The following is a 72,089-nucleotide window of genomic DNA, read 5'->3' as shown; positions in this document are numbered from 1 at the left end:
CATCATTTTTGGGAATATGGTGAAAAAAATCGATATTTGATATAATCTGTGTACACGAAAGTATTTATAATGATGAAAAAAATACCAATCTTTTTGACAGCGGATTTGAGGACATCTTCGTTGATGACAATGGTATTAAATATTTCCTTGGATATTCAATCCGACCAATTCCTCACAAAAATATTTTGTCGGAGAGGAAAACCTTAGTCTTTCGCCTGAAGTTGCTGCGTGGCCGAATTTCGGGCTTCTCCCCTCAGTTCGCCGCTCCAGCCCTCCATATTTTTGTAACTCGAGGCTCAGGTTCTCCCTATTGTGTTCGGAGCGGGCCGAAAAGCTTGGAGAATGCGTCAGGCCGGGGTAGATTCAGACACTGGGGTCTCTCCCATTCTTCTCGTCAGAGAAACTCCTTCTTTTCCGTCCCAAATACTACCGCAGCTTTTTCGAGAGAGACGAGAATACTCTTCCAACCCGCTGGGCTTTATTAAAGGGAACCGTTACCTAGTTAATTTTTTTTTATTTTTTCCTCGTCTTCCTTATTCTGGTATTCCCCGCATCTTTACATTTTGCCACGTTACCGGGGTCGACTCGGAAAAAATAGTGTCAAACTCCTCCATAATATACTGGAATGTATGATGACCTTTTTTTATGACCTCGAAGCCGCATATTTTTCACGTCTTTACGTATGCTCATCTCCTGCAGGAGATCCGTTGAGAGTGTATCGGTTTCTCGTCCACGTAATTGTTATGCCAATGGCAGCTATATCCAAAAATTTCAAACGCTCCTACAGAAAATTGTATGAATCCTATCCTCAGTTAACTAGCTGAAATTTTTTGCGATTATTATAATTCACAGTGAACACACTAATCAATTATGAAATAAATGTCTTTGTTTCAAATAGACATTATAATATATGTATAAGCATTCATATTGCGAAGGTTGTAATTGTAATGGAAAATTAGATTGGTCTTAAAATGTGCTTACATGCATTTGTTAGAACATGATTATAAATTCCTACCAATTTCGTTTTTTTAGGTATAAGATGACTAAAAAAAGAAATTCAACTTTCTTCGGCTATATCTCTCTTTGTTACCAAATATCTGAGACAAATTGAAAATGATATCCTACAAATATTAATTAAAGCATTCCGGATTTTTAGAGGGCATCACAGAGCGGAAATTAAAATACTAAAATACATCTTTTATAAAGGTCTTAGGGATTTATTGATAGTAACTGAATATTTAGGATATATTTGCATCTATTATTTGCCTTGTGTGCAATAATTATTGACGAGATATTTCTTATATTCTTCTCATATCAGCAGAACAGGGTCGCGCGTGGAAAAATTCAAATGGGGAAAATAGGGTCATCTGGATCCTATTTCGCATTTATTTTTTGAAATGATCATTCGTAAAATGGAGTACCCGCATCACGAGAATTCTCAACTCGTTTCTCGACATCAGTGTATCTTTTTTAAAATCATTCTGAGATAAATGAAAATTGAAAATGTTTCAGCTTCGGTATAGTACTTCCTCATGCATCGCAAAGATGTGAATAATTTCCTGGTCTTCATGGGCCACAGAGCCGAGTTTAAATTGAATGCCCTCATTTTTTATTTCGCATTTCCATGAGTGTTATTTTCACCGCACGCTGAAGTGTGAAATAAAATTCCCCCTTCCATGGGAAATGCTTCATGCATTTTTTTCGGTAATTGACTGTATGTGTGTTTTGGAGACAAGTCATCTGAATCCAAGGTGAATGAGTTTTTTTCATTTCTGTTTACTCTTTCTCTGAATTGAAAATAACTATCAAAATGTGTCGCTGGTGGCACGTGTAAATGGTATGTCGAGTCATGACCTCAGTGTGGTGTCGAGAACATTTTGTGAGCAGTGGATCGCAAAGAACTAAATTCTAGATTCTGAGCTGCGGCCATTTAAAACTGCGAATGTTTGCGCCAGTATTCGAGCGAACGCGACGACTTTTGCGGAAAGCGATATTCATCGCTCAAATGTTTTTTTCCTGCCTCAGTTTCTTTCTTAGAGGAATGAGATGAGGTCAGATAGTCTAATGCTGCGTGGACGAGAAGGTCGTGTGGTTGTTGAGAAGAGAAAGTGGCAGCACACCGAATTACCCAAAGGCCAAGACAGTGAAACCCTTGAGCAAGGAAGTTATTCGTTTAGAAGTTTCGCTGGGGCAATTTTTTCATGTGAGTATTGACAAGAATAGTGCTTTATAATAGCTTTGCGACTGCGAACATAGTATTTTAGAGAAACCAAACTATAGCGCCAAAATGGACTCAAATGGTTAAATGAAAAGTTACTCGTAGAACTTTCCGTCTATTTTCGCTCCGTTGAAATTCAGTACACCGGCTAGCCTCTTCACTTCACACTAAATGCATGTTAAACTCTCTTGGTATTCGTTCTTTGTGTATGAAAATAAACTGTTGCAGGTATCAATCTTCATGTAATTTAACTTGTGATCTTCTTTTTATTTGGACCAGTGCAGCCCAATGCTTTCAATTACATGTATACTGAAGAAATATTAATGAACTCAAAATGGATTTTTTTTTCAAATTTGACTCCTACTGAAAAACGGATGAAGGCTTATGTTTTTATGTACATAGAGTGAAATCAAATCTGGTACTAAATAATTAAATGCCTTCATTAATTCATCAAATGTTTCATTAATTCATGTAATTAGCCAAAAACGTTGTTATATTAATATAGGTCTTTCCGTGGGAACTAATTATACAATTGACTTACACTGGCTTTAGAATCAGCACCGGTATTTGTATACGTAATTTATTATTTTTAGCCCGGAAATTTTTCTCTAAAACAGTATATTTTATGTTTTTCACGTATACGTTTTACTATAAGTGGATCTTCTCTTTCATTTTTACGCACTGTAGGAGGTTTTTTTGTAGAATTGATTGGTGTAAGTGATGAATTTATTACTTAACATGATCAATTACTGAAGAATCACGAAATGATTTTTTCGTTTCCCTTATTTTTGTCCTTTTGACCTTCATCTGAAGCGTTATAAGTTCGGAGAAGAAATAAGATGCATTTCTGGTTGACAAGAAATTAAAACTGGTAAAAATGATTTATTTGTTTGGATAGGAGACATTTTCAATGGATAGAGAGTAGGAATGTGATCTTGAGCTTGGGCGTGAGTACTTTACGCTCGATTTCGCTGTAGTGACCATGGGGAAGGATAAGCCATCTACAGGTAACTGTTTAATGTCTTCAATTATTGAAGTTGGACTAACGCGTAATGTCACCATGTGATTGAATTGATTATATCATTGAATCCAAGTGGTAGAACCTTCACGTAATTGAAGTATTTCATATCATTCATAAATGATCAGGTACCTGCTGTGAGAATGAAAAAGGGGATGAGCGAGGATCCAGTAAGCTATTGAAGATAGTAGGCATTCATATTATTGAGACAAATATAACCCCAATGTATATAACTGATGATTTCAGGATTAACTTTGTGAAGCCATTCCATTATGAAAAATGAAACAATAAACCTTGTAATGTATGTATAAAAATTTGTATACATTTAAAAAACTAGGTGGTGCTTTTTTAATATATCAGTGAACCTTAGAAAGTTTATTCTTTCATTTTCCAATACTCCAATGTATCTATGATGCCACTGACACATGAATCGATCAATAAATTTATTTAATGGGCCTCTTAAATACGCTATCGTTTGTGAAAAACATACTGAAACAGAATAATATTAGTGATTCATTTATGTTACCGATTAATTTTCCCTTTTTCTAATAATCGATCAACATTCACATCTGATAAATTAAACTGAAGAGGATGATCGTTTCAATAGTTCTCTGCCTGGAAGCGTGAGGATGCCCAAATTCGTTTTAAAGACCTATCCGAGTCCTGAATGGCGAGAGCTACTTAAATAGAAAACTGTCGAGGTGGGTAATATCATAGCAAAGCTCGATTGTATTCCTGCGATGCAGCGTGAATGTGTAAATGTGGAAAACCAAGCCTCCCACCGCTACGTTATTCTTTAATCAGTCAGCTCTCCTCACTACGGCGTCCCACTACTGCGCGTGTGTGTGTGGTTATGTCCTGTTCTTAACTGGCCTAAAATGTACCTTTCACAAACGACCACGTTTAGGAGAGCCAAATATTCTCCAAGATAATGAGACTTCCCCCCACGCTTCTCTGAGCGTCATGGTAAAATAAGCTCCTGGAAGGGAGTGATGTGAGAGGTACGGTAATAGGTTTTCCTATCGATTTTTTCATCAAATAATGATAAATACAAATGAAACTCAAGGAAAATCGTCGTCGGCGTTGATTTGAAATGGAATTCGTTCCAGTTTTGAATTTTTTAAAATTTGGGTGAGGAAAATTCCTCGTCCCGAATAGATACTAAAAGTGGAAATCTGCGCTATTTACGCCAACGTTCGAACGCGTTCGTCATTTTTTTCCTTACCATCTACCATGACTTCGCTGGTAATTTTATCTGCAGTGTTCTTTGTTTAGATAAATATTCATTCAATTATAATTTACTATATTAACTTTTTACTGTTGGCAAATATTCGTATTTTTTATTATTTTTAAAACCATATTAACTGTCTGGCGGCTCTAATCTTATTGAATTGAAAAATCTAGTTACAAATTACACTTGATATTTACATCTGTCTCCTCTACATCTACCATCCTCGTGATTAACCGATACCATGTTCCTTTACTTTATCTGTAGGGCAATATTGAAAGAAGCAGTGATGAATATTTCTTTAATTTCGATGTGAAGGCGCCCTAAAATTTGTTTTAGATTGTCTTATTTCGCGACGTCATCAAATGTATCATCGAACAAAGATCTAGTTCATATTACAGACTCTTTTATCCGTAACCTACGCTTGAGTAGCCCTTAATTTTCTTCCACGTTATTCCAGTAATTTAGGGCCAAGGATTAGGTGTCATGGCTCGATAGACTCCAAAAGACCTAATGAGTTTACTTTTTTACCTGATAAAGTCCCCCATGAAGGTCTTGCTCCATTTTCTGTGCATGAAAAATAGAGATACAAACCATGCACGTATATCTTCTCTCTGAAAAAGTATTGTTGGAATTGAATGCTAGTTCTTGTGTAGTTGTATACATAGTAACCACAGTAGTGGCAAGGCGAAATAGGTGGTAAACGCTTTTGAAGTTATTTATAGAATTGCTGTGACAGTGAGGATGCAATGAGAAAACGAAAATTATTAATTTAATGAGAGAAAGCGATTCAGAATGATGGATTTGGAAGGTAAGAGCATTTTTATTAGTTTTGAGTATGCTGGGAGTCTAAAGGTAGCAGTTTTAGTAAAAATAGTTTTGAGATGGAGAGGAATGGGAGAATTTTATTGGTAAACATGTAACGAAAATGTGACATAATAAAAATATGCATCCCAGTTTTTGTAAAATTATGCATCTTGAGTCATTTTCCGTTTCATGTTCGAGGCATTACTTTCATGTAATATCACTTTTATTTCTGACCACCCTTTTCCCTCGGGAACGTATGTGTTATCATTATTATGTGCTATTCAGTGTTATCATTATCTTATTGTCCAAGTTAATTTTAATAACTTGAAGCTAAGGTTTTAAAGCCAGAATGCGTGGATTAAATTCGTTTAAACTGCAAAGTAGTTATGTAAGAAAAAAGTACGATGGGGAAACAAAAGTTAGGATTTGATTTGAAAGAACATATGCAGACGCCTCTTAAAAGGTAATGGTGATGGAGATTTTTGTAAAATGTAGTTATTCAAAAATACCGAATAAGTGTGTACTGGGAAATTTCGAGGTACTGTTTTTGAAAGCCATCTATGGCTGGAAAGGATTATCAAAATACTCGGAGAGCGAGGAGTGCTGATGAAGAAGACGTTTCTGGCAGGAAATTACGGATGATCAATAAGAAAAGGATGTTAGCTTGAGGGAACCTGTATTTGAGCGTGTTATCTTCAAAGACGTGTACACTTTGACTTGCCTTCCGTACCTGAATTTCCTCTTGCATGTTGCATGAAGAAGTCATCTACACTATTAAGATCTCAACGACAAATGACGTAATACTCGAGCTCTTTTGATGCGAATGCGGGAAATGTCATCCAAATTCATAAAGACCGCAGGCGAAAGATTTTTCATTTTTGTTTGAAATGCGGGAATATCTATAGTGAGGGAGTAATCCCTGAATTTTGCTCCGCTTTAAGCCTATGCGTTGCATTTCTTCTGTCAATGATTTTCTCAATTTTGAGAAAAATTCTTTACGAGGCTTCTGACTCACATATTTTCATTAATGCTTAAAATAATGTTTGTCTCATATTTATCCTTTTTTCATGTCATTTCTGTACAATATTATCCATGATAAATAATGGTTGTATGTATGTTGGATTGTGTTGTCCTAGCTAGGGGTGCAGCTAGGAATTAAGCCTGGGGGGGGTTAGGTACAACTAATACCGGGGTGTGTATAAGCAGTATGTGCGAGATTAATAAATTGCGGAATTTTAAGATAAATGGTTCAAAATGGTGAGTTTTACGGCTTTCTGAGGGATATTTTATTAATCCTTACACTACTCTATTAGTAATATCAATCCAATTAAGTAAAATGGATTAACGTAAAAATTTCTCTGAGCTCTGGGGGGGTTTTATCCCCCAAACCCCCCCCCCCCTCGCTGCGCCACTGGTCCTAGCATTTCCTATATTTGCTGATTCCTGAGGAAAAATTTCATATCGATTTTTCCTTTCTTTGCCAGATTTTAGCGATTTTTTTTATCTATTACTAATATTAGACATAACTATTTTTATATTATCACTGTTATGCAAGATGGAAATTTCAAACGTGTGTTAATACTTTGTGACTCATTCTTGAGGCATAAGCGCAGGATTAGAAACCCGTACCTTTCGCAATTTCTTCATATTTCATGCCAGGGAAAACAACTGAAACGCAAAATAACCTCAAAACAATGCCATGTACCATTGTTATTTTACATAAAAGTAAAATATTTTAAGAGGCAGGCATTTTTACAAAAGAATAAAATGATAATTACTTTATATTCATACATTCATTGGCTCGTTAAAACAGTTACAGCGCGCGCACATATTTTCTGTGTTATTGCCTGTTTTTTTTTAATTTTTGCATTGTATATTTTAATTTCTGTTCCTTTTCGTACCAAAATGCCATGACCTCTGGACGCCAGTAAGGAAAATGGTAATTTTTACAGATCCAAATGGCAGCGATTCGCACATGGAGGTTAGGCATTTTACAGTCTTTTATCGTGCCCAGAATCAAGCAGCGCGGATCAAGAAGTCTGAGAGGCTTTTTAATCCTTCACCCTCTTTGTTTACCAACCCAATTTACCGTGAAAATAGATGGAAATTTGGCGTGAGATGCGTACGAAGTCCTTTTGTTCGTAGGACGTAAATGGTGAAAATTTTAAATTTTGGTCTTTCTGCCTTTTGTTGTCACTCATTACTGAATCATTACGCTCAGAAACTCAACCGAAATGTCTGAATTAATTTTTCTGACTTTTGACTTTGATGAATTGCTTGGATGAGTTTTGCAGTCCGTCAGGTGATGGATGAAATTATTTGACTGAATGCACATTCAAGGAACATGAATACCCTCTTCCAGTGCCTTTATATCGTTCCTTCATGATCTACCCTTATATTTTACCGCAGTTTTTATATATCTAAAGCAACCTGATATTGAAATTATTTGTTACGAGGGTTGCCCAGAAAGGAATGCGCCATATTTTTTATCCGACATTTATTTATTGCACACAATGAGAATTACTCACAGAAAAGAATGGTGTTCCAGCTACAGACCCTATTTTTATAACGCAATCTCTGTCCACTTTTGTGCCCGTCATCCTGCGTGAAGCAAAGGCGTGTATGCCCTGTTGGAAAAATTCCTTGTTCTGACCACTGAGCCATTTCTTCAACGAGTCAATCATCTCCTCCTCGTCCAAAAAAAAATTCAACAAATGGTATCTTTTAATGGGCTAAATAAGTGGAAGCCCTAGGGAGCCAGGTCAGGGCTGTAGAGTGGATGGGGTAACACTGTCCAATCCTGGTTTGCCATATGTTCAGCAGTCCTCAAACTTGTGTGAGCCCGAGTGTTATCGCGCTGAATCAAAACATCTCCTGCAGTGGTGGATACATATGGGGGGCCGCAGGGGCGCGCGCCCCCCTTTTGCGCGGCTACCTTGATTGCCGAACATTGCATTACCACAATTGTAATTTTTTTATGTCTTAAAATGGTATTGTCTTGCATAATCGTATAGTCAGTTTAAATAAAAATTTCTTAAACTTTGCATCTAACTTGATTGATTGCCATTAAGATAAAAGTGTCGGTAGCTCAAAATATCTTTTGCGCACCCCACTTGAGTGTTTTCTGTATCCGCTACTGATCTCCTGAGCTGGCATGGCGCCGAAGTCACTGGAAGCATCAATTTTCTCTGCTGGTTAACAGATTTAGCGCCAACTGCCGAGTCCTAATGCGTCTTTTATCGCAAATGGCAACATCAGCTCGCTTCAGTGTGCCAGGTGTGACAGCCGTGGATGGTCTCCTCGACCGCTACAAATCTTGGATCTTGCTGAACCGCCTTCTGCTGTCCTTGTCCTCTGAGCCCAGTGACTAACTGTTCTCCTGTTGACAACAGATGCTCCATAGACTTTTCACAAACGTTTGTGAAGATTTCCCACTCTTTCTTTCTCTGCAATGAGAAATTCAATAACGGCACGCTGTTTGTTACGTTACAGACGCCATTTTGAAACGGTCCTGCAGCTTCGCTAACTGTCGGAAGAGCCAGAAATTTTGAATTTCTAATCAAGAAACTTCAGATAATGTATGTGTAACGTTTCAAATTCGTGTCATTGTTGTCGGCTGTTAAAAAAAATGTGGTCCAATACCTCCTCGGCAACCCTCGTAAAATACGATTATCTGCAATGCTTAATTATACTTATTTAAGTATACCGGGACTAGCCGCGATGATAACTTTTACGTAGTCACCCGCAATGCACAAATTGTGCGAAAAATCCACTGAGGAAAAATCATTCGCCTTGACTGGGATCCCGGTCAAGGCGAATTATACATCAAAGGATGAAGTTTTCCATGAAAAAATATTTAGCTTATCTGCGATTCAAACCCGAATCACTCAATTGCAGGCGAGTGTTCGGTTTTTTCACCCTCTTTGTTTACTCCCCCCAATTTACCGTGAAAATGGATGGAAATTTGGCGTGAGATGCATACGGGGTCCTTTTTTCGACTATTGCCCTTTATATCAAGAACCTGACGAGATGGAATGATTTTATAGGACATAAGTGGTGAAAAATTTTAATTTTGGTCTTTCTGGTCGTCACTCATTACTAACTCAGCACCCCAATTCCCATTCCGAAGTTCGCTCTAAAAAAAATGGATTGATGGTGTAATTGGCTAATTCGCCTGACCACCAGAAATTTGGAAATTCGCGTTCGACATCCGGTTGAGGCATGTATTTTTTCTTGGCAAACTTTATCCTTTGGCCTATTTAATTTTACATCCGTGCGCGTGAAAATTTACTCATTTAAATCAGTGCTACTATAATATCCATGGCATATTATTATTAATTTAGACAATTAGTAACCATTTTTAGCGATTAAGACGCATGATTTCCTCATTATATTCTATTATTATAATTTGGAATATTTTAATTTCCTGTTGAACTACTTTCCCAGTAGGTGACCCTCTGCAAGCCCTTGCGCTCGTTAGTTCTTGATATTCTATACTACTTTTAGTCTTAATGCTATTAGTTACTCGCATGCATGTATTTTTCTATTATAGAAATATCTTTTCAGATGGAAATTGATTTAGACGATCCAAATTTTACCAGGTGAGACAGAATTTGAGAGATTTGGTAATTCCGGCTTGAGCAATAACTTATCACTACTAAGGTTTTTTAGGTATTTTTCAAACCATTCCTTGCGCAACCAACGATATATAATCGGTCTTAAGAGAATGGAATTATTTTTTTAGACAATTTCCCGTTAATGCCTTGAGTTTAATGCATCAATGCATCATTTAGCCACTCCATTTCAATTTCGGTTGAATTTCTTTCCCCTTAGCTACATAAATATTTTCCTCTTTATGCGCTTTTACCAATTTTCATACTCCTTACCCATCGGCAAATCGTGTGAATACACTTTCTCCTTCATTTAAAAGCAATTCTTACTCCTTTATCTTAAAAATGGGGAATTAATAAATTATTTTGTTCTTAATAACATCAACCATAGGAGGAAGTAAGATATTCATTGGATCTCATATGCTTGTGAGTGGGAAAACGGAAATAAAATCACATGGACCATCACTGAACCCAAGAAGAATATGCAGAGGGAAGAGATAGTGGATAAAATTTTGCAGATGGCTTTCATATAAATGAGAGAGATAATTTCGGAAATGGATTCTGCGAATATTAATTCATTAGTAGCTGGAATTTAATTATCCTCGACCAGCGGTCAGCCTTAAGTTTATTTTTTTAGTGTGTATAAAAAATTATTAAGCGGTTAGAAGGAAACTTGTTCCCTACAATGTTGATTTTGTATCGGTTTATGGCATCAAGACTTTCCTCATTTGTTAGATAGATGATAATTTCTGGCAGAATTTTGGATCTAGGCAACGGTGCCTAGTAATAAAAATGATACTTTCTCCAAATGATCGATATGAATATGTCGCTATAAAAACCGTTACATTAGCATAAAAAGTGTATTAATTAGAACAGCCGTCAAATTGTGGGGTGACGAACTCCAGGTCTAAGACTCTAACAAAACAGTATACGTTCTTCGATTGTTTTTAGATTTTTTTTTTGCTTTGTTTTTCGATTAAAAAATATGATATTTGTGCTTTAATTATGGCACCTAATCATGAACAATTTACCGTTTTAAATTATTAGTTAATCCACCCTTGTAGATGTTCAATGCCAGATGAAATGGAGTGCAGTCTTAAAATATCAAGAAATAATATCAAGTTCTCAAGAAGACAGTTTTGCACAAATTGGGAAAAATTATAACTGTGCAACATTAGTTCCACTGCTAGCATAATATTTTTCTTTGTGTCAAGTTTGTAAATATTAATATATATTACCAATGATAAGTCCTTCAAATATCGCATATATTAAAAATTTTGAAGGAATGAGATCGTTTCAGACTTGACGTGGTGGTAAAGCGATATATTCGTGATAAAATATAAACCTTGAAAACGACAAAGTTTGCCGAAACTACGGTAGGTAGTGGAGTTAATATTTATATGTGGAAATTTACCATTTTTTGTTCATATTTTGTCGTGAACAAACTTTGACATAGCATTGTAAAAATATCGGTTACTATCGAAATATATTAATCAACAATTAATAGTGTAAGGATGATACCATAAGCATACGCTGAAATTGTGAAAACCACCTCTATTCTTTTGGATCAGAATGCCTAATTACAACAGCGCTCTCAAAACTCGTTTGAGGCGAGCTGGCTTTCAGGATTCATGAAGTCAAGTATGGGTGGGGTTGGAACGAGAGCGAGAAGGAAAAGTTGGGCAGGAAAAGCCGGAAAGAGATTTTCTTGCGCTTTGGCCGCAGGGGAAGACGGGGGCGAAATGGCTGTGCGAGCGTGCGAGCACATTAAGTTAAAGGGACCGTCCCGAGGTGAAGTAAAAAGGAAGTCCGCTCCAGAGAAAGTTTCCGCCATCCCTTCCTATTCCCTTCCCTATTTCCACCTTAATCCCTTTTCCGCCTTAAATAGATTGGTGGGCCCGGCCAATGGACTCGTCCCACGAAACCAGATTTTCTCCGAAAAGCGACGCGAAAAAGAGTTAGGTCCTATTAGGGTGATTAAAGGCCAAATCACGAGATGCCCGCGGCAGCATTGAAAGACCAGCGGTTCCCTTTTCATTGCAGCGGTCTATTGATGGAATATGCTTCAGGAAAAATCCGTCGATCGGTCACGCATTTGGTTGGCCAATTTACTCGACTTAAAAAGTTTGTGAAGCCCGGTCTTAATGGCTGAAATTATTTTTTTAGCTATGGATGGGAGCCGTGAATCTGTAGCTAATGATACTACATTTCTAGTCAAATCATTCACTTGTTTTACGGGTACATGGGTCATATCAGAGTTGATTACCATTCATACCAGGAGGAAGTATCCCAGTGGAAAATCAGTTTTAAATGTGCAGTTAGGTGTTCTTGAATGACGGGCTACCTTCGTGAAATTTGGAAATCCATGCTGATATTCAACAATGTGTCCCTATATGTTCATCCATTCCAGTTAGGTGGAAAGGTAGGAGCCGGACGAAAGGTTCTTGATAGTGTTCTTGATTGAAGGCTTGATAGTGTCACATAAAAAAACCGTTGTAATGGAAATGGGAAACTGTGCCAACTATCTCTTCCCTGAAAACATGGAGTACAATCAAATGACCGCAGACAGCCATCGAACGGTATCCGTCCGCAAAGGACTAGTGTCGTTCTTCGGCAGCGAGATTGGTAAGGTCTTCGTGGTCAATAACATGCAAAACCCTTTCTGAAAATTATCATCAGCAGCATCCAAAAAAGAAGAAAAGAAGACCAAGAAGATGAAGGATTAGAAGGCATCAATAAAATATAGGGACGTGGAACGCGAGAATCACGTTGAGGGCGGGCAAGCAATAAAAAAAAAACAAAAGGAGGATTGAGAATGGAAAGATAAATATCTTAAGATTATGCGAAGTGAGTCGAAGGGTATTGGGGACTAGTTTATTGATAGTTATAGGGTTATACAAATAAAGTGTTGGGGAGAAAATTCAAGGGCTTAAACAAGTAAAGAAATTCAGCTATTTGGGATGCATATTAGAGGAAAAAAGATACAGCATTCGTGGATCTCTCCATTTCCCGGGTTTTTGTCGCGTTTTGCTGTCAGGGTGACGACAGTTTCGCCAGGATTCCACAAGGCGTCTTCAGGTTGAAGTGATGATTTCCGTGTTTTCGTCGCGTATATATAGCTCTCCCTCCTCGCGGCCACGGTGTTGTTTGCCGGCTACCATTGCTGCTACGGCGTGATTGGCCGAATTTCTTAACACTCTCTTCCAGGGATTGGCTATGTTGTATCCGTCTTCTCTATTGAAATTCTTGGGCGTTTTAATGATCTCTATTGCCTCCCTTGTCAGCCAAGGGTAGTACCTCTTTTTCTTTGCAATGATTTTTGCTTCGACAAATATTATCTTGCGACCAGGCTCGCAATACGCAGGAGAAATACGTAAGCAAAGGAGGCGTTCATGAACAGGAAGGAGCTTATAAGAGGATCGTAGTGTAAGAGTTTAAAGAAAAAGCTAGTGAAGAGTCTGATGTAAAGTGTAGCACTTAGCGACGTGGGAATATTGAATTTAGAAAGGAGGACGAGAAAAGGCTGGAGGCGTTCGAGATGTGGGTATGGAGATGAATGGAAAAGGTGAAGAGGACGGAGAGGAGGAGGAACTACGAGATGCTGGACTTGATGGGCGAGCTTTAAAGTGGGATATGGAGGAGGCATAAGCCATGGATAGAGCTAGTTATAGGATTTTAGATAGAGTGAAAGGGAGTAGGCCTTATCTTGAATGGAAAAGAAAGACTAGGAAGGGAGGGGAGACAACCATAACGTTATAAAAACTCCATGAAAGCCTACATTAATTGGTAGTACACTTAAAAAATTAGTAACCAAATGTTTACAAACTGACAGCTGACGGACGGCTCCCTGGGTGTCATAATATTTTTTATCTTTTATCTTCTGGCGCGGGGTTTTGGTAGATCCCCAGGCTGGTAAATTTGTTGCTTTCTCCCAGGGTGTTTTGGTAACATAGCTCAGCTACTTAATGACTTCAAGTCTACTCCCCCCCTCCCATCAAACTGGTTTTAGTCAGTTTATCTCACCCCCGTGAAGTGTAAACATTGTGCAATTTGATCTGGGGACTCGGTAAGCCCCTGCGCCGCTAGTTGCGTTATAGATACCTCTATTTTTTGCAATGAACTAATTACCATTGTGAATTGTAGTGGTGTACACTATTTTATTTTGCGTTTTGTTAAAATAATTGAATTATGAGTTCCCAGGACCTGAATGAAGAGAAAACTAAATATGATTCTACGTTTTCACAAAAAATGCAAGGTGTTTTCTAAAATATTAAAAAAATATAAAATATTGAAAATCAAAATCTAATAATTTAAAACTGTTGAAAACAATTTAAACTCTCAAAAATGCATGGTGGTTTTGACAAAATATCAGTAGTTATTACGAAACTAACGTTTCTAAAAACAGCGCCAGTAGTTAATGGTTAAAATATATTGATAAATATGCCAACCTAGGTAATAATTGTTCCTTTTTATTTAAACGTTTGGACTGATAGACACTTAAGCAGGCAATTACCAGCTAGAGAATTACGGCCTTACTTGGTTTGCAGCCAATGAAATCCTGTGGTGAAGGCTTTAAAGGCTTTATCTAGTTTCCTGGTTTTGTTTTCATCCCGCGTTTCTTCATTCAGAGCGTCATTCAATTTCCGCATCGTGGTTAGAGCGCTTGATTCACAGATAAGTCGGGTAACGATTATCATTGGTATCTTGGATGGATGGATAGTACGGGATTAACAGAGGAGCCAAAAGAATGGTAAAATTCTGTATTATTCACAGAATTAAAAGGCCTAATAGACTCAGTTTTGGCCATTTGGTGCTAAAATAAGAGAATCTGCGTGAACAATTTCTTTGCTGCTCCCTCACTAGATTTCTGCGAAGAATAAAAATATTTTTTGTTGGGCATATTGTGTCAAAATTCTGCCTTTCGAGTATCGTCCTTTCATGAAAAAGTGATTACCTGTTTCATAAAATAGTGACGTCAAAAATTACGCCTTCGTGGGCTTCAAGTTCGAGATCCAATGGTGAGATACTGGAAGGGGGACAATATATTACTGCGACTACTGACCTCAGTGTCGGCGGGGTAAAGTCCTTGTCTGCCGCAGAAGAGGTCGTGGGTTCGAGTCCAGCCTGGTTAGGTTGTCCCTACATAGGGAATGGTTATTCGTGTACATTTAATTGTCAAGTTAGGAGATGTAAAATGCCATTGTTGGTGTTTTCGGTGGTTACGGATAAATAAATAATTAAATTGTCCTGGAGTTTTCTAGCTGATTTGGTCGCCGCACGTTCGATCAAGAAGCGCAGGTGTGCTAGTGACTTAGGGATAAACTTGAAGAAATGGCCGCGGGGGCTCCTTCACTTCTATCTCCGAGGAAAACCCCAGCACACATCCTTTACCGAGAAGAAGGGACGGGAAGAGTGGAAGGCAACGAGAATTTTGTACCCTGGGAGTGAGGGGCGCTAGGGAGAGATCGCCTGACTTCTCCCCACGTTATTGGCTGCGTTATTGGGGAGAGGAGGAGACTCCTGTGCGAGGGAGACAAGTGGGTTGCAGTGGGGCAGAAGGCAAGGCAAAAGGGTTCGGGATAGGAAATGGGAGTGGGGAGCAGTCGGAGTAAATCGGAGAAGATTGAGCGGCCTGGGTGGAACGTGATCCGACTCTTCTAAAGGTCTGAAAACCCTTAGATATGGGTTGAGCACGCGTTGGCCTTTGTTTACCAAAGCGGAATGCGAAAGCAGGGCTGCGATCGTACTTTTAAAACGAATCGGGTGGAAGCGGCCGCGGTATCCCCTAGACGCCCGAAGACATTCACTCCTAGCTTGAAGCAGGTGCGCACTGGATATGGCATAACCTTCTCCAATGCTGCATTATAAATCTCCAGTACTCGATGGTAAATTGTAGGGTAATATGTAAAGGAGTTTACGGGATAGATTCATGGATGTAACTTGGCCTTTCTTGCGAAATACCTCTTTATAGAACTGTTTAGAATTCGGCTAGGGCATGACAGAAATGAACCGACTGTTCTACCCAACAGTGGCGCAGCGAGGGGGAAGGGTTTGGGGGATAAACCCCCCCAGAGCTCAGAGAAATTTTTTAATTTAATCCATTTTACTTAATTGGATCAGTATTACTTATAGAATAGTGTTAGGATTAATCTAATATACTTAAGAAATCCGTAAAATTCACCATTTTGAACCATCATTCTTAAAATTTTCTAAAGGATTATATTAGAGGATTAAATAGAGGATTGAACGGCGGGCACCAGCCGTGTCTACTCTAAAAGTATTATTCTTTACTGAGATAAAAGAATGGTCATTAAAAGAATCACTAACAGTTTAAGATATTCCAAAGAAATGCAGGGTGCAGGTAATTGAACACATGCTATGAAAGAAAATTGAACAAACTGTTCACGTAAAAGTTTATTATTTTGGCCCATGTTGAATTAAATTTCAAATGTATTCGTTCATATTCGTTCTTATCAAAATTTTGCTATTATTGACGCACTGAGCCTTAAGAAGCAGAAATTTATCCAAATATCAGTTGGCTCTTAACAAAGATGGAGATCTGTATTAAAGCCGATATTCATTGAATGCTCTTACACATTGGCCACTAGCATTGATTATCTAACGTATCCTTTTACGTCTGTTTGTTGCAAGAAATAAAAACTCTCTGGCCGTTCGTGAAATCATCATTCTGCTTATCGGTACAACAGTGCATATATTTTCAATAATATTGTGCAGCAGATTCATATTGGTATCAGCGTTTTCTTATAGGTCACATCTTGAGACATGATGGCCTGATGAAGACAATCGTCGAGGGACAAGTGGAAGGCAAGAATGGAAAAGGAAGACCCCGAAAAAAATATATGGAACAAGTAAAGAGAGATGTGAAAGAGAAGAAATACGTAGGTGTGAAAAGATTAGCTAATAGGAGAACTGAGTGGAGAGCTGCGTCAAACCAACCCTAGGATTGTTGACCAGTGATTATGATGATGATGATCAGTGTTTTATTCAGGATTTATTTAAAAATCTGGGATGAAGAAAGGAACGGTTAGAAGTTAATCATGGTACTTTTACGTGTCTAGTGGACGTTATCCTTGCTTAAAACTATAAATATATGCATAAAATTGGTTTTTTAAAGTACTATATTTCTGAGCGATGCGTCAATGCATACTTAAAACTAAAAAAAAAAACACATTTATGAATTATTATTTAAACTTATTGCAAATTCAGTTCATAAATGCATTTCAGAGTTCAGTTGAGGCTTTTAGAATCACTCCAATTTATCTTTAACCTGGTCGCGTAAAAGCAAAAATATTCTCGGTCTTTTTATTTCTTCATACTTTTGCTGTGTCAAGTTCCACATTGAAATGTTGATAAGGACATAAAAGAAAAGGTGCGAAGTGATTTCGACAACCTCCCATATCCAATGAAGGATGGAAAACCAAGAAGATTGTATGCAATCGAGTGACAGCGTAGTAGGTCATGGAGCTGGAGAAGGGAATGACAGGCCGAAGAAACGGTAAAGTCTTAGAGAAGAGTGTAAGAAAGTTGGAAACCACAAAGAGATCCCAATTGAGAAGACAAGCTCAAAAAGGAAATCCGTTCACCCTTTTCGTCCGCAAGGTTGTCGTCCAAATAATCTGCAGAGAGGGAAGTTAATCTGGGATGTCACAAGAAAAGGGCCTTTATTTCGTGTAATTCCATAAGCAAACCCAAGTGGCTGAAGGGTTATTTGAGGAATCTTAATTTGATCTTTTCACTAGGAAGATAGCTAGTGACCTGCGCTGAAATTTCTTGTTATTTTTGGTAATCTAACGTGACGCCTAGTGGTATATCAATATGGTTATTCGGTTAACCTACTTCTGCTAGTTCTCTACCTTCATTAAAAATATGATTCCCTATTTTCCGAAGGAAAACAATTGTTTACTTTAGGTTTTACATGCGTGGTCTCGAGCAAATCATTGATTTTTTTCTATTGATAACATTCCAGCAAGGATTTTATCTGAAAAAATTCCTTGGCAATTCCGCGGTAAATATGTTCTTTCGAAGCTAAATTCGTTTTACTCTTACTCTATGCAGTTTTCAGATTGGAAAACTCTTCATAGCAATGTTCAAGGAAAGTTATTTGTTCACTTGAATCATTAATTAAAATGTTTTGGTGTGCTTTAGAATGACAGAACAGAAGTAGATTTTCTTTCATGCATTGTAGATTCATGTAGGTCTTTTTAGTTATCCAATTGGTAAAATATACCTCAAGTAGTTCAATGCAATTGGCCCAGTCAGTAATAATATTCAGTTCAGCTATGGCCTTAGAAATGTATTTTTACATCTATCTACGCAAGTTTTCCATGAGGGATAGCATTAATCTAAAATGTCATTCATTTGTGATTGCCGAAGGATATATAATATATATAAGATATACTCAAAATAAGATATAATTTACGAGAAATTCAAAGTAAGCAACCTTAGGATTTCAACTGAGGTCAATATGGTGTTTGATTCTTTCCGCCTGTGTTTTATATAGCATTTTTCCCTATTCAGTAATCCGTGAATATTTATTTCACCCCACAATGCATTGGAGTGCACACGATACAATTATCCCACGGATGTATCTTCCCCAGCGTTACTGTAATTTTGCGGTAAAGTATCTTCAGTTTTTCACTGGAGTGTTCTTTGAATCAAAACGTGTCAAAGTGACGGCTGACTGGACTTGCGAAAATGTTACATCACCTTTCCCCCGAGGGAATTTTAGCTTGTCGCTTTTCCCCACGGCTTGGTGATCGGGGATTTCTGCACTGAGTTGACGTGATTGAAGGACCTAATCAGCATGGAGCAACAGCAACGGGTTTCTGCAAACGTCAGACGGAATAACAGGACCAAATTGAACATCGCTCCCTCTTTATCTGATCCTTCGAAAATACGTCGGGAGAAGCCGTTCAAAACCCACGCTGGTTTTAATCCGCCCTCTCTCTCCTGTGGGGAGATCAAAGATTTGTCCAGGATAGGATTTTTTTTCGATCGACTGTCGATCCTACGGCGCTCTGAAAGACTGACGGTTCGCTTCTCCGCATAGTCCCTTCTGTAGGTAGTCGAGGGATTCATCAACACCGCGATAGCGCGAGGTCAGAGGTGGAGGGAGTAGTGGACGCGATGATAAAGGGGAGGAGTGATATGTAACATTATTTTGTGATGCCCCGTCGTCCATATCGAAAGTGAAGGATCCCCGGACATCGCGGCCGTCCCAATCTCTCTTTCCCGTCGAATTTGCGCCACTGACAATCTAATCTGCGTCGCTCTCTCACCCCGCGGGCCGCTGTTCCTCCCCTGAGAATTTCCCATACTTGCGTCCGTCGACCGACGGTGGAGGTATTAAGGTTAGTTTCATTCGCTTCAAAAAGAGTAAAATACCTAATATTTGTAGTGACCGGAGTTTTGAAATTATAGATGTACTCCCGCTCTGTACACTGGGTTTATTACGTTACTTAATTTACGTTTCATTCCAATGTCGGACCACGCAGCAATTGAAAAATAGGAAAAAAGCATAAAACATGGAAGTGACTTTTTTTTGTGAAACGTATTATCAAGAAATAAACAAAATGCGTGCATATACTGCGTCATTGACTTCATAATTAAATCAAATTAAAGGTTTACTAAACAAGAAATTAAACTTAACAAGAAATGATATTCATCAAATTTTAACTATCACCTCTTCTTCGCAGTGAAATTGAACGTAATTGAAGTTACGCTTAGGTACAAAAAATTGTTCCAGATTTTGACTCCATTGCTCTTTTCTGGCTCGCGAGATATTGTAGCGGATGTATTAGTTTGTCTTATAACAAACTATAGATCCTTTTTTTATTATTGTTTTCGGTATGCAAATAATTTTTCTGGAAACAGATTCTTTTGCCACTTCTGTCGCCTTTTTACTGTATCACTTGTTTCATTGCATTGCTCATCGTAGAAATCAGCTCTACTATGATTTTTCTTCAAAATTTGAATAAAAATTATTCTTGATATGCGACGGAAAAAAGTAGTGTGATGCAAAACTAAGAACCTCACCGCACCACGCAACCGACCTTCTCTTCTCAAATGTGGCACACTTGTAATATTTTTAGCAAAGTTCTCATTCATTGCATCGACTTTGCAACAATTACAAACAACGTCAATTGTCAGGTAACCTCAGCAATTAAAAAGAGTTACAATTGTTAGTAGTAGTTGACGACAAGGCGATAATCTTTACCTGAATTGAACCGTTGTAAAACAACATTGCTATTTTTTAACTTACTTAGAGAAAAGTTTTGCATAGAGAATATAACGCTACACGCATGTGTGACGTAAATTGTGAGAATTTTCATGTTTATGAATGGTGGAATAGGCGAGAATATCCCGATTTACGGTTTTTCTAGGAGAGCTTACGGAGGAGTAGATGCGGAAAATGTCTTTTAAAAAATAGGGAAAGTAATTAAATATATTTTGCAGTTAGGAAAGCGGCTTTAAGGAATTACAAAAGTTTTAAGAGAATGACGATCAAATAATGTGTGCAAATTATTTGATTCCAAAGCCTAACTTTGATAAGAAAAATGAAAGCGAGAGCTTACCTACTTACGTATGTATTGTTTAGCGGAAGACATCAAATGAGCCGTAAGATATTATGGTATAGGGATGGTGATACCGAAGCCTAGCTGAATAGAAGTTACCTTTTTAATCATATATAAGTTAATCATTTTCAAATTGGCTAGAGTTTTTACCGCTCATTTTCAACTCAATTGTATTTCACGTACACGTAAAATTCTTTGTTAAACTTTTCCGCAAAAACTATTATCATTGACAGGAGCTCTCATCAAAGAATTTTTTTGAAAATATTAGCACACAAAATAATGCTCCAAAGTAAGTATACCCTTTTATTATTCTTCAAATAAGGCGGTTTGATTTTTTTAGTTTCTCTATACAGTAATTGAGCTAATCAATAACAAAAAAAGCCGAACCCTAACCCTTGCATGAATGGCGATTTTCTTTCACAAACATACTATCTCGGACTTATGTAACTAATAGTGATTATTTTTTTAAGAATGTATTTTAGCGGAAAAATATTTAACTCCGCATACATCGGTGGACAAACCATAGGTTACCGTAGTCTTTAAACACTCGCCGTATGGAACGTCTTTCAATAATCCAGCCAAAATCCTACGAGAAAAATTGCCCCAATTTTTTTGAAGGCCTGGAAAAGTCAAAATACATTTTTTAAATGAATGCTGCTGGCTGCTGCTCTGAAAATAGTGCCTTAGTGTAATTGCAAATAAAGTATTTCTTTCCATGCAGCTGTTGTCATTCGCTCATCCATTCTGGTTTCCGTCTTTGTAAGGTCTCCTTCGGTGGAGTGAATCGCTGGTAAAATATTTTTTATTATTCCCAATTAAAATTGATGGGGGAGCTTCTGCATACATTTTATTGAAGCACTCGTCGAACCTTATTATCTTGGAAAAATTTGGCCATTGCTAAATTGCTATAATGATGCATTCTTTCTCTCCAAAGGGCCTTTTTGGCTAATAGTTACCCTGTGCAAATTGGGTTGGCTGAACTAATATTTTTTAAACTACTCCATGTGTCGGATTTATTGCTGCGGTCACATGAACTATGGAAAAAGTAGTATTTTCTAACAACTATGCTAAAATCACAGGTATGAATCTTGATTTAATGGTAAATTCACAATTATTTTGCACGGTAAGGATAAGAAGGATACGAAAAGAAGAGGTATTTGAGATACCAATAATAAGATGGGTCTAATTCAAGTGTATTGCCAAATTTTATCGTTGAAAATTACCTGAATGCTTGTTAATATCTATACGACATTCTCGTATTCATGCTCTTCTCTTTCCCCGAGTATTGTATATTTCACATTTTTTTGAAGTGAAGGCAAACAAAGTTCAACGAGAAATCTTATTCGTCGGCTTAAATTATGTCAAAATTTATTAATTAATTGTGCGCAAAAGACTGCTAACACAGTGCTAGATTTGTTACATTTTTAGCCACTAATAATTTTTAATGGCATGAAATTGTATAGTTAAATGCAATTCATTTTTATCCCATCAGTAACTTTCCTTAAAGCACATACCTATTGTCATTTTCCGTCACGGTTGTATTGCGAGAAAATTGTTACATCCTTCAATGGAGTTAATCGCTGGTCTAAAATTCTTACATAGAAAGTGATTATTCATGTTCTCTTATTTGATGGTTAGTGGTAATTTCCATTAGTTAGATTTTTTACCCGATTAAATTAATAAACTAATCCCACATGCTTTCCAGGGTAAATTATGATATATTTATATGGTGCCTTTAAAAATTCACTCAAACGTGCGCAAACATCTCTAAATGCAATTGCTCAGACTATACGCGAAGCAGGTCTTTGTTCGCCTTCTTTCCCAGTATATGCCTAACTGCAGATACTATTCTTGAGGCACATACACATCTACAAGCTGCATTGATATAAGGTTATTCTACTTTCGTTGCGGTGATAGCCCAAAATTCTAGGATTAGTGATGATGGTGGTGAGCGTAGAGGCGATACTACCTATGGAAATACGTATGTGTCATACGTATTGCCCAAACCAAATTTTTATTTATTTCGAAGAAGCTCTCCTACCTTGGGGACAAAAATTTATAAATGTTAGCCTAAAATGAGCTAAATGAACACAACGCCGCTCAATTCTTTCCAAAAAAATGTGAAATTTTAGCTGTTTTCCAGACAAAAAGATTTTATGAGGTAATATTACGTCTCCTATAGTGTTTTCCCCACCTCCTTTAATTATACTTACACTAATTCTGGCACAAGCTTGAGTGGTCTCAGGTAGAAAAAGATTCTGAGAAGCTCTTACAGCTGCTGCAGCCGGAGTAGGTGTCGAGTTGCTTCCGTGGGTGTTGTGGTGGGCAGTATTATGTTACTGCCAGGTATATTTGCAGCCACCTCTAAATTGGAGACTGACGCTTACCAGATAGCCACCCATTGTGGGAACAGACGCGTCTGGATATCGGGTAGTTTTTTTTCGGGATTACGGGTACCGTTTTGATCCGCAGGGTATTACGAGGGACGCTTTCTTTCAACCTCGATATCTCAGCAAAAACACTGTACAAGCGACAGGCGGGTACTGCGCGCAGAGGGCAACTGCGCATCCTCCGCACCACACGCTCAAGTCATTTCTAATCATAAGTTTTCAGTTTAAGGTTAGCAGCAATCTCATTATCTACACTGCCTCAATGGATTCTCCCGCCAAGTGTGCACTGCGGACCGACAGCCAGAAAACTTGCCGAATGGCTTCAGCATTGACATGTCTCGACCTTTATGCCGATAAAAGAGAATCTTTAATGCACTTTGGTAGAGTTTGAAACAGTGTGAAACATTACACCCATTCCCATTCAAAACAAAAGAGGAGACATGCTGGCTTCAGGAAGTGTTCCGATCCATGGCAACGACCCTCATCTCAGCGCAACTGCTCCTTGAGCAATTTCAATGGGACATTTTCGATCATCCGCCATGCAATGTCGACATAGTGCCGTGTAACTTCCATATTAACACTGAAGTGAAGAAGTGGCTAGGACGGAAGGGTTTTCAAACTGGCTTTGAGCTTCAGAACTAGGCAAAATTCATTGGTCACTGGCGGCAACATCTTCTGAAGAGGGTATAGTTAAATTGTCCACAGGCCCGACCAATGCCTCAATTGACGAGGTGGTTATGTCGAAAAGATACCACTGGTGTGATCAACATTTACCAATGATATAATTTTTAATCATTTACTTCGTCTTCTGTTCATCACCCTTTGGAGATTGAAAAAAATGTCCCTCGTATTTTATTTCCCACCTACCCTTCATTATTATTTATGTTTCAAATATTGGACTTTAACCAAGTAAATGTGATACATCATCAAACGCCACCTTCCTACTTTTTAATTCGGAGTCCATGTGTTAAACCCCCTTGGATTACCCGTTCGTGATGGGACACAAACTCAATCACGCAGGTAATAACGCGCAAACTACGATCAGATTGGGTCAATAACCAATAGAGGTCCCGCCCCTTCGAACCGCTCCACGCAGTAATCTCTGTCTACATATCATCAACCAGCTGAACCTCACCATCCATTCTCCTGTGGCAATCACAGTCTCTAGTCGACGAGGCCTCATAGTGGTCCGTGCGAAGCAATTATCTTGAGAACTATTCTATCCCTAATACTAATTGGTTCTCGTGGTTTGATGGAGTAATTCTGATTACCGAATATCAATCCTAATGGTAAGCCTTGTCATTTTTTCTCATCTGGCGTCGTTTTGGTTGGTATTCCTATTTTGATTATATCGTTAGAGATAATCATTGGCAATTTTAAGTTCTTATCCCATTTCTTTTCTCTTCTGTACTCTTGAAAGATATTTTAATCATACCCACCAGTATCTCTGCTTATGCCTGAAACTCTGATAAAATTTATCTCACACACATAATTGTTTCTTTCCTTGACCATGCCTATTCGTTTCTCCTTCCATGTTTTATACATCCTGCTCTATCTCGTCACGGTTATTTCAATATGCTTGGAGATTATTGCAGAGGAAATTTTTTAATGGAAAAACATTTTTTTCTCTAAATCTTGCATCTTGAATGAATATCTATCGAAGCTTAAAATTTAACCTAAAATATTGTTAACCTGAATCGAAAACAAATCACCTCAATAAGAAGAACCAGTTTCTCCCAAATAGGACACTTCTAATAAGCTAGGAAAAATATTCGAAGTCTTCAAACCGAGGGGAAGGCGTATAAAAGATAAATAAAAAGAGAAAAATAATTTGCATATTTGATTTGAGGTGGTGGGAGACGACTTCATATTCATTTTCGAAAGGCCACAATCATGAGTGATGTGTGAAAGACCTAGCGTAAAAGCTTACTAGATCAAAACTCCTTTATGACTGCACTATTTAGAGCTACCTACACCATAGCGCAAGTACGAGTATTTCTCTAAGCGATTCCTTAGATGTGCCGGAAACAAAACTGGCGCTCTAGAGAATACCGAAAGAAAAGGAGGAAAGGAAGATGAGAGGAAAATATGGAGTATAATAAAATGATGCAGACTGAAGACGGAGAGAGAAGTAGAAAGATACTTTCCTCCGTGGCTTGGAATGTAGGTAGTAAATAAAATTGCGTATTGGAAAGGAAGGGTGTTGGATGGCAGAAGGCGATAAAATAAAGACGGAGATAATGCTTTAAAAAAAAAGAGAAGCTTCCAAGCCCGAAGCACTAAGGAGGAAGAAAGTGAAGATAAAAGGAACTCCAGCGCCAGGGAAGATAAAAAAGATATAGCGTGGAGTGAAGTCTGCTGGTAGGAGGACAATGGAATAAGGGTAGCTGCTACTGAGGGGATAATGTGTGCGTGGTGATGGTGGCAGCTGCTGAAGATGTGGGCATTGCGTGCTGTGAGGGAAACCTACACATACAGACGATGATAGCTGGGGATTAAGTGAAAGGGCGGCGGTATCGCTTTCCAAAACTTGTGCCAGCGAAATTACCAGGATTGTCGTGGCAATACCATGGTGTGCCAGGCTGCCATGGTAATCAAGGATCGTTTGGACATCAAATGCGACGGTAAAACCGGAACCGAGTTGCGAGAGGAGCTGTTTGGGAGATGAAAAGCAGATATGAGACGTGATGATGTTTCCTTAATTCATCATGTCGAAATTTGCGGTCAGGTTTCTCCCGAAAGTGTATGTACATGCAATGACGCTTAGCACCATCATAGTAATTTGCAAGAGGAAATGTAGATTTATATATATTTAGGGCCGGTTTTATAATGCCTGGTCAAAATTTTGCGAAGTATGAAAACTAGAGTTAACTAATTCTTGCGTTGGAGATCATGAGTTTAACTCAACGTTATTCTGAACTACTTTAACTTGTCGTAACTTACTATCTCTCTCGAGCTAAGATTTTGGCTGTACCACGTTCCGGTTACCGCTAACCAGACATTATAAAACCGGCCCTTAGAATCATCGTATTTAACGGGCGTAATAATTACCTGCAGCAATAACTTAATGACAGGGTAGAAACGAGTTTAACGCTTAAGTTTTATCGTTATTCACAATGGTCAACGCATTTTACCATATATCAATGCCAAAATAGCATTTGTATACCAGATTGTAATTTTATGTCGATAAGTATTATTTTTACAAGCCGTAGTGATCTTCTGATTTGAAAAATCTATTTCCAAATTACATAGCTAGAAGTAATCAATTTTTTGAAGCAATGGTAGTTTGAATACAAGTAGAAAAGCATGCATTAAAATGTTTACTTATTTGGCATAGGATTTTTTTTGTGCAAATTTATTTTTATTCTAGTGGTAGACTAATATGATATAAGTCTTAGCAATGGAGAAATTAAAAAAAAAGCTTCACATCGAACCTGTACGTATATCGAGCTAATAGAAACTAGTAGGTCCCTTTTTACCTTTCAATAACAACTCGTCAAAATTAAAACTAAAATTTGTAATCACTTTAAAATTCGAATTAACCTATGCTGAAAACGTTCTTAATTTCAGTAAACATTTGGCTTCACTGTGCTCTGTCTGTGTAAAAGTACTTGATATAAACATTGCCAACGCAAAATTAGTATCAGTAGCATAATAATCATGAATATTGAGAAAAATATTTTTAATGTATTTGCTTCGTTATGAGAAGAATCATAACTGTGTGAAAGATTCCCTAAATAATATTTGATAATAAATTTGATTAATGTTATAGCAAAATATATAATTTTGATACAATGAAAAAATGTTGTGACAAGGTACTATTTAAAGTCGGGGATATCGACTGCTGTACAGTCGGTATGTTTTGTCTTTGGTTTCGTATTTAAAATTTAAACAACCTTTATTTGTAATTTCTTCTGAGAGGACCGAGTGTTACAAACTTATTATGTTTTTAATGAATTAGAAAGAATCATAGCGCTACTCTTGAAAGATGTCTGTTTTATTCCATGTACATGGTTTTTACATTCCGTATATGGTTTTTACATATACGTACGTGGAGTGAAATGGGCAGCATTTGGCTTTTGTAGGTGCAGGCGTAATTAGTGTTAATACGAGACAATTTTCCTTATTCAGGCAATGACTTTTAACTAGCTAACTTATATTCCATTAATTGCTATTCTTAGCTATTTTTTTGTTTTCGTAATAATGAAAGGTACATAATTATGCACGGCTATTAATCACCTTGATAGTACATCCGAACCCTTTCAACTGTACCTAAACTTATTTCGAGTGGGGTCCGCGCGCTTCCTAATGCCCAATGGCAATATTGAGGTCATTTGATTTTTTGATTTTCCAGAGAAATCATTTTTCACTTATCGATTCTAAAATTCTGAGGCCGTTGTGTTCTTTGTGAATCTATGGGGAGCAATTTGTGAGAAATGCGGAAAGAATTTTTCATAGGGAGATAAAGTAACATCGCAATGATCAGCGCCTACGCTCGTAATTCAGGGTAAATAAAATCTCATGGAAGAAACTAATTGCCCCTCTTACTTTGATGCATTTCGTAAAATAAAAAATAAGGGGATTTCACCCTCAGTTTGTCGATTTGAGCAGGAAATCTCTCCACGTGTACCAATTAAGCTCTCTAATTCGCAGACGTCATGTGGAATCTTTTTAGTTCAATTTCATTTCAGTTAAGCTATTTTTTCACCATCAACGAGAAGCCATGGAACCCTCCATTACCCTTTAATGACACATTTTTTCATTGCTCAAATAACAGCGCGAAACTCACATAAACAAATGTATGATATTAAGTTGGTCACCAGTTCTCATAATTGCAAAATATATATCTGATGGACACTTGCTCAGCTCATTAAAAATTATACATTCTACAAAGTAACTTAAATCATCAATACTGCTCATAACCAGTGGTAAATCTAATTTACTGTTGGAGAAATAATTCTAATCCTTGATCACGGATTATAACTTTAACGGGATATAAAGTATAATAAGTGAGTAACTCAAAAGTGTTTACGAAAAAGAATGTAATTTTTTTAACATGAAAAATTTTTCGCATATGGTTAATTTCATGGAATGAAAGTAAAGGCGGTCAAAGACAAATCAAATATTTCGTTCTCTCTAAAGGATTCATGGAAAAGGCTTTTATTTAAGTTGGCAACTAAATAAATTTAATATTTTCGTGAAATGGAGCCTTTTTTCGATGGCACAAAAAAAACGTTTAACTGTGTTACTTTACTGCGTGGGGTATTTTCAATTCATACACATATCCTATTCACTATACACTGTAAGACACTCAGAAACAATTTTTTAGAGAGTAATTTAGAAATATTCACGGTAAAAATACTGATTTTTCCCATCTATCCTAATATTTGGACTGGATCTTACCCCACCTAGCCCAACAGTAATTGAGACTACTTTTAAATATTTAATTACTTAATCTTTAGAGGCACGTATTTTGCGAGTCGCAGCTTCAACTGATGATTAATGGTGAACGGACGAAGCCAAAGGTCTGAATCCTGCCGTTATCTACGATTGAAACAGAATTCTCTTTCATGGAAAGATCTCAATTTGAGAAAATAATTTATGTGAGGGAAATGCAGTAGAATTGGTATGCTTGAGAGGATATGACTTCCATTCGAACGGGTGACTTTGGAACCTGGCCGAGATTCAGGTATGGTATTGTATCTGAAAAAATACATGTACTTCTATACTTGAAAACTCAAATATTTGAATCACTCCATAGCACAGTATTCCATGACACAGGAATGGACCTATTATAAATATGAATCTATCGGGTCATTCTTGAACTGAATTTGTTTTTCTTACATCTTAAATGTGATTGCGAATCTTTTAAATCTACACGGAACAATAAGGAATTATTTATAAATGCATGCATATCTGCTTGTGTACAAATTAATCATCACATTATATATATCATTGTGGCAAATCGATACAGTTTTCATGTTCTCGTATTTCAGGCTTCAAAATATTAAGGAGGCTGTCTTAAACGTTAAAAATTTGAAAACAGTGTGTATATAAAATGCCAATTCGGATTTAAAAATTCCAACCTATTAGGCAAGAAAATATGCAGAAAGTTTTTAATACAATGCATATTTTAATCCAGTATGGACTCGAAAGTTGCTTCGTAAAAAAACTGGGCTGTGTTAAGGCTGTTGGTGGTGGTTCTCGGGTATTGCTGTGTAGGTAACACTTTCACTCCTCCTACTGCGAGCGTTATCAAGAGAATGGGATAACGATAACGCTTTATAACGCTCTTGATAACGCTCCCAGTAGGAGGAGTTAAACGTTGAGTGAAAATGTTACCTAAACAGCAATACCCGAGAACCACCACCATCATTGATAAAAGAAGCTGTGAAAATCTGTGTTAAGGCTCTTTGGGTGTTCACTCTTTTTTTATTTAGACTTGATATTTATATTGTAAGGAGATTTTTCACTGGTTTCAATATCTATTATTCGTTCATGATTGATTTTTGTTATTATAATTATTTATCATTTACTTTTCGTGATCTTTCACTTTCAGTGGTTTGATCATCAATATTCTCATCAACTGAGCCATTAGACTGAGAATGTCAAATATCTTATAGGACTAGTTACTCATCGGAGATATCTTAAACTTTATGCAAAATTCTATTGATCTTAACATTTTAATTGAATGAGAAAACCTGTAAGCATTTTTAGTACACGACAGGGGACGAAATCATTTGATAAATGAAACACAATTCTGGGCAGTCATTTTCTTGACGAAAATGAGTTATTCCTTCTGACTTAAATCCCGAAAGGAATCACGTCATTCACGTAGAAACTCAATCTCTCTTAAATTCTTTCGGTATTCAAGAGAAGTTGCCGTTACTCAATATAAATTTTGTAAACAAGTTAACTAGATATCAACGAAAAAAACCTCTGCGACGTTCGAGAATAGTTAATCGGGACTGCATTAGGCAAGAGAATGGGCCCCCAACAGTTCATTGTCTTGGCCTGCCGCCGGTGACTTCGCTCAGGTTATGCAATAATGGACCTCGCAGCAAAACAGGTTTCAGAAGAAATCTCGCTTCAGCCTCGAATTCAAGTCGAAAACCCGGCCTTAGGATGCACTCGTGAACGGGCGGGAAATTGAGTGAAACGTTTAATCACCGAAACCAGACGACTGCTACCGCGTTGACGCGTTGCAGAGCGCTCGGTTTACTCGGAGAAGGCTTAATTTGGACGCGGTTCGGCGTGCTTCTCCTTGTGCGGCGCGGAATTCTGGGCTTTCGAGACAAATAACAGACCCCGGCGGGTTTTCTTTTTTGCGAGTATGTGTCAACTCGCGACGGAGTGTGCGCCGGTGTGGGAAGGGAACTTTGTTTAAGAGTTACAGGTCCAACGGAGGCAGGCAATAAAATGTCGACGGCTGGAGTAATGAAGTTTTTGTATTAGGATTTACGGGGTAGGGGATTAGGCACGTAGGATTTGATGGTGTGACGGAGCAAGGCCGAAGCCAGATTAGGGCGTCATATGCCCGCGTTTAATGGAGTTACAACTGGGAGTTGATGAACCCTTACCGTTCGCTCAGTAATTTAAAGTTATTTGCTGAATGTATTCGGTTACGAGTCACACGCATTGGTGAACATAAAATGGGCTCCGTCTCGATGATGTCATTAGTGTGGGATGCTCAAAAAATGTTCTCGCTGTAAGCCATTGCCACATTTAACACTTTCGACTCATCGTTCCGTGTCATATTTGATGCTCGGTTTGGGAAAATTTTGATTCACCGCTTTTCTCTCTAGTTGTCCTCATTGATAACGATGAAATGTTTTCCATTCGATGATACTATGCGAGGGGTCTTTGACTCTTCATAACGACTTTTTTTATGGTTATCACCTTCAAAACATCGATATAGTTCAGAATTTAGCGGGATACATACTTGTATTTCGGTCCAAAACTATTAACCTCATTTGTAAGGTTTATTCTATCGTATAATATACCATATTTCTTTCATAATAATCATAATTGCTGAAAGTTCTTGAAAACCTTGGAAAGATACTGTCAACACCTTCCTGGCAGGAGTATAATGTTTCCTTACATTTCTAAGATAATGCTCTATGTTATATTAATTAGCGCAATAATGTTTTTCTGGGTCTAGATTTAATGTTTTCTGTACATTTAATTCTAAAGCAGCTCGTTAAACTAATTATGTCAGAAAAAGGATAATGTCGATATTCTTTCTCCGAATTTTACCTGGTTTGACCTCGCATTCTAATATATACTCTTTTATCTCTCAGAATTTTCTTCAATTTTTAAGGAAATTGAACAATTGGTTCTGTTAAGGGGGCAGCGATCACTGTTTGTTCACAATTTTGGTTAGAGACAAATTGAAACACTTCGAAAATAATTCATTTCTGCATTTCGTTTGGTCTAATAGTCGTGAAGTGAATTTATCGTTCAAGAATTTATAAATAATATAGCTATGTTTAACCTTAAATGCAACATATGACTGTTCCACATTGCTTCGCGGGAATAAAGGAAGGCAAGTCTCATTTTCAAGTTGAAAATAAAATTTTTAGATTCTTTTGTGGTCAGAAAAAGGTACTAACCTCTTAGAAGGCTTAAAAGTTGAGCATTAATAATATAGGTGACTGGATTTTGGGGCTTGTGCACTCTATTTCGTCCCAAAACCGGAGATTATCCTTTAACGTTAGGCTGCTTCGCTCTAAATTGCTTTCTCTCGTAGCAAGCATTGCGATAGCGTTCCCTTCGAGACCAAGTCTAAGCTTTGAAAATGCAGTCGGCTGCAGTTGTGCTTACTTTTGTTTCCCACGGTGTTTATGCTCAACTAGGGCACCCCTCCGTAGCCGTCAAACGGGCTATTCCCTCGCTTAAATCCACCTTTATCCTGAGCACTTTGCGGTCATGATTGCTCTCTCGGGCTGCAAAGGGTTTGGCGCTGCCGTGAGGCTCACGGGTGAGAAAACTGTGGTATACACTGGGTCTCTAGAGTGAGACAGAGTCGGCATTCCAGGTGGTCTCCGATGTCAAATCCAGCACTGCAGTATGCAGGCTATAGGTCATATACCACGGCATTTGTGCTCACGAGCAATTTCCTGCAGATCCATGTAGCCCTCTACGAGTAAAGCTCGCATGACTATCCCTTGGGACCATACACACTTGCTTATCTGTCTTTGAACAGAAATTCTACTTAGGTGAAAATCAGACATGATGTGTGCCTGAGACTATTTTTTTCTCGACAAAACAATTTTAGCTCATTAAGGAAGCACGAAAAATGCTTATCAGGGCAAAAATAGTTACTATGTAGAAATAAATAATTCAAATAAGCCAATCATCTGATTATCAAAAAAGACATTGGGCTACTACAAACCTTTAAATAATATTTGTAATATTCAAGTCAACTAAATGCTAGAATGAATAATTCATGAAAATATTTTGATGTGGCTAAATTATTAAAAAGTAATATCGTACTTCGAAACATGTACTTTTAAGGATATAATGTAAAAAAAATCTTTTGCAAAATTAAAGCCATTTTAAGGCCATTAGTTATTACCCTAAACGATTTATAGCAATATTTTTTTAAATAAACCATTGAAACCTGATAAATATGCCACTTTTTCGTACCATAGATATTATTTACCCCTTTTAATCATTCACTAGCGTTCTAATTCAGTTTTTCACAATAATTTAAGTAACTTATACGTATACTGTGTACTAGTGAAGAAATTACGACGTAATTTACAATTTTATGATTACAATATACCAATTAAACTCCTTTCATAAAAATCCACTGTTTAAAAGTTATTTCATGGTGGTCTCAAATTAAAATCGTTTATTGTAAATTGAGTTTCACCTAGATTTTAATGAAGTACATTATTGTTCGGGGGAAAATGAATTCTTATACCAGTCATTTCGACAAAATGTCTCCCTTATGTTATCGTTAATGTCGGACTCAGGAGAATAGTGAGGTTTAAATATGATATTCATAGTGCCTCTCTGAAATGTAATATTCAAATTTGCTCGAGCAAGGTAAAAGATTTGTGACACTCTGTCACGAAAATTACAAAAGAGGATACTCAAGTCGACCTCTAAAAGCGTTGCTTTTAATTGGGTTTACAAAATTCGCCACTTACGTCGCTGGCGGACAAACTTTCCGATTTTCACTGGGAAATAAGATATAATTAGCAGTTTTAACTGAAATTTGTATACGTGATGTGTGAACTATCGAATTTATATTTTTTTCAATACTATATCTCGCAATGTCAAACATTATTCTGCAAAATATTGGAAAAAAAGTGGATCGTATTGCACACTTCACCGCGCCATGTACATTTTTAAAACCGTATTAAAATGCGACTGAAGTGGCAACAGAAATCTGCCATCATATGGGATGGGATTGGGCCTCCTCTACGCAGTCCCCTGGCACACACTGTTCGTCCCTTGCGATTTTGAAAAATCGCGAAGCTTTCATTCGTATAATTTTAAGTAGCGGGCGTAACTTTGTGTAAATGCTTATTAGTAGGAATAGGTGGAATAATAACTTCGCTATTTCCACATGGTAATTTATTGAGACCGACCATGGTTACGTTACATATACTTGTCAATTTACCTGTAATTCTTCATCTTGACAATGTCACGCTCTAACGACACCATGGTCGGTCTCAATAAATTACCATGTGGAAATGGCAAAGTTCCATCCATCCATTATTCCATCTATTCCTACTTTCCTTTGTATTTTATATAGTTCTCTGATTAAATCTTTCTGCTTTGAATCACATATTATCGCCGCGTGTATTTATAACATGCTTCCCTAGGGAAGCCAGGATTGGGCATTGACAGCAGCAGAGAATTTAAGAGCGTTCGAAATGTGGTGCTGCCGAAGAATGACGAAAATGGATCGACCGTGAAAGTAACGAGGAAGTGCTAAGGAGGGTGGGAGAAGTCTTCTAAAAACATTAGGGTGGAGACGGAACAACTTAGTTGGCCACATTATGAGACATGATGTCTTGATGAAAGCGATCATAGAAGGACAGGTGGAAGGGAAGAAGGGCAATAATAATAATTATAATGATAGAATATGTGCATCTATTCGGGCGAGGTTGAGACTAATAGACTCTTCCACCTAACCCCTATTTGGCAATGGACGGCCCCGAATGAATTACATAGAATAGGTTATAAATGATGTAAAAGGAAACAAATACGTCGACATGAAAAGGTCAGCAGATAGGAGGGAGGAATGGAGAGCTGCGTCAAACCAACCAAAGGATTGTTGACTCATGATGACTTGTTCGAGGAGTGGCCTGAAGAGTGCGAAGAAGCAACTCTCTTTATTTATCGAAAAACCTTGCTGAAAAGAGCTTGATGATTTCGTTATGGCTCTATCATAAGTACTTCTAGCGTTTTTCTCCACTATGAGCTTGAAGCTATTGTAATTTTCACTGGGGGAGTGTCACAAAAATGGTTGTCAGACTTCAATCAAACTTTGTAGTCCTTTGCTGAAAAAGATTTCCACGAATAAATATATAGAATTTTCGCTGGAAATCATGGAAGTAACGATGAACAGTAGGCTTTTGTAAAATGGACGGAATAAAGAAATTATGAAAAAGTGCCGCGTTCAAGAATCGAATCTAGGACCTCCGGGGAGGAGGCAAAAATCGTAACCGCTTCTAGTTGCTAGTACTGTAATTTTAAAGGAATATGATGAACCTGTAAATGTTTAACTGCGTTTTTGTTTAAACTATTGGTTACATAACCGCATGTGGGGGTGATTCGTGGACAGCTCCAGATGGACTAAAACACTACAAAGTTTAATTGAACTTTGAGACCCACTTTTGTGACATTCTCCTTGTCAGATATTTGACTGAATCTGACTAATGTCTGTTACCTCCATTCAGCAAAATTTACATGGGGATTGTTGCATGTCTTACGTGAGAGATCATAGCGAGAATAAAGTCAACTTTTTCTGGAGAGACTTCGTGGAGTCAGAAGATATAAGTCAATCATTAAAGAAACGGTAGCCTCCCCACCGGTTGCGTCAGCACGTTTCAACACCACCATTCTGTTTCTTAAAAAGTTATTTAAATAGTTATAGCCATCCGTGTGGTGAACTTCAAATGCTGCTTTAACTCAGATTTAGAGGTGTAAATCAATACTATTCGAAAGTGGACAATTTTTATCAGATCCAGATGCCTAACATCAATCAATGACACACTTTATCATTTCATCATCGCGCTTCGTGAAGTCAATCCTTGTTCAATGAAATGTTCATAAAATGGCGTGATTTGAAGTAATGATATTAAGTGTGAAATTTATTGAAGGGGGCCGGAAGGGTTAACCGATATTGGTGATAAGAACAGAATATGTTTGTACACCTACGGTAACATGAGAAATAGGCCGACGAAAACATCCATTTCGACATGACTGGGCTGAAATCAACCAATCGCAACCCGAATGGAATATCGTATGACGTAACTATGTGCTCCACTGCCCTGGAGCTGCACAGTGAATGCTTATGAATCGGAAGAAAGAAATGCAGTTGCATTGGATTCCTCCTCCGAAACTGCGGCCAATAGAGGACACCGCCGGATTTTACCCTGCGCTGGTGCAAGCCCACACTCATCAAATTCCAATCGGCTGTAACTAAGCGCAAGAGTAAGCTCTGAATGCGATGGAGTGCGGAAGTTTTGTGCCCGAAAGCCACAAAGCCTCTTCCCATTTGGAATGATGCAGGATTGGAATCAAGGTCGTAGCGGCGGCCCTGGGGGGGTCTAGGGGATGAAACCCCCCGTGAAATTCCCAAAAGATACTCCCAAATGTACTCCCTCCAACTTTTCACATCCCCACTGAAATGGGGGCTTTCTCCCAAAAACCATTCTTTCTGTTTTCGTCCTTGATTCCAATCTACACTATGGCTCCTAGTTTTGAAGCTTTATTCTCAGCGTGAAGTGTAATACCCGGGATATTCTGACGACCCGTATCAATGTTACAGATTTTTTCCTTAATCCTTCAAAATTTTGAAAAATTGATTAATTTAATTCATTATTTAAACCAATTTGACTATATTTTTGCATCATTCGTAGTCAAAATTGAAATTATAATCCCGATATCTCTACATCACCCTCTCCTGTAACGCTTTAGTGAATGATCCGATATAGGCAGTTGTCTTAGTTCCATAGAAAACATGGCAGGTACTGCAAGCAAAGTCAAAAAGTGACAAATTATGATATGGTGACCAGCCATTTTCAATCAATTAAGTTTTTTTATATGACATCAAGTTGGTGATAATAACACTAAGAAAAAAAACAATACTGCAATACGGATCGAGAGTGGGTTAATATTAGTGGGTTAAATAATTATTGGTTATTGCAAATTTCTCTTGAAATTTTCGATAAAATTACAAATTCATGCTTCATTGCATTCATTTTAAAATGAGTTCAACATATCTCACAGCATGGTGAATTTGAGAACAAAAATATTTCGAAAAGATTAAAATTATTTGAATAGCCGTTAAAAGTTCTTTTTTAGCCAAGTTTCAGAAAAATATAATTTAAAATCATAATTGGATCATTATTTGAAAATAATTTGACTACTTTGCTTGTTTTACTGCAGCATTCGGCTTTGTTTGTCACACCCATCGCTAGTGTACCGATAATTTAGATAAGTCAATCCATAATCATCTGCATCAAGGATTATATAGCGTTATGATTCTACATTAGCTTTGCGGAATAAATATTTCTGACAGATGTTATTCATTTCCTATTGTGAACTGAAAATTATCATTTTCCTTTGTGAAACAGCGACAGTTCGCGTAGATACTACAAGATAACCAATGATACCTAAAACATTCTAAAGGTATTATAAATTCGAAAAAGGACTTAGGACGTGATTTTTAAGGCATCATTGCGAATAATACCTAACACTCAGGGGCAATCTCAGTAAAGTTTTTCCGAGGGTTGTGTACAAAGGGAATACTTTTCGCCACTAAGTGAAAATTCTGGATTTTCAGAGAAATAAACAGTAGGTAAACATTCCCTCCACTGTTAAATTCTCTGAATGAGCATGATGAGGTTCAAGCCTGCCCTCGCCATATCTCGGGTTTCAATGCGTCCGGCTAAATGTACTTTGCCCGGGCTAGTATGACCTAGCGAAAGCCCACAATGGCAGCGTTCGGGTCAATTAACCGAGGCAAACGCTTCCGTAAGGTACAAATGAGGTTGCACCGAAGTCCCCTAAATACCTCTGTCCCCTTGGTCTGCCGGGTAGACGGAATTTCGAAATAAACGCGTGTAACGAAGCAAAGTCTCCAGTTCGTTATGAAAACAGACGTAACCTCATTCATCTCGTACAACCTCGTAACATCTGTTGTGATGATAAAGCATTTTTTCCGAGGCTCGGAGCCAGTAATTGCTACAAGAGCATAAATGTCAGTCAGTTCAGTAAAGTTAAACTCAATTGCTACTTCAAATACTGCAGGGTCAACTCTTGAAAATTTTTCTCATTTTTTAACAATTCAGCAATTTTGACTCAATATGCTCAGAGTCCTTTGTCCGTAGTTTTTCAGTTCTAAAAAATGTGAAATGGTGACGTGATTAACCCTCGGATTTTGATAGGGCCTCAATATTTTTGCTGTAAATATGAAGAAAAATCTTTTTTTTCTATAGAATCCTGTTCCCAATACATTCATGTCACACTCAGTTAGTGAGCAACTTTTTCTTTTAGTTTTCTACCCTCATGTAACGGCCCCAATATTGAGCGAATAAATTATGACGATATTTTCTATATAATTCTGTGCTTGATCCAGTTACTAACTATATAAAGCAACATTTTTCCTATTGTCTTTGTTCTTCCATTTTGATGCGTCATCTGCTCCAGAAAGTTTGCTCTGTCATAAAAATACGATCCTTTGACAGAATTTATCGTTTGATCTGCATTTCCATGCCTGCTAAATAATAATTAACTGTTCATCAGTTTTGAACATAAGGTAGAAGGATAAATCTATTTTCTCTGAAATGCATAGAAAATACAACCATCTGCGGTCATATTACGGGTGGTTGATATATTGTAGTTACACTTGGGATTCAATTTTGCTGAAGGTAACAGGCACATCAAATAAGCTTTAACCTATAAATATAAGCTGTAACCATTATACCCTTGTGCAGTCAGGAGAAAAGATAAAATCTGAGATACGTCCGTAATAAGGGAAAAGTCGGGATAAATTACGATAAATCTAATTCCAGTGATATCAGTTGAACCATTGGGAATGCTTTTTTCTTTTCATTTGGTATTAAATAGGCTGCAGTGAGTGGAAAACGGTGCATGGATGAGGAAATATGATATCTAAATCAAAGTTAAAGGCCATAAAAATCATAATTTTTTTAGTACTTTAAAAATTGAGATGAATAATGAAACATACAATTTGAATTATTTTAATGTAACTTCACTTTAATCTGTCTCAACCAAAAACAAATTACACTCCATTAAGCGGACTTCCAAATAAAAGAAAAAAAATGCTTCACCGTTCCTTTTAAGTAAAAAAATATTGTGATCAGCGACTTATTTCAAAGTAATAGAGTCAGCGAGCACTCAAAGAAACTCCACTTCTAATACCAGATTATCACAGCACTTCACACTTACTCCTGTCTATCGCTTCCTGCAAGTTATCAACCACCATTGGCGTCCTGTGGTGGCGGTGCAAGTGAAACCCGCCCTCCTTTCTACCCCTAGTTGACCCCGGTACCAGGGGCACGTTGTCACCCAAGTTGGACACACTCCCTGAACCAGTCCCTCCGAGGGACCCATTCTTACCGCCCTCCAACGCGTCCACAGCCTGCATCAACTCCTTGAACACAGCTACGACCCTCCAGTTATATTTGGCACTGCACTCAACATATCCGCACCTCCAGTGCTTCTTCACGATGTTGGCGATGTCGCGCCTTTCCCTGGACTCTGCCAGAGTGGCCGCGTTCTGTTGCTGCAGCTGTTGATTCGGCTGCTGTGTCGGCTGGCCGTAGTTGATGTGGTGTTGGAGCATCATCGAATTGGCGTGGTTAAGGCTGGAGCCATGCTGTTGTGCAGCCAGTTGGTTCGCGAAATGCTGTCCGGAGCTCCCGGGAGAGGGCAGGGAAGACGAGGTTCCTGGCAGTCCGAATCCGGAAGCCTGGGCAAGGTGGGGCACTCCGAAGAAGGAGCCAGGAGGATGGTGGGGTCGGGTGACCCCGACCGGACCGGGGAGTCGGTCGTGTTTGTTCCCGACGACCACGACTGGGACGTTGCGCATGTCCCGGCTGCCGGCCATCTGTTCCCGGAGGCACTTGATGTGTCGGAAGGTGTCTGCGGGGTTGGAGAGGTCGAACACGAGGACGTAGGCGGTGGCGGAGCGGAGTCCATAGGAACGAAAGTCTGTCCACTCGAGGAGGGAGTCGACGGGGAAGTAGGGCACTGGCGGGAGGTCGGAGATCTTGAGGTCGTAGAGGCGGCCGTTGATCACCACGGATGGGTAGTAAGTATGGCGGCGGTCAGTTGGGTAGTAAGTGTCACAGAACTCGTTCCAAACGAATTGCTGGAAAGAAGGACGGAGAGAAACGTATCAGTATTGCCAGTATTGTGTAAGCATTTTTAAATCACAATAATAATAATAATTTTAATCCTTCAAGGAAGTTTCGCGGGATTATTTTAAGCCCTGTACCATGATTTACATTCCTAAATGAAATGCGGCCTTGAATCCCAATTCTGTCGCTTAATTTCTATAGTACCAATCTCCAAATTCTGTGAGTCATTTTATTCAAGTATGTATTTCATTTATGGAAACATGCTTAAAATAGTGAGTCATAAAACAAAATTCATTTTTCTCCTTCAGACTCCAACCGTAATCACGCTTACAGGAGAATACGAATACATTTTATTTTTTAAGTAATAATATTGCGTAATAAGCTCTTTTCATTCATTATTTAATGAAATCGTATATTGTTAAGCAAATGTTGCAAAATCTGATGCTTTCCCGGCGAATATATTAGAAAAAGGTTATTCGGGCTTCCAGCCGGGTAGTCTCTATCCATTCTGCCATGCAGAATGGAGAGGGACCACCCAGCTGGAAACACCAATAGCCTTTTTCGAAATGTTTTAATAGCTTAATTTTCCTGTTCTGATTTCCAAATTTTATTTGAATCGATGTTTAAAAATACCTATTTTGTGAAAACGGACAGAGCCTCATAAAATTAGTCATTTTTACGTAGCCGAAGTGCTAGTATTTATTAAACATAATATAAACTTGAGTGGCTTGCTGCTAAGCGTAGGATAAAATGGCTGAGCGACCTACTATAGACATCTATGAATTTTGCCTCTATGCATCCTATATTTATCTTTTACAGCTGCATTTTCGTGAGTACTTGATATATTATGTGCCAGTATTTTCTTTACAAATTTTCTCATCATTTCAGCATCATCAACGTTTTAGCATTGTTCACCAGTTTCTATTCTTGTTTTTTTATGGTCGAGATATTTATGATATGATTTAGGAAACTACTATTATAATTTTTATACGGTGTTGCTTGAGATATCAATCAATATTGGAGATTTCAACCTTGGAGATTTCAATCGCAGTTAATTTAAGTTTCCCAGTCCTGAATTCTTTTTCCCTTCTAGATGTTTACCACGGTGCTTTGCTTTGTCTTGCGGTTTTCTCACGAGGATTTTTTCCTGAAATTGAGGTTAAAAAAACCGCTTCCAAATACTAATCAAATAAGTCACGTACCACATTACGAGATGTGCTCCGAGTGTAACGTCCCACTTCGTTAGTTTCCTTGTAAAGGCTTTCCTCATAGCCGCACCTCGAATGGAAAAGGTCATTTTTAGACTCGCCGACCGGAACAAACTCAGAACCGTGCGTGACTGCAGGGTAAATTGAGTGAATCTATAACCCTTACTCTCCTTGTTCGCGACGAACTTTTGCTGGGATAAGGGAGTGGCTTCCTGTTTCAATCTAAACTTTCATATGAATCGTGTCTTGAGATTGTTTCGACGCGGAAACTCATACTATCTGGTAAAAATTAAGGTTTCAGAGTAAGGCCGAGAGTAAATCCACCTTTTAATCTCTTACTTGGTTAAGAAGTGGAAGGAAGAAATGCTCAACTCTCCTCGAAGGCTCAACCGCAATTCTTATGACAAGCAAGTTTCATTAACGAGCAAACTTTCTCGCAAATTGGAGGTCATGGGAAAAGGTTTTAGTTCTCCTTGTGCTATTGTTAAGACATCATTGGAGGTAAATTGCCGAGGGTAATATATTTTTCTTGGGGAGTAGACTTTTCTTTTATCGATAAAAACATGAACGTTGATGATTAACTTTTCAAGTTTTCCATGATTACAATATCGTGATGATTTAGCTGAAGTTTGGTAATCTACTTATTCCATTTTGAAGTGGGAAATTTGTTTAACAGTTTCAATAGTAATTTTTCTACTTATTTTATATGGAATCAAGTATAACTTATTGCAAGTTTTATATACATTTTTTCATATAACTTCTGAGTACTTTATCAATGATCGGGGCTTGTTCGGTTCATGTAGAGCATGTTTGGCGGGGCAATTTGCTAACTTGTCTAACCGGCAATCGTGAGATCTAGGTTTGGATCACGGTTAACCTTCCGTCCGGCGCAATGGATTTGAAAGGTACAGCAAAAGATTTTTTTCATTTCTCCGCGTCATTAGAAGTCATAGACCCTTTACGCTTTTAGTAGCTTTTTATTTTGACATGCTCTATGCAAACTTTCATTTTTCGATTTTATGTCGACGGATCAGTGGCGGATTATTCAGCATAGTTAAGCAAAATAATGGAAAAATTAAGCAAAATAAAAAAATATAAGATAAATGAAATATCAAAATAAAAAGCACTGATTTTGTAGAATTGGCATGCTAAAATACATTGAATATAATAATACTTGTTAGCCTAAAGAGAACGTTAAATCGCACCTTGCTGAATCGGTCCGGGGACTTATGACGGTATGTAAAATGGTATATGCATAGCAGGAAAGATATCATATAAGTTTTCGGCTACACTAATAATGGTGCTTTAAATTTAAAGGCTTTCCACAGAGCCATGTTAAGAGTTAATAATGTTTTATCACATCCGTGCCTGTCAGGCATATTGCGACTGAGCTCAGCAGTTCCAATATTGTACCTAACGAAAGGTTAAGTCAAATATTTTTTCATGGCAAACGTCAACCTTGGTATATATAGCTTTGGACCCGTGAGCGTGACTGCTTACAAAGTCCTTTGTTTCATAAAGTGCTTTATAATTTTAAGTAATAGTGTACTGTTTTCTAAATCTACGCGTGATACAAATCTCTTATATATTTCGTGAACGATTTTACTGGATTCTTACTTAAGGTCGGTTTTGTTAAATCTTTAGAAATCCAGTCGATTTCATTTATCTTTATTAATTTGCTTCATTTTGATGGAATTTCAAAATGTAACTAATTCATTTCTTGTCACTTCAAAACGTCAAGGTTGATGTCGCTTTAGAGACTGTCGCTGAGTCAAACCGTGATTAGATACACAAACTTTTGAGTGACACACTTACGGAGCGATCATCTTTATCTAAGGTTTAAGCCCTAAATCCTCGCTGCTCGCGCTAATCTGATTACCAGACTTCCTTTTGCCCTTTGAAATTCGTGTAAGCATCAAAGGAAAGATGCTTTCATGCATCTTCCCCCGTCAATACATTTCCACTGATTGATCTCGCATCCAAGAATGCTATGGAAGATTTTCTTCGTGCCTTTCATCCTTAACTCAATGAAGGTGGTTTTTTCTTTTTAATACCTTAGAGAAATTTTTGCAATCATACATTGCTTCAGAACTCGTCACTGTTTCAATTTTAGTTGTTTTAAAATCACGGAAAACATAAATTTATGATTAATTGTGATTTTATTGACAATCATTTTAATTCATTTATTTTTTTTAAATTTTCAAGTATTAGCATGTCTCAAGTATATTCATTCTGTCTGGGAAATTAATAGTGGTAATGTTTTTCTTAAAGGATGAATCTGAACCCAAAATGTCGCATTGTTTTATCAGTCAAGAGTTGATTAAAAATGGTGTTCATTATGTATTTTATTATTTAATTCCAAGAAGCCTTAGTGCATGTAAAATTATTGGAAGAATGAAATGGAATACGTGCATATTTATTGTTTCGTGGGTGATACGATAGTTGTGAAACCATTATTTACACTTCCACACTTTTAATATGTTAGAAATATTTTAAGATGTGAGAAATGAAATAAAACTCGCGTATCAGCAACACTGAATATTTTATTTATTATTTAAATTATTAAATCAGTAAAAATATTTATTATTTCCTTAAAATTTACACCTTCTTAATACCATTTTTCAATATTTATTTTAAAAAGTCGTAAATCATGTTTGTTATATCATTTATAACTCGAGGACGGATTTGACCCTTTCAAGACCAAACTGGCTTACCAACTGATTTTCATTATTTTTTGCGTATCCCATTTGTTTAACAAATAACTAAGAGATTATGTGAGAGATAACTCGAACAAAATTTTTAATGCCTTTTCAAGCAAGTTCCCTAATGGAAACATGCCAATAAAATATGCTATTGCTTGAAAAATAAATTTACACTTGACCAAAAAACTAAGTTTAACAATGTATAAAGTGCATCATATGTACATTGTTAAACTTTATATATCTTTTGAATAAATGAGCATTTGTAGTTGGAGAACGAGTTAAGGGAAAATATCGAATAACTTCACAATCATTACAGAGGCGATGAAAATAACCAAATTTGAAAAGGTATAGTTTACGACCAATGTATACATAAGTCACAAGGTTCACTTTAGAAAATACTTCCATACTGTATTTACATAACAAAAGATACAAAAGTAATCGCAGGTACGAAATAAAATTTTCATGAATTTTTATAAATCTGTTCCCAAATGGGAATATTGGACTTTAACGTGCACGGAAACTTGGATCGTATACATGCGCGGAAAAATTTAATCGTGACCTTAGGGTTATTTTTTGCAGGTGTAGGTGGCACTTGAAAAAACTGTCGAGTCGATCAAAAATACTAAATTAGTGATTTTTTTGTCAATTGAATGGCTGATACTCGCAATAATATTTTTATTAATTAAAACAGATAGAGAATTCAACTCGACTTAATTCGAGCTAACCCCAGCTCAATTTAACACGTCACTACCGTGTTTGTAAACAAATAACAAATAGAACGAACAAACATCTAGGGTACCGATCAATTTGTTTGTTTTATAGTATTGTCGGAATATCGATCGGATTGATTTCATTTCCTCGGAATTTAAGCTATTTCGTTTCATCGAAAGATGAACTCATCAACAAAGTGTTCTCGAACATGTTTGTTAGTTACAGAAATAACAAATGGCTGAGTTAGCGAGCAATTGTGGAGGCTAAGAACAAAGATGCGGGTGATTTAAACGCCGTCATTCAGAATAAAATCATTGGTACTCAGCATTTACTCAAATCATCGACTGTGCAACAAACGAAAACGAAGTCACCAAATATGTCTGAATTTTAAAACTTTTTGGATGAGCCTGGCGTAATACCACACAATTTTCAGCTGAAGATTGTCTCGCTGTTAATGATGCTTTGTAACCTATATCAGCCAAAAATATGCCGTGGAACGCGTTTGGTGATTTGAAAAAAAACGGATGAGCAATTCGATTCACGCGACTGCATTCAAAGGAAAATTCGAACATGGGGAAGTTATCATCCGAAGATTACCATGACCCCAACTGATATGCCCTTCGAATTTTAATGAGTTCGATTTCCAATTCGTGTTGAATTCGCGATGGCAATCAACAAATCATAAGGCCAATCGTTGAATGTTTGTGTGACTGTATGAAGCTCGTGTTTTTCTCATGGTCAACTTCATTTGTGGCATTTTTACGTAATGGTATGCCATCAGCTTCATTTATTCTTGTGTGACATTGAAAAACATAAAGCGGTGTGTACCAGAAGATATTTGACTCAAGGGAATAAACCCGAATGTACACAATACATAGATCGAATAGAGAAAATGTCTTTTTTCAAGCCATTGGAAAACTTTTTTTTAGTTTTATTGAAAAATTTCCTTATTATAACAAGTCAAATATGATTAAAATTGGTGCAAGCCTACACGTATCGGTACAGTTTTTTCATTTATAAATTGTGTAACTTTTCCGTTCATTGGCTGTTATACAGAATGAAGTTCATCCTGTCATCCAGTTATGTGTACATGATCTTATAAAATATTACTTACGTTAGAATGGAAATAGATAGCATGCTTCTGTCTTTTGTTTTAATATGACACAGATACGTATAGATAAGGATGTATAAAATACCAATATCCTCTAACGGATTTGTAATTATGTAGCTGTTTTGTGGGGGGGAAAAATCCTCAAATTCGTGAATAAATTAAATTACGGCGCGGTTGTTAGGGAGTAATAAGGAAAATGCTAATGGAGCTATGGGCTGATTCTCTCGGAAGTTGTGAAAGAGATGTTAAATATCTGTCTACTAAATTCAATTTTAAATTTTTACGCTAAATCCTTAGAGACGTTAAAAATTTACTCCTCGTTGTAGCGTTAAAAATCGGGGATTAACCTGAATAATGTATCTCTCTTGGCCACTGCTTTCACTGGTTTTGGTCTTCCGTTTATTGATTTATTGCAATAATTAAGTGCTCCTCTACGCGAGGCACTCTTAAGAATTCTCGCCTTAGTAACAGTGCTTTACTTTTGAGAATTCTTTCGTAGACGGTCAATTTTCACGTAATATTTGATTTTCAAGCTTAATTCACTGAACCCCATGTTCATTATGCCATGAAGTATTATGAACAAATATTCTTTGGATACTGTCACCATCACAAAAGCTTGGGAAATTATTTTACCAGGCTATCTGCCGTACACGTAAGTGCAGTGTCAATTTATCTGAATTCGCCTGACAAGGAACACTGGTAAAAGCATTACCGTTCAATCTCTTTTTTTTATTTTTTTATGGTGATAAAATTGTTTTGATAATTTGTACAGTGATTCGAGGTTTTTATAAAATGGGGTGTCGGGGCTTCAGCCGGGATTATATTATTAGGACCAAATTTAAATTTTCTATCCATAAAATTTTCCCTAAAATATTTTGTCCTTCCCAATTTCTGATACAGAGGCACTAAGCTGTTATACGCATTGAAATTCCGCTTTAAGTGGCCTTGCAGTTATTTATCAACTGTATGTGGTAATGAACGCGTAGGATTGTATTATGTACTTATTCTATTGAGTTTAAATGCTTCTTTAACTCGTGTAAAACCCTTTGATTTCAATCTTGACGCAGAATTAAATTTTATCCGATGGAAATATGTAAAAAAAAGACATGAAATATGAAAATTGACGGAATCAAACACTAAATATGTTAAAACCATAGCCATAATGTATTATGAGATGAAAATTCAAGAGCATAGGCTTTAGGCGATCTACTTTCGGATTAATCAAATTGTAAAATAATTATGTCTTCATCGGTGACTGAACATAAATCGAAAGTACATTTAGATTAATGACCATTATTGGAGGGCTCATTGGTATAATCTTAATTGAGGAGGAACATGGATAAGAGCCGCCATAATGGGAACATCCTTTATGTCGTGTAATCCCTATTAAATGATAATATGTAGATTACTTATCGAAGGCTATTTTCCAGCTGGCCAAATGCTACAAGATTCAATGCTTACCATTATCTCTCGTGGAATGTTAAAGTTTCGTTTCTATTGACGTCATCGGATACATTCGACTTTCCCATCGGCTTGACCATGACTTCGAAAGATTACATTTTAATGATTCAAGCGTGATATCCTGGAAGTTCGGCGTATTAAAATAAAATGTATTTGCAATTTTCGACAATTACTTGGAAAAAAACGACAAATACCTGTTGAATTATCCCGTCCAAATTGCTTCAATTATCGAAAAGTCTGGTCCTTTTTATCTTTTTTAGGCAAACACACTTCTTTTTATTTTGTAGTATTTTTAGTTTCAGGAAAATTATCAATCAGTGTGAAAATACTCGAGGTATTTCTTTTTTATCAGTTGAACTTGAAAATTGTAATCGTATCTTTTATTTCCGTTACTACAAATTAATGCACATGAATAATTATAGGCCTATACATTACTTGTAAATAGATCACTGCGGATCTATTGGCGTATTTATAATAGATAGAGTGGTCTCTTACAATTATTAATGATTTAAATTTCAATTCCATTTCTCAATCGATACAAGAATATTTTTTTACTTTTAAAGAAGCTGAGATAAAGGTTATATGTGTCTTTAGTGCAATGTTACATTGTTTTGTTAAACAAATCTTTAGTGCTGAGGGTTTTTTAGGCAAAATTTTCAATTCGTGAGATGAACCTCTATATTGTTTATAATGCCGCCAATCTGTGGCATTAATTTCTATGAAGTTCAAATTGCAGAAAACGCTTCGAAGTATCCTGAATTGGCTCTCTGAATACTCCTTAAAGTGTGCGTAGTATGAGAATGAAACACGGTAGTAAATTTCCACACAGTTGTAATGTAGACCGATGCAGCTTCGAAACTTTGTGTCATTAAATTATATTTGATAAATATATGAATAATATAATTTTAATCCCTTGTTTATAGCTAGCGTACAAATTTGTATTATAAAATAAAGATAGAATAGTTGATAAAAATGGCAATTAGTTAAACTGCCTGTGCTCCAAAATTTTGTAGCGGTAAAATCGGAAGTTTTATTTAATTACTAAACTTCTGCATTACTAAGTTATTTTTTTCATAAAAACTTGACGCCATTTGAAGCGACTCATTTGAGAAACATTTCAAGAATAAGGTGAGTTTTCTGTACTTAGCAAAATGAACGTACATGTCTCTGTTCTACTTTCATTTCCCAATAATTATAGCTGCATATTTTTAGGGTATGATTTCAAACTATTTCTAAGTGTTGGACCTAATGCTTAATCTCCACACAATTGTGTTTCACTCTCAAACCATGGAGATTATGCAATTCCACAGATTTTCGCCAGATACCCTTATATCCTCCTAAAAGTGCCCTGGTATAAAGTACTTGGTACTTATTCTTATTTCGAGTTAATTTAGCGATAAGACAAGTAAAGTTCAGTTGACTCATTCCTGACAAACTCCTTTAACAGCTATAATCACAACTATATTAATAAAACAGATTCACCTGAACCCGTTAATTCCAAGAATACTTGCAAAGTTCAATCATGTAAACTTGTGGTTTGTAGGTACTGCTCTATATAGGCATGTACATGATTCTTGCTGGAGGAATCTACACATTATTATTAATTATAATTGCTTCCACATTATTATTAATTATAATTACCTTTAAGATAACAATTCCAGTGTTAGCTTGTAAGTTTTTCGGATCGAGGAGTGAAACCTGTCATCAATAGAGATGGAGCTCCTTCTTCAGCTGCTTTGCACAACTTGTACGAGTTTATAAATTAAGACGTCATTGAAAGGGAGACAATTATTTCTGAAAGTATTTCTCTTACTCAGTCGCCGTCATTCTAAACCATTTTTTATTGGTGACTAGAAAATAATTCGGAGGTAGATAACAGTTTAAGATAAAATCTTTGAGCGAGACGGGTACTCAAAAGTTCCAAGGGTGAAACGGAGCGCGGATTTATTACATTGTTACTCCTTCTCCCATCCCATTAGCTAAGTGACCAAAGCGAAGACTCCGAGCTCACTGGGGAAAAAGAAAAAAGACTCGACCTGTCTAGTTCCTCTGAAGCGTGTTTATAGCGTTTTAAGATTTTTAAAGGGAAACAAAGTAACTCTATCAATCTCTTTTCTGTTAACGTTCTTTTTTGAAAAAATAGCGTGTGTTTATTGCGTGGGAAAACCCGATTCCAAGTTTACTGCAAGCGTCCAAGTTCGTCTGTTGAACAAAAGGCAAAGAATGGCTGAAAAGATAACGGGCAGTTCAACGGCCTCTGCTGCAACATTTTGTGACCGTTTAAATTGGAAGTTTCATTTCATTAATCCTTAGTTACACGCCAAGCGGGGATTTTACCGCATTTTTCGAAAATTCGAAATAGCGCGTTTACTGCGCATAGATCACTGGTGGCATACTTAGGTATTTATTTTTGTGCTTTTTCTGCGACCAAGAACATCATCACCTGCAATTCCTTAAGAAAAATTACCCCAATTATTTATGAAGGAATTTGCATATTAATATGCTTTATTCTTTTTTATAAATGAAAGAGAAAAATTTTTAAAGTTCTTTTAATATTAGAAGTTATCCTAATGCGTTGAAATATTAAAATACCCTAACATTTTACTGTATATTTAAGAAAACGAAAGCATTAAAATGCGGCAGAAAAGCAGTGTACACCGGCGATTTCCTCGCGGGCGCCTGTAGCGAAGGGTTAATAAACCTATGCATTAATACGTAAGTTTTATTTCCTTTTTTCTGAGTATTTTTCTTAACAATTTTACACAGTTTAGAGTTCCTGACTAAAGAACCTTTCAAGATCACAGTGAATTTTCTGAATATAGCTACGCACAGGTCTATATACTACTTTTATTTCCTAATTGACGTAGTTGCAGTCCTGTCAAAAGTGCGATTTCAACATCTAAATGAATGTTAACGCCCAATAACTCGGAGAAAGGAGTCCTAAACTCAGAACCTTGCTTTTCTTCTGCCCATACGTATCATTATTCGTTAGCATAAGAGCAAAATTTGTTTCAAATACAAGGAAAAATCATTTCACAATTTTTCCGCCAAAGACAAGGAAAAATAGGCCAGCCCTTAATATAATCATAGAATACTTGTATCAATGTTGTGTTATGCTACCAAACTAAATGATCGATATTCTGCCCTGACTGCCCGATAGTTCCAACTCGAAATCATAGAAAATTATTCTTTGATTGCTGTTCTGGTAAGCAATAGGCCGCTAAGGTAGGACGATGAAAAATCCTTTCCATTATCTCTGCATTTCGATCCTTGAGATTCAGCAGATATAAATCGATAAATAAAAAAAAATCGTATAAATCTTCAATTATTTTTCACTTTTAAATCAAATTCATTTGAGCCAAAAATAAATAATACTTTGATTATTTGATTTCTCCAAAATTTGGGAAACGCGTGACCAAGTGAAGTCATAAATTACGTACATCGATCTTGCAATTAAATATGGAGTAGTATTACTTTTCCTAATGCAGGTGAAATATTAGTAACTGCCAGTTGTGGGGAAAAATTGCACTTTTTCACTCCTTTTCATTAGACTCAAAAGTCATTGAAATACGAATTTGATCCAAACATGGCGCAAGCTCGAGGCACAGAGGTACCCAATTCTAGTCCACTCCGAATTTCGTTTAAGGAATTTTCAATATGTGATTGGGATTAATCAGAATAAAAAAACTCCCGTTTAGGTAACCAAATAATTCTGTTTATTTTTCTCTCTTCGGAAATAAATTATAAGAATTTGATACCGCTGAATGCCTCTGAGAAATATTTTTTCCAAGTGCTTATCTTTGAAAGGAATTTTGGGATAATTATGACGGTCAAAGTCTTTTATTTTATTCCCGTAATACTTTTAAGGAGATTTTTAAAAACTCATTTTAATTCCTTCCGATTGGCTGCATTTTTTTACATGCATCGATTAACAGTTTTGATATTTGAGCTGAGAGAGAAGTTTTTTGACCACAACAGATTCTTTTTTATTACTGGATAAAATTTTACGTTTCAGTCATTAATCTGATAAACTATACACTTGGCAAGAGTTCCTATTTCTCGCGAGCAGTAATCTAGGTTTTTTTAAGCAACCTTATTACGCTCAATAAATTCCATTTTTTCTGGAAATGAAGAACGTTGAGAAGATTGTGTAGTTTTGTGACCATCCTCCGCTTCAACGTGATCTGTCATTGTTAACTTAATGTTGAACATCATGATCTTTATAATGAGACACTATGAGCGCGCCTACTTGGGCGTCCCTTAAGTAATGATTTTGGTATTTATTCGGATATTTTTTTAATTACGCGCTCTTGTGATTTAAAATCATGACTAAATCCAATTATGGTAGTGATTAAAAAAAAGTACAATGCTAGTTGACCCCTTTTTAAAAATAACATCAAATTTCGAAAAGAATTAAGTATTCTTTTTCCCCTGCCGAGAATAATTTTCTTGATATGAGAGGCTATGCTTTTAAAAATTTGTGGGTAAATATGTGACAGTAATGGAGCAGAAAACCAAAAGAGGGAATTTGTGGATTATGAGGAAGGAAAGCTGCTTAATTAAGTTCTCCGAAGTTGCCTGCTCTCTCTTACATCCGTAGCATCTTCCAAGTTCATAATTAGTCCGCACACGTAATGTTCCTGAAAAACTTATCTTATCTTACAGGTGTATCCTCGAAAGCCAACTTCTTTCATATGTGTGTCCGCTTGTCACTCTTGTGGTGACTAATATTTTTCAATATTCGACTTAGCCTTGCCCATTACACGAGCTCTTCAAACCCATTCCATCCAACAAAAAACTCCTCAATGCTTTATAGGATTCCATTAAGTGAGCTCTTGGGGCAAATTCAATGTTTTTTCGGCCTAAGATACTAATTGTATTTTAACAAACGCCGTAGTTTTTTTTAATGCAGCCAATTTGGCCTCTTTAAAATTAAACTGTTGATTTGCGTAAATGCTCCTAGAAAGAAATATTGGATCAGTCTTGAATACATTATTACAATCCTGCCTGCAAATTCTCTATAAAAGAAATAATCATTAAGAGAGAGCTCAATAAATTTAAACTATGATCGAGCAACTCGAAACCCTCTCCTGAACTTTAACTAATATTTTGGATTGATTTTTTTTATTTAAAGGCAGATTATAAGGCCTCCCATTTGTCTACCAATTTTTATCAGCGGTCTTCTCTTTTGGGTGTACCATCGTCACAGTTTGGATTATTGGCGAACATTTTAGTCTACGTTGCTGGAGACCTCCTCAGGACAATGAATAAAGCAATAAATTTTAACCTATTAACACTAAATATTTCTTTTTATTCTTAATGATTTTTACGCCAGATAATTTAGTTCGTGAGATCGAGTGCGATGTGAGCGCCTGAAAATATTTTCATATTTTAAACAACCTTCGAAATGGATCGCTGAGTGATTAGTGCCACAATATATCACAATGGTGGCTCGTTATTCTAACTAAACGGCGAAGCATGAAGTGAGGCAGGCATTGTCGTGGGCAACACTCCTGTGGTCACGTGGTTTATGTTGTTCTCATATGCTAATGGGAGTTTCGGGTTACTAACTGCCCTCAACCGGCATTACTACTCAACGTGTGGTGCCTACTTAAACCGTAAGCTGTAGAAGCTATATCACAAATCTTCCGCCCTATGCGGGAATTTACTCGAAAGAGGCCGGGCTCTCTTGATCGCTGAGCAGGTTTTGAAGGCCTGGTTGGGCGATATATTAACCTGTATGAGTTCTTGTGTAAATGCATGAACGGCTTTGGGAGACTGGAACAGACCATGTACACAGTACAGGCTGCACTGTATCTTCATAAATTTGAACGAACTGGGTGTTACATGGTGCATTTTCGCGTTCATTCTCGAGTCCATGCATTCAAAACTGAAATTGCGGATGGAAAAGCGTTATTTAGCCATAAGGTCCTTGAGGCTCTTTTGATTCCTTCTTCACTATGTTTTTGAGATTCCGCGAGAAGCTTCCTAGTGATTAGTTAATGGACCTTTATGTCACAAGGTCAAAATTTTTATCATTATTTACACCATGTTTATATTTTTGTAAGTTTTTTTCCGTAAGTTTTTCTTGATACCATACCAAGTAGCAAAAAAATCCGTAAATACTCTTTCAGTTCAAATGAGAGCGCAAAGGTGATTTTAAAACATTTTCGCAGCTCAAGGCGATAAAATGCGGCCTCTAAACAGCGTGGAAACATTCGCATCTGAGGTAAAATCGAGAAAGGAGTTGTAGTTTGTAGTTTGGGTAAGCATGGAGATCAAACCATAATGCTTATCGGGCCATAATGATTTGATGGAACATGGACAGCAAGTACGTAATATGGGAGGATCGAACGCACAAGAACCCTTTCATTGCTTTAGGCTCTTACACATTGCTATGGGCCATGTTTTTAAATAGCCGATTGCGATAGCTTTTGAATAATAATAAGACCCGTTTCTCTATCTATTGCCCGCATATTGAGCGGGATACTTCGATATGCGACGGACAATCGACGGCTCTGATCCTTTCGGAGATTATTTGAGAAGCCACCAGCTCATCTCGATCGCGTCACAGCCTCTCAGCTAATCCTTGTGTATTATCCCCACGTGGTTCGTTGATGTCTATGTCTACTCTCTTTTAGGCTATTATTTTCATCGATAAAATGGAGTCTCGTTGAATGAGTTGAGAAGCCTGAACTCATTTCACATCACGAACTAATTAATAAAAACTCTGCTTTCTAACAATAAGGGCTAGTAATCATTCCAAATTTTTGCACTCCCTACAAATTATTACTAGCTCCAAATTGTAGGGTGTGCAATAATTTGTAGGAAACAAAATTGTTATTTTCCTTCCCTAAAATCTTAGCCTGCAGCGTTAAATCCTTAGGCATTCAGTAAAACGAAGTCATGAAAATTTGGCGGCAACGATCGCGATGTTTCGTTTTTGGCTTTCAAGATTATTGATTGATAGATGGATTGACGATGGATTGACGATGGATTGACGATAGATTGATCAATAGGGAAGAATATCTATGTCGGAAGGTATTTTTCCTTTTCACCTACCGACTCTTTTAATGAAGTACTCAATTTTGAGAATTAGCGATCAACTCCATTGCCGGAATAGACGTTCCATTGCTTATATATGTATACGTTACCCACAGTTTAAGAGTTAAGGTCGGTTTACAGATGCAATAGCAATAACTGAAACTCAGGGAGCTCTTGGCGTGAGGCTCTATTGTTCATGCGTTAATGTCGGCCTCAATCAGCGCAGAACCTGGCTCAGTTAACGATAAAAATAGCGTGAAATACGTCCATTTTGAACAAAAGGGAAAATTAGATTAAAATATTGGAAACACGCCATGTTGTAGTAGCGGTCTTAGGTTGATTGCCGCCAGTTAAATCTTGAATAGTACACATAAACATAGTACCCCGCAAGCTACTTGAAAAGGCATGTGGCAGGGGGTGTTAGGACACCATCCGTTTACACATAGAAAGGAAGTTCTCTTAGGAAATTACGACTAGTATTTTTTAAAGTCCTTTATGGTTCGGGGGAAAAACGAATTCCCATATCCATCCATTTGGTAAAATATCTCTCTTAATTTATCGCTTCTGTTGGACGTGGAAATATAGTGAGGCTCTAAGATGATGTCCTCCGTGTCGCTTGTAAATATCACTTATTTCTTAATACGGCAACGATCGCGATGTCTCGTTTTTTGCTTACAAGATTATTGATTGATAGATGGATTGATCAATAGGGAAGAATTTCTATTCCGGAAGGTATTTTTCCTTTTCACCTACCGACTCAAATATCGCTTATAAATTCACAATTGTTCTAAGCCTTGAAGCAGCCTCAGTGATGATAATAATAATAATAATTTCTTCTTTCATTCATCAACCAAATTCAGGACTATACAGTTCTTTCTTGCAATTGAATTGTTTGGCAGTCGCATATATCCATGCCCTGGATTGGGTAAAATCCACCCAGGCGGAATTCGAACTCACGACCTTTGGATTAGCAGGCGAGGACTTCACCTCGTCGCCATTGAGTCCGGCAAGAATCTAAATCATGCAAGAAGACTTCACGGGATGTAAAATACCATATAAACAACTCAATCTCAATACCAGGTGTGCGGCGGTTTGCTATTAGTTCCAAAGAATAGCAATAGATGGGGTTAATAACACATTAGAATTAATTTATTAATAACCTAGAGCCAATTAGCTAACTTTTCGTGTAGTACTAGTGCGAACGACTTCATTGCCGATATAGACGTGTATATACACACTTTCCCCGCAGTTAAAGAGTCGAGACCGTTTTATAGCCTTAGTAGCAATAAATTTGCGTAGGAAATTCTTTCCTTAGATAAGAATGGAAATAATTAAAACTGTTACTTTTTCATTACAGGGGTAGTTTACATTTGTATACGTACATGATTTTTACACATGCAATTTATATCCATTCAAAAAGAGAAATCGGCATTTTCAATAAATTTCTTTGCATTATGAAGGTTAATGGATTGCATAAGAGTCGAAAATGCAGAGGGTATTTTTTTTAATATGAAGACATGGATTTACGAGCAATGGCTGATAAATATTTTTCTTTACATTTTTACATGCAGCAAAACTCAAATATGCCCCGCGTGCAACGAATTTGGATTATGCGAAATCCCCGCTATTAAGAACTATTATTTGGTCACTTGGGAAATTATTTCCTTTTTGCTCAAGAAGTTAAAGCCACCTTCGCTGCTTAACCGTTCCTTGCCTTATCATCAACTGTTCTCACGTGTGGCCATCACCACATACTTTTACCGTTGATCTTAAAATCCTTCCCTTTACAGCCGTTTGAAGTAAAGGGTGGGGCGATGGTTAATTTTTACCAATCTGTCGCTCAGTGGCGTAGCCAGTGGGGGGACAGGGGGGTCCGGACCCCCCCCGAAACATAAAAACACAATCATTTTCCTTCATGAAAGAAAACAAAATATTAAAAAATCATGAATTAAAAAAATATTTCTCTAACAAATGAAGTTTTTTCTATTATTAAAAGTGTTAAAATTAGTTTAAAACCCATTACTTACAATTAGTACCCTGTTTTTCTAAAATTTCCCCCTGGTTTTGGACCCCCCCCCCTCCCGAACGAAATTCCTGGCTACGCCTCTGCTGTCGCTTAAATACAGAAAATATACAGAATATTTGACGGCAATTCTTTGATATTTATGGAAATATCTTTTATTTTGGATATTTCGAAATCCTTTTTATAACAAAACAGAACGATGGACCCATGAAATGCGTTTCAAGAGTGTTTTACTGTAATATTATTTTATTCTTACCCTTAACGGAGTCGGTCATAAATCAATTTTACGATATTTTTATCTATAAACCGAAGTTTTCGTTGACGAATGACACATTATCCCCATATTCACCTGTATGATGGAGGTTTTCCCAACGGCCGGCGCTCCGAGAAGTATCACCTTGACGAGGTCCGTCGTGTCGGCCGGACTCTGTTCCTCGGGAGACTGCATCATCATGCTCAAGGGGGCGTGGTGGTGGATCCGCTCCTCCATCACACTCGCCACGCCCTTCTCCACCTCCTCGCCATCCTCCACGCCCCCCTCCCTCTTCTCCAAGTAATCCAAGTCGAGATCTGCGAAGAAGGAAGATTCGAGCGGGTTGAAAAGGAAACTTTGGTTTGCGGAAGAATGGTTAGAAAGGATATTTAAAGTCGACTGTTTTAATTTAATTTGTGACGCTAAATTATCTCCACCACGACTGGCTGCATGATTGTATTTGCCCTGCACTTCAGTTCCGCTCGGAAGGATTTGGCTGGGCTTCCTTTCAAACGACAATGCAGCGATTTCCGTGCACTGCAAATAAGTCGTGGTAATACCTACTTGTAAAAAGGCACGGAAAGACGTACAGGCGTTGCGTTTTGTGTATTTTTGGCAGTTTCCGTTTTCAGTTCATATTTTCCATCAAGCATGAAAATTCGACATGCTTGATGTTTTCTTATACCGGATTTTTTATTTATGTGATTCATTGAATGGCATTAATATCATAAATCCAAAGTGAATTAATTAAAATTATGGAATGGTGAACTTATTAAAACTGATTCGTAAATAAATGAATTTATTTTTTACCCTTAACTGAATTTAATTATCAGACATTATATATTTTTATCTTTCAAAAATTCACTCATATTGACTACTTTTTATATAATAACCTATATTATAACCTAATTTAAAACAGCTATAAGCTTATTTGATTTTGTGATTAAGATAAAGTTATTGAGTTACTATTGATACAACAAATGCATCCCTTGTCAAATGAAGACAAATTGGTGTATTGTAGAAAAAATGAACAGTAATTCACACGCCGAGGAATAAATGGTAGAAGCTCGTGGATACGATAAATTTTTTATAGTTACCATGATTTTCACGCGATGGATCGATGCGTTTGGATTATTCCACGTCATACTCACTAAGGCTATCCATGCTTCGAAGAGCAGCCACTCGGAATTGATGGTACAATGTAGTTTAAAAACAAAGCATTACTTCCGTTTCGCAGAGCATGTGATACAGTCGCTGGATCGGGGTTAGTCAGAGGCAAAGAAAAAAAATAAATAATGTAAAATGCAGCTCGGTTTCATTTCATGATAAAGCATGCCGAATTTATGGACCACACCATAGCATTCGAGTCTATAGTCACACATGCATCTTAATCCTGCATAAAGACCAAATTCAATTAATTCCTGCAGGAGTAAATAAGGTATTTTTTAGTTATAGAAGGGTTAATTCTGGATGCGCGATGGAAAATGGAAATATAATTACCTTGATGGAAAGAAAATTATCACTCTCGTTTTATTAAATTAATTATTTATTCCGCCTTTCTTGCATCAGTGAATTGCAGATGAATTAAATTTTGCAGGAAACAAAATGGAATCTCTCGGAATTCAATTTCATTAATTACGTCGTAATAACTACGAGGGCCAAAAAAGAAACAGAGGTTACCCATTAATTGGAGTTTTTGTTGCATTGATTGACTCGGAGTGAATATTGTATTGAGAGTACGGGAATTCGTAACATGGTTTCAATCCATCACTGCAATGAAGCTGATTAACAACCAGAATTGTTGATTTTTTTATCCGCATGCTTTTTGTGGAAATTTGTTTCTTTTTTATTTCTCTGATTTTTGGGTGTTTATTTTTCTTCGCTATTCAAATTTTGATTCCTAGAGAATTTACCATGACGAGAAAAAAAAATATTTTTCCCATAACCGTTTCGCCTCCTCCATTTTTTATTTCTGTTGTAATGTTTTAAAAATGATTACGAGTGTGAGGAGTTAATTTTACGATTGCACTCGGATAAAATTTCCACAAAATTCGAGATTTTTGACTGTTACGCAGAATTTTTGAGCGCATTTCTCCATTTATTCCATGATTCGCTATTCCTTTCGCATTTGCACAACTTTTTCTGAATCCCCTTTTATCGTGTTTGAGTCTATCATCGATTTGGTAATGGTTGAAATTCTGCTCTGCTCTCTCGCGGTATCTCTGGGAATATTATTTATGAAAACTCGCAAGTTTCTACAACGAGCATAAATTCCAATTGAGTCCACTTTTTCGGCTCCCTCGGAGTCAACTTTTTTCAGGCCATACCGTCTATCTCAATCCTCCGACATGATAATCCCTATTCTCTTTTTGATTTTATATATCACGAACATATCATTTATCTCAATTTAATATCTGAAATTCTCTCTTTTGCTGTAACATAAGCAAACTTTCATAATTTAACACTCTGTCAACTTGTTTCTACCTCCTTTTTCATCTCTCTTTAAACTTGTACCGAGCCAACATCCTGTTGTGTCCATGAAATTCAAAAAACGGAAAACTGGGCTACAAGGAGTATTTTTAATAGTGCAAATATACTAAGACATTCTAAATTTCGCTGTCCAACCCCCTACCTCTCTAATGTCTAACTATTGATAATAGTTAATGCAGGAAATAAATCCCATAAAGCCTCAAAGTAAAACTTCTCCTGTGTATTTGACATTCATGGCTGAATGGAAGGAGTACTATTTTCTATTTCACCTAGCCTTTATCGTTTAGTATATCATTTTCAAAGCCGTCTTTCAGGAGGGTCATCAAAACTTTTTCAGAGGAAATTTCGGGGAAGCCTAATGAAAAAATGTTCGCAACCGAGAAGAAAAACAGCGGTACAGCAGTGAGTGAATTTTTCATGAGCTCTGGGAAAAGCCGACCTCCCGGGTGAGTGCAAGCAAAGCATTCATCCATGCACACCCGAGGAGTCAAAGGAAAAACTTGATTTAAGCTTTGAGGTCCCTCGCGGGCAGGGGAAAAATAAATAAGTTTTATGCTTACCCATCCTGTGCTCCGCGACCCAGTCCTCCATGGACCGAAGTGCTTTCAGCCTTGTGAGTAGTCTTGGGAATAGAAATCGTGCGGAACTGCCTCCTAGAAGTCTCCAGCAAGTTCTGCACTAGACGTCCGAGGGGTGTACTTAATGTTCTCCCGAAAGGTGAAAGTCTTCGTGGGAATAAACACAATATGAATTTCTAAGGTTCACCACACGGCTTTACACGCCCACCGGTAGCTCCAGTCTTCGAATGAATTGACAAAGACGCGGACTGTATCTCATCCGTGATGTTGAGGTTTATTCCATAATGTTATCGGAGAAAAAACACACAGCACATCACCATGTTGAAGGGAGAATGGAGGTCGCATGGCTGACCGTAGGGTTCCATCGCCGAGGCAGGGAAACGGTCGGGTCCGGAGAGTCATCTGCATCGATGCCACATGAACTCTCTCTTCTTTCCACTCCTCCCTCCCCAAAATACCCCTCCAAAAAATGTATCCCTTCCCCTCCTTTCCGTCAAGGTTTTAAGCGCTCATTTCGCGCGAGCATCATCCCTCTCGCTCCAATACTTGAATGAAGAAACTTTTGCGTCTAGTTTCTAAAACGGTTCCGGATCAAAAAGGTTTCGCCGCGGGGTTGTATGCGAAAAGTCTGGCGTAAAGAGGATTTTTTTCCACTCGGGCTCTTTGGGAGAGGGATTAAATCCATTCAGTCTTCCCCCCGTACGCAATCCTCGGAAGATGTAATTGTTTCGGTTGTAAACAGTTCTTGTGAACTAAGTTCGGGAAGATATCCCAACTCTTGGATCATGGGGGATGAAATATTTTAGCAAAGCAAACGTGGCTTATCCTCGTCACTTTGAGGGATTGGGGGAGGCGGAGAGATAGAAAATTCTTCTCTTTTCATCACCTAGGTTTATGTTTCGTATTTGAGGTGTAAAATTCTGTCCAAAACGTACGAATTAGAAAATGTTATTTCAACGAATTGGGCAAACTCAATGATCCACAACAAATCGGCTGCTTTGTTTGACCCTTTGGATAGTGCAAAAAGAGTTATTTAAACTTGTATACTTATCAATATTTTTAGTAATGAGACAATGTCGCAATGAAATACCTCACAAAATATATCCATTTTTGTTGCACTGCTCCTTATATTTTAATTAGGATTATTCAAAAGTCAGTGAATTCATGCATACCGTTCAATTGACGTTCCATGACTTTTACTATATGCGTTCGTCACAATAAACAATTTACTAATTATTTATCTTCGAGTACGTATAAATTCTGCTATCATCCCATCTTTCGATAATGGTTAAGGAACTAGTACCTGCTGGTGTTATGTGGCCCTGTGATCACAGGCCGTGAAACCAATTTGTCTTGAAATGCTTTCGAGTGATTCGTGATGGACAAAGAAAAAGACCGGAACACTTCCAATGCTGAAATTCTCGTTGTCACCAATAAGTTCAAATCCTAGGTTAAATTCCATGATGACGTGCATTCCTATCCCATTGAAAAATCTCGAAAATTGTGCTTCTTCCGTCTTCTCTGAATATCTAAGATTCTAGTAAAAAAGAGACCACCGCGGGAGGCACAACAACAAATGCACTTGTTGGATTCAGTCAACGGTGATTAAATAACGTTGGCGGGAGGGGGAGCTGTCATCTCGCGGTGACCTAAGGAAGATAAATTCCCTCGGAGAAGAAAGATAAGATTATTCAGTGACACCTTATCAACAATGAGGGCCAGGAGATAATGGTCTTCAAGCTAAAAAAAAGCACCTAGTATATGGGGTAGGAGAAGGATCTACGAATAAATATCGTTGAGGAATGGCAAGAAGGAATACGAGTTCCATAGTCCTTTTCTCTGTTATTAATTTCCAAAAACTCGTGTAATTCTTTTCATCTCTTTTCTTTATTTACTCTTGACCGTGAATTAATTGCATCCCTACGATATTGTATTTGATGACTGAAGGAAGGAGAGACACTGCTATTTCTCTTACCATAGTGTCCCTGGTAATTATAACTATAGAGAACTGCGGGTTTCCATGAAACTTCCATCGTTCCTGGGACGACCATACTGGGAAGTATCCATAAGTAGGCTGGGTTTGGCTCACGAAGTTGTCGAATGGAACTGTGGCCAACTTTCTCGCTATCATTGAGGGGAGAATAATACCACGTATATTAACAACACAACACTAAATATAGGCATAAGAGAATATACCGCCAAAAGTTAACTGTTAACTGCACGGAATTATTTTGCCTGTGAGATGATGTTCATTCTGCAAAGCGGCACTCGACCCAAATAATTTTCCCTCGTTAATAAAACTGGTGTAATCGGAGTTGATGTTTAGATTGCTCCATAATGCTTGAAAATACACCGATTATTTCCATCGCGTGCGTATGTTTCGAAGAAAAAATAGTTCACATTACCAGACTATGCTAGCAAATGTCCAAGTACAATTCTTTGCCCAACCAAAGCCTCTAAAACCCTTGAAGATGTTTCAGTTACGCCAAAATGGTTGGATTTCATAATTTTACATCGGATTATGATTGATTATTAATGTATAAATGTTTTTGGTTGCCTCATAGTTCAATAGCATTGCATATTTAAAACCAACTTGCGACAGGATCTAAAACTTTCGATCACTCCGCAATTTTTTTTACTTTTTTTTTAGTATTCCACAACCTTGTGCTCGCGTACGGGAATGTAAAAGTTTAATCCAAACGTGAGATCGAAAGAATACATCCTCGGGCACGAGCTGTGTGCTTGTAATCACCACATCCCGATGATATGACGCGGACCGTAGTATAGCACGTCCACGGATTTCCCCGAAGGCTTCGGTAGACGGGCACGAAGGGAACACAAACAATAAGCCCGGCCCTCTCGATGCACTTCCGGGCACGGAAAGGAGAGTCGTGAGCGAACTTATAAATCACTCCCCGCGCAGAATGTGGTATCGGCGGCGGTCCCTCCTCGGCGCGGCGCGGGTGGAGAGACGTGTGTGCAGACCACGGCGCGGAAGCAATGGATGCGGTCTCCCACACATACAGCACCCCGCACACGAGTCAACGGACGACTGACTGGGGGCGCCGGGGATGGAGCCGCGCGCCACTCCGCCTCCCCCACCCCTACCATCCTCCCCCTCTCCGCCTCCCCTACTCCCCCTTCCCCCTGGCGGCAGCGGCGCCAGAACCTCTTTCCGGACCATCCATCCCCCGTTTCTCATCCCACAGATCCATCCAAACTCCCTCGGAATCCCCTTCAGAGGGAAGACGCACCGACGACGTCTCCCCACCACAAGACTAACCTCTCTCCAACTGCTACACCCCCACCCTCATGACGAATCTCTCTCCTCCGTCCCTTTGGGTCGGGGCGAAAATATTTATAAAAAAATCTTCTCTCACTCGTAGGGCGACCACTCGCAAATGCGTAGCTCACTAGACTCCCTCCCCTCTCTTTCTCTGTGATCCCGTAAATAAATGTGAAGTTATAGAAGGAAAGGGGGACTAAGATGAGGATTTAGACCGGTTCTGCAGGCAGAGATATTAAGTATATCCACTTGTTTTTCATGTGAACATGTTTATCAGCTTTTAAGTAAATTCAATGATGTTTCGTGAGATGTTTCTTGAAAGATTTTGCCGTTATTTAATGTTATCAAAAAAAAATTATTAATTTCAACTTTATTTGATCGAGTACGACTCGTTTCAACTCTTTTTACTGTTTTCCTTCTTGTGGTCATGACGAATGAGAATAAATCTCTCTCGTTGACGAAGACCTCTCACAAACACGTCGCTCTCTCTTTATTCCCTCTTTTTGATCCCGCAAATAAATATTATGAGTCGATATAAAGAAGGATAAATAGGTCGAGGACTAGGACCGTTTGTTCTGGCAGAGATGACTAGGAATGCTGGTAATTTTATGTGAATGTATTTACTAGCTTGTAAATAAATTCAACGGTATTAAGTGAGATATGGTGAACTATATTGACTGATAATCAAATAAAATAATGTTATCGTGAATTTTAACTTTATTTTATTGAATGCAACTAGTTCCAACACTATATTACTCTTCATATTCCCTTTGGTTGTCGTGAAACAATTTTAATAAAAAATTTCCTCTAGCAGACGACAACCCCTTAGAAACACTTCGTTATTTAATTCTTCCCCTCTTTTTGCACCTGCATGCAATACTTTCCTTTCCCTTCCCGCCACACTAATTGCCGCCATAATGACTTCAGTGACGCCCGAATAGGGTGTTGACACTGAACGATGATTTGCTCTTGTGACGTTGTTCGGAGAAAATTTTAGCTAAGGATTTGGATCGGTTTTGAAGGTAGAGATAATCACTATTTCCGCTAATTTTCAAAATAACAGGATTAGTTTCTGGTAAATACATTATCTAAGCAATGAGACTTGTTCCAATAATGTATGTTTGTTCCAATGCTGTACATACTAGAATAATACTGTCATATCTCCCAAGCTTTCATTTGTGCAACTTCAAGCTTCCAACGTTCATTTGTTGAGCCAAGAGTGGGGACTCGAACTTAATCTGAGCAAATGCATGGCGTTACATTTCTTGCGGAATTCGTCCAATTCTAACCATGTTTATGCAGTGGATGGTATTGACATAAAGGCAACAGACGAAGTGAAATACCTGGGAGTTACGATAACCTCGAACCTCACGTGGGGAACACATATAAAGAATATTTGCGGCATAGCCCTGAAGAAATTAAGATTCGCCAAGCGTATTGTGGGAAGATTTTCGGACAAGAAAGTGAAAGAAAGGTGCTATTTCGCTCTCGTCCGACCGCACCTTGAATATGCAGCGTGCGTATGGGATCCGGTGCAGAAAGACTTAATCCGCGAACTGAATAAAATACAAAGGAAGGCTGCGCGTTTCGTCAAAAACTGCTACGAGCGTACAGACAGCGTTACCCAGATGTTAAGTGAATTAGACTGGGAGCCATTGGAGACTCGGAGGCTGCGCGCTAGGCTTAGATTGCTTGCACAATTGAGAATGGATATCTTTAAGAGCGACACAGAGAACATAATATTAGAGCCACACTATATTTCCAGGTCCGATTGAAGCGATAAATTAAGAGGGATGTTTTGCCGAACGGATAGATATGGGAATTCGTTTTTCCCCCGAACCATAAAGGACTTTAATAAACGCTAGTACCAACCTCGTTAGAGTACTTCATTTTTTTAAGCTGTAAACGGCTGGTGTCCTAACACACCCTGCCACACGCCTTTTAGGCGGCTTGCGGGGTATTATATAGATGTAGATGTAGAAGCTTGCCAAAAAGAACGTTATTACAAAACGGAGATTCGTTCGCATGATGCTGTATGGAGATTTTTTTTCGCAGCCGTAGGGAGAAATGGGAGGAATTTTTTTCCGAAAGAGAATCGTAAAAATTTTGATCCTCCCCTGTCACAGTGATGAGGAATGATATGGAATAATTTTTTTCCCTACTTTGTTTCGATTCCTGATCTTAATGCTGGTAAATTGAACATTACTAAGGGAGATTTTTTGTAGAATATTGGCTGATAGTCAAATCATACAAAGAAATATAGATATCTGCACGAATATATCTCGGGTCACCGATGGAGTATAGTTTTGGGTGAATGGTCCAAACCCAAAAAAAAACAAAACTGCTGCTGATCATGCGCCGGGAAAAAGGTGAATTCTAAAACTGTAAGCATATTACATTTCCACTTCATTCAATTGAATATAACAAGTTTCACTTCCTTGTGCTCTTCCTCCTCATATGGGTCGTTGTGAAATTATGCCGAAATCATAAATACGCCGATTTCATACTTCATCTCCTCTTTTAGCTCCCGCACGGAAGAAAATATCTTGGCCTTACCTTCAAACAAGAGGACTTATTTAATAACTCACATGGATGCAAAAAAGAGCGTTATTACCGAACAGAGATACGATCCCGCGATGCGCTTTAGAAAATATTTCTTTCGTACCCGTAGGAGAGAAATAGGTGGAAAATGTTTTGAAAGAAAATCGTACCTATAAATTTTAATACTTTTCTTGAATGCATAGATGGGTAATAATATGGAATATTTTTTCTCCTATTTTGTCACAATTTCTGATTTTTTTGTCCTAAGCTGAGGATTTTAAACGGTTTTTAAAGACAGATTAGTATTCACTGTAATTTTAATTTCTACATGTTTACTGTAGTGTCAAGAGGTATGTTGTAGCGCATGTTGGCTGATTTTTAAATCAATTAATGAAAAGTTATCATAAATTTGCATTCTTTTTGTTTTAATGAAACTAGGTTCAACTCTTTCGTGCTCTTCCTTCGCCCTTAGGTCGTGGTCAAAAATAAAAATTTCTCTCTCTTGTAGACTGCAACCTTCACAAAAATGTCGCTCTATATTCCATTCCCTCTCTTTGTGCTCCCACACACGTAGAAAAAGAGCCCTTCCCTCGCCGCCACACAAGAAGTCTAGTCGTAATAACTCACGTGTTGGGCAGAAAGGAAGTTGATGCGGGGAGAGGATATATTTCCATGATACGGATTGGAAAATATTTTTCCGTCGCCGGAGGAGAGAGATTCTTTGGAAAGTTTTGTCAATGGAAAATCCTATTTTCGTATATGATTCTTTCCTTTACCGCAGCGATTGTATTGGTAAGAAGTATTTCATTGCAAAAAATATATACCAAATATCGTGAAGTATATGTAGTACATCATTTTACTCTTTTGCTGAACTTGGCTGTGGATTTGAACCAGTATAGCGGGCAGAGAATTTTTAGTATTACCGGTAGTTTTCAAGTAAATGGGTTTACTATGTTAATCCAACGACATTTCGTACGGTGTAGGACTTATTTGCTGATTAAGAATACTTTCGTCTATTCCCACTTCATTAAACACAGTGCCACTGTTTTCGACGCTTTTAGCATTATGTTTAAGTATATCATCCAAACTTGCTGTATTTTACTTCATAAAGTGGGAACATACGAAACTATTTCTTTCATTTGTGGATTTATTATTTGCGATAAGCGTGGAATTACATTAAAATTGTTGTAATATTTCTCATATCAAGCAAAAAAATGACCTGTTACTTGTTATTCATACTTATATCATGCATGATGATATTGTAGTCGGAAGTGAGACACTAGATTCGCGTCGACTCTGGAAAGCTCTCTAGAATTTAAAAAATCATTTTCTGCAATGGATTTTCTCGGTGAATGTGAGCTATTACCCCAGAAACTTATGCTTTTTAAAGTTCAGTCTTGACAAGGTTTGGGGAAGTTATAGCATTCAGCTATGCATGTAGTTAGAGTTTAAACTCATGGAAGAGAAGTATTTTGTACTGTAGGATCCTTTGTTTCCCGGCGTAAGCTCTAGATTTACAGTTCTCAAGTTTCCAAGTGGTTGATATCGTTGAGCTGCTCCGACGAGTTTTGCAGTCTGCCATATTCTTCGGGTCATGGACTCTCGTTGCAGTTCAACAGTATCACTTAGCGAGTAACTCAAGGACTTTAAAAAGTGAAGTATATCTCGTTATTAATGACAGGTACGTTAGTTGGTGAAGAGAGGAGTACTTCAGCAATGGGTAGAGGTCTTTAGAAGTCGATGCCAGCATTAGAAAACTGCTACGATAAAACGCCTAAGGATGAAAGCCTCATGTCCCAGCCGACGGAGAGAATATTTTACCTTGCTTGTGAGTAATGTTCATATTACCTCATTAAAATTTGTAGACAACTAGGAACGGAATAGTGAACCGTGCATTTAGGTAAACGCTGAGTTATAGAGTTTAATTCGTACATATTTAAGACTAGTTTAGATGTAATTTTAATGCCATACGTGCGTATTTTTTATCCTGACCATGTTTTTACGTTATTAACATTTATTCTGGCAAAATTAGTTCCAAACCTTTCATTCTTGACTGTGATAAGGAAGGATAAGCAATATTAATTTGGTAACCAAGGGCCTAATTGAATTATTTTTTGACTTATAAAACAATTTTCGGTGAAATATCTGCGCGTAATGTAAGCTAGTTGCAGACAAATATTCTAAATGATATCTCAATGGCCCTATATTTTTCCTCTTGGCACTCGGTTGAAAGTATTTCCTTACCTTTGAGGTATGAACTTTAAGTTATTCTTTTAATCATCAAGGGAAGGTGTATTGTTATAAAAATTTTGAATTACACTGGAAATAATTCACATAATAATTGCTCCACGTACATTTGTTTTCCGTAACTAATTTTGCAAAATGACTTAAAGGGTCACGCCCCATCCGACGGACAATATATTGTGTTCCTCTAATTTGGCCTATTTTATGTTACCTCATGAAACTTATTGCAAAAATATTTTACCTCAATTTAATTGAACTCAAAACTCATGAGAGCCGCAAAGAAACTGATCACTTTAGCCCAGAGAGTAGATTCAGACCATTTTTAGGTGGTATATGAGAAAATCTACCAATGTAAGATACATTTGGATTGAAAAATGAAATTATATTCCACCCGTTCGACTCGTATTAAAACTTTCCCGTTAATGGTACTTAGATAGTCTTTGTGTTGCTTATTGTTAGTGTTAAATCTTGATGAATTCAAAAATTTCTCGTTGCTTACATAAAGTCAAACTGGCCAATTTTCGAGATTCCAGGCCTCCTCGTCGTCCATTTTTAATATTCACTTAATCCTGAGCTTGGGTCTGATTTAAAACCAACGATTTGATGGCCTTGGCTAAGCTCATGAGTGCTCTATCAAAAGTGCACAGTACTAATTTGATCCCAAAATCTAACCTTCTTCCGTCAATTATCGTCTCCCACATGTAGTGACAAAGTTAACGCTACGCATAGGATGAGAAGCAGTTAATTAACGATGGAGAAAACTAAGCGTCTTTTATTTATTTATTTATTTATTTATCCTAACGAAGAGAGACAACAGTAACTTTTGGTGCATTTCCGGCGCCAAAAATTGAAAATATTCCTCTTGAAATCTCTGTAAAATTGACTCCTTTATGACCAAATTTGGACATCAAAATGCTGTAGAGCCTCAATAAAAGGCTCATCCTCCAAATTTTCCAACCGGAAATTATTTTAGATTTTTGTGGGTAAATCTCGTCAATGACTAAGCAACGAATATGGGGATAACTAATATACACAACATATCCTGTGATACCTTTCCCTGTTCCGCCTCGAGAATCGAGTTTATGCGTTTGTGGTGCCTGAAATAGTGGTGCACTGGAAATATTGGTCTTAATAATAAGACTTCACTGGGGTTTCGCACACGAGACCATTGCGTCAGGAACCAAACGAATGAAGCTCTTAACGCGGTGGATATCCCAAGGAGAACTCTTAGAGGAGAGTACATGCATACATGCCCTACATTAAGGATTATCCAGAGTTTTGGGCTAATAGGCTCAGGTTCGGAGTCATGAAGATGGACGGGAGACTTAGGGATTTCGGGCGTCTCACGGTATGACAAAGATGAAAGGAAGCAGAGTAAGAGGCCCTAGAGAGATGCTGTCTTCGCACTCCAAGATTAGATCCCACTAGGTTTCATCTCCCACTGGTAAAGTGGGCTTGTATACTTGTTTTTAAGAGCACTGCTTTATTGAACGGCACAGAACTTATACTAAGTTGTGCAGCATTATTTTGGAAATTCCAGAATTTCTATACATGGAAGTAGTGCCAAAATAGAGAGGTTTACTGTGTAACAGATTCATGGATAAATAGTTTCCAAGGAGATTGAGTTTAATTTTAAGTTTGAATTACATTGTAAATAAATGAGTTGGATTTTAAATTTTAATTGCAATAATAAGATAGTCAAAGATTAACTGTAGTTTTATAAAATCTTGATTAAATGTATTAGGGAATAGAAGCGTTTAAATGCTGATGATTTCCTTCTTTGTAAAGTAAACGTCTTCGCCGATGATTTGTACGGACTGGCTTGGCTCACCAAAACTTTATGTATCTCTCCAATTTTGGTCGCCGGCATCATTTGACGGTTGATGTTAATATGGTATTTAATATCGGCTATTAATCTTTTCAATTCATTTGCGAGTGCTCGGTGGGTGCCCTCACATACCATGCCTCACGTTTCAGAGGCATTGCACGAGATACTTTTATAAATCAGTTTTCTCCATCGCTGAGAGAGTCTTATTTCGTCAGCCGAGGTAGATGGTAAAGTTCTTCCGTGAATATGAGTAGAGTAACGTTATAAAATTCATCAACTCTCTTTTGTGTTCAATTCCAGAAATAATGAAATTTTGTTAATAGATATGAGGTATTATAATTATTTTTCTTAATTTTTAGAAAATATTCCAGCTTTGAGGGCTCCAACAGTCATATAAATATTTAAGCTTTTAATCTTACTATACGCTCTGTCACTTTAATGAAAGTAATGTGGGTAAAAATTAGTCGTAAACTTTTACTCTGTTTCTCACATATGTAACAATGGAAAGTAGAATAAAGTCTTCAGATTCAATAGATAGAGGAATATGAACCTTAGGACCTACAGAATTGAACCAAAATCTCCGGTAAGAAAGAAAAGAATTCTAATTAAGCCAACCAAAATCCTGCCATTCATTATTCACTGTGGATAACGGCTCTCCTGGAGTGTATGAGAAAGCCCTCAGTATTATGAGGTGCGAATAGGAGAAAGGTTGAGGTGAAAGGGAAAGCTTGAAAGTTAGCGCGTGCTGTGATTATGGCCAACTGGTCGCATGGTGCGGAACGACTTATTTTTCTGCTCCACCCAAGAGGAAAGTGCACCCAATTTATGCCATCCGAGTTCCAAAGTAAAAGCCTTAAAGCCAGCTGCTGAGATGGAAGAATCTTTTTTACATTTTTCCTGGGTATTCATAAATAAAATGCGGAGGTAGCAATCTAATTTATAGCAAACGACTTTTTGAATAAAATTTTATGTGATGTTTTAAAAAGCAATCAAAAAACTGGCTTTAACTGAGTTTCTGCCAGGTAAGATCCTTGCCAAGTTTCAGGCAAATATCAACCTGGGTTAAATTGGAATGAGAACTGTTACCATCGTATTTCGTATGCATTAATGTTGTAGCAATTTATTAAAATCATTTCATTGGTTCGTAAATCGTACCAAGACATAGTTCTTTTCTATTTAGACTCTATATGGCTCCTTGCGTTATTTCAGATCGTGTAAAATATTTATTTACATAACTAAATATGAAATTACAAGGAACTGAGCAATTTATTTTCCAATTTGTACGGAAAGGGGAAATTTCAGATCGGCAACAGAGCCCGACTTAGATAAAAGCGGTAGGTAATCGTATTATCAACAATTAATTGGTAATAAATGGATGCGTATTGATTATTAATTTTGGGAAAATAAAATTTCATTTACTCGAGATAGAGAGAGTTTAGAGAGGAATAAGTAGTACTAGTTGGTATACTTGCACTTAGATCAACTATGGTCATTTTCTCCGTGTAGTAGTGGCATTGAATATCCGTCCAAAATATCACTCCTTAAGCCAAACAAATCGTAAGATTAAGCACTGTTTATGTATTTTACTCACTTTTTCCAAATATATCTTTAGGTATTATCAGTATTTTTCGGTGCATGATGTAATTGCTGAGTTCTCTTTGGCTTGTACCTCATTCAATACGCCACTCTCAAAGCTCAATTCTTTCTCATTATTCCATATTAAATTTCAAAAATTGTTTGTGGTTCACATTTCAAAGGGTTTTCCTCTCCAAGCTATTATACGAATTTTTCATAATCTCAAATAAAACTTTTAAGAATGATGATAAACTGATTTTGAAGAATCCTATGCGTTTTTCTTTTTCGGGTTTTTACCTATCTTTTCTCAATTACATCGCTTAAGCTTTTTAAAAAAAATCGCATCGTTTTCATGTCCTTTATTAAGGCAGCACATATTTTCTTTTGTCTTGAATCCTGAATCCGTTTTCCTTCAGGAAATTTCGTAGAGTAATAAACTTGGGCGTGAGTACAATAGAAAGGTTGAGCACCGTCATTCATGATCTTACTCGTCTAATTACCTTGGAAAAGAATTTAAAACCAGACAATTTAAGGGAGCTGGAGTTAAGTTTAAAAGGAAAAGAACCGACTTAATAGGCTTTACTAATTAAAGAGCAGCGTTCATTGAGAATCTAGTAATTATGGGGAGAAAAAGTTTAGTCTGTGAATAACACTTGAAAAAAGTTGGCCATTGAGATACATTGGTAGTACCTACTTTAAATCGTAGTTCGCGGCAGAAAACATAATGCTAAAATAACGGCAAGGCTTGTTGGGAAAATTTACCTCGATTTAAGCCATACTAGTGGTGAAATATATGACATATCAACAATAGATATAAGAAATATGTTAAACATCCAGTAAAGAAAAAAAGAACATTTTATAATAATTTCTGAACTCATAACTGTATCAATAAAGGTTTAGTATCAGAATGATACATTTTTCGTTATAAATTTGATCAGCTTAAGGTTGGAAGGCGATATTTGGTGGAACTTGTTGACAGGAAACATAATGAAGATACACTTTTGTATGTTCCACAAGAGTTTTTAATACCGACCCAGGTTTCGGCAGTACACACTGTCATTATCAAGGTAATGACAGTGTGTACTGCCAACCTTTATTGATACAGTTTTGAGATCAGAAATTATTATAAAATGTTCTTTTTTTCTTTACTGGATGTTTAACATATTTCTTATATCTATTGTTGATATGTCATATATTTCACCTTGATAATGACAGTGTGTACTGCCGAAACCTGGGTCGGTATTAAAAACTCTTGTGGAACATACAAAAGTGTATCTTCATTATGTTATAAATTTGGTTATGATGAAGATTATTGCGAACCTTTACCGTTCAGAAGAGATAAGAATCGGGCATTTCTCACTGATTGGTATCGTGGGGATGATAGGCCCAAACAAATCCTATTCTCTCTTCTATTTAACAGTCACTGCTCACAGAAAATAGCGACATATTAAGAGTGATCAATCAATAGCAAATTATATAAGGTATAAGCTAAGGATTCAGGACTCGAGATAGAGGTATAAGCTATGAATTAATTATTTTTTGAGTTAACCATTGCAACACAAATAGAAGTTATTGGACTGATTTCAAGGTGTACACT

At 37.3% G+C, this 72,089-nt stretch overlaps 1 protein-coding gene across 1 annotated transcript; it reads right to left on the bottom strand.

Moving 5' to 3' along the window:
• Window positions 1-38,304: 38,304 nt before the first annotated feature.
• On the bottom strand, window positions 38,305-62,053 carry LOC124156086. The gene is made up of 3 exons (XM_046530402.1): window positions 59,001-62,053; window positions 56,047-56,267; window positions 38,305-39,448 (listed from the first exon to the last, which is right to left on the bottom strand). Exons 1-3 carry the CDS (start codon window positions 59,029-59,031, stop codon window positions 38,504-38,506), a joined length of 1,197 nt encoding a protein of 398 aa, XP_046386358.1. The 5' UTR covers window positions 59,032-62,053; the 3' UTR covers window positions 38,305-38,503.
• Window positions 62,054-72,089: the final 10,036 nt, after the last annotated feature.

This window comes from Ischnura elegans, chromosome 3 (genome assembly GCF_921293095.1).
Source record: "Ischnura elegans chromosome 3, ioIscEleg1.1, whole genome shotgun sequence".
NCBI classification, from domain to species: domain Eukaryota; kingdom Metazoa; phylum Arthropoda; class Insecta; order Odonata; family Coenagrionidae; genus Ischnura; species Ischnura elegans.
Note: the sequence above shows the minus strand (reverse complement) of the source record. Positions and strands in the feature narration are given on the sequence as shown.

Excerpts from the sequence above, each read along its gene's own strand:
- LOC124156086 (XM_046530402.1), bottom strand. The coding sequence starts at position 59,031 with ATGGAGGACTGGGTCGCGGAGCACAGGATGG. Across the intron at positions 56,268-59,000 it reads GGTCGCGGAGCACAGGATGG|ATCTCGACTTGGATTACTTG; the intron begins GTAAGCATAAAA and ends CCTTCTTCGCAG. Across the intron at positions 39,449-56,046 it reads GGAAAACCTCCATCATACAG|CAATTCGTTTGGAACGAGTT; the intron begins GTGAATATGGGG and ends CCTTCTTTCCAG.